General features: G+C 45.4%; 1 protein-coding gene across 1 annotated transcript; it reads right to left on the bottom strand.

The window, feature by feature from the left end:
- Positions 1-3,099: 3,099 nt before the first annotated feature.
- On the bottom strand, positions 3,100-50,401 carry LOC124416246. The gene is made up of 4 exons (XM_046897174.1): positions 49,770-50,401; positions 40,563-40,633; positions 3,554-3,776; positions 3,100-3,271 (listed from the first exon to the last, which is right to left on the bottom strand). The coding sequence occupies exons 1-4, from the start codon at positions 49,775-49,777 to the stop codon at positions 3,100-3,102; spliced, it is 474 nt and encodes a 157-aa protein (XP_046753130.1). The 5' UTR covers positions 49,778-50,401.
- Positions 50,402-50,700: the final 299 nt, after the last annotated feature.

The raw sequence follows: 50,700 nt of genomic DNA, 5'->3' as shown, positions 1-50,700 counted from the left end.
AACGATTGACAAAACGATAACCGCGTTTGGATAAGAACGGAATGGCCGAAATACAAAAACCAAGACTTTTTAGAATCGTCAATACATCCTCTAAGTATCTGTGAGATGGATGTTTGATAAATGCAATTGTCTTAGCTGCTACTTTTTTCATTGATTTCAGGTTTTTTTTTGAAACTTTTGGGAAAGTTTATACTAACCTTTCAAAAATAAAAAGTCGAATTCAAAATCCGTTTAATTAGAGATTAGAGAATAAGTATATTGACGATTCTAGAAGCCCTTGGTTTTTGTATGTCTTATATTTCGTTCTCATTCAAACGTGGTCATCGTTTTACCAATCGTTTTCTGCAGAACTCCACTTCAGACAATTTTGAAGATAATTAAAAAAATTCGTTTTGCTTTGAAAGCGAAAATTTTTAGTTTTCGAACGCATTTCGTTCTATTTTCTTCGATCCATTAGTCTAACAACAACAAAACAAAAAAATGATCATTTTCTACCGCTCCTACCTGGGGAACTTTCTGAAATTATGATTGCAGGAAATAATTAATTGTACCAATTGTTTTTGCAATTTCCACAACATTTCAACCGTTATTATAACGATTATACCCAATCGGGTAGAATTTACCATTAACCATAGGAAATGAAATTTTTCCCCGTGCGAGAGCATCGGTGATTTTATTTCCTCAAGGTGACTCGGAACGCCGTAATGAGATCGAGGCGTCGCATCGCGTCGGTGGCGCTGGTCTTTTACAATTAGATTTCGCCGGGGTACGAAACGGATAAGCAGATCTGCGGATAAGTCTCGTAGTCTCGTCCTCGCCGTGTGGGTCTCCAATCTCGTTTGCTAGGTTCGTTGAGTCCTGTAAGCTTCGCGGCAGCACGTGCTAATTGGGAGATTAACACCGCTTCGCGCATACCAACCTTCTCCGAGTCGCTGGGTTGTCGGGCTTCTGGGTCTACTTATCGGTATATACGCCGATATTCCTTTACGTCTTGGACTATCGGATTCGGCGCAGGAATGTAGAAGAATGCTGGATCGCGGAGGCCGTAATTAAGCGCAATTAATGAATACGGAAAGGGTGAGTGGCGATCGGCGATGAGGCAGATTGAGGATGAAAAATCACGGGAATTAATGGAACTTGATAAAAAATTAGGACTTGATTATTAATTACATTGATATTAATTAATATTGTTAGATTGTTACCAGAAAATATTCTACAGAAGTCCGCATCGCATTTTTTTTACACTGTAGCAACTAACGAACGATATAAAAATTGAAAGCATCCCATTTCGTTTTTCAACTCTATACGGATTTCCTCACGAGGTAATTGAGTTCGTGCAAATCCTTCATATTATACGTTTGTACAGTGCACGATCCGTCTTTGTCGGTTCCAGTAGTTTCTACTCGCGTTCATGTAGTAATTCGCAAATGCAATATCCACTTAGTCGTGAACACGCTTTTGGTGTACACGCTAGCTATACGTATAATACTCGACAAACCGGACGAGGGTCCCGTTGTTTTATCGAATTTAACGCGTATAACACCGCTTACGCAATCCTGTCTAGTAGATTTTCCACTTCACGTTATGATGCACTCTAATATACAACATCGCGCGTTGTGAATCGATATACCGTGTAGGTATATTTGCAAACAGAGCGGAGATTCTCTCGCGTCGCGTCTCCGTTATTTTTTCGCTCTTTTATTCGCTTAGAACGAGTACAAGAGATGAATTTATCGAGAAATAAAAAACGATTTAAAGAAATGAAACAAATTTCGAAAAACAAAAAGTGATTGTAGGCATTCCGGATGTAACCGATGATCTTATATGAAGCGAAGTCGTCGACGTTGATCAGGACCGAGCAGGTGGTTGACTTTGGAGTGTAAGAAACTGAAACAGCGGACTACAAACGACTCTATTAGCCAGATTTTACCGGTGCGAATATAACGTCGCAGTTGTCGGAAATGGTCGAATGCAAAGCGCGGTATTGCGGGAGAGGCTATTAAAAAACGCTTTTTCCGGAGGGAAACTATTCAGTTATTCCGTTAGAGAGGACTGTAACGTAACTTTGAGCGGAGAGTAAAACCGCGTTGTTATACTGAATTTTGTTTAATTCTACGCGCAGGACTGCCGCGTAAAATTCTTCTCACTGCGCCGTGTTCTCCTTGCGTTTCGTCATATCCTTCGATACAAATTACTAGGAGCATTATCCGGCAGGCTGGTAATAATTCCGATAAATAAAATGAAATGTAAATTGTCGACAAAGTTCCCGGCTCTCTCGCTTAGCCAACTTTGCTTATTACGAATATTTGAGAACGTATCTGGGGGACTTAGCCCTTAATTCCGAGAGTTGTATAAGTTTTACCGACCGAGTATTAGTCGGAATTATATAAAGACTCCTGTCTTATTCTCACACCCCGCATTTCGCCCTCGCACCGCGAGGCGAGGTGAGACTGGGTTCAGGCTCCGAAGACTTCTAACTCCTCCGCAGGTATTTTCATCTTATTCCCGGCCTCTTCGCGCCTGGATTATTTCCGAGCTCTTCCCCCGAGAAGTTGGCGTCTCGACGCTCTCTCATTCTCCGAATTCTTGTTAAACCTCGCCGCTCGCGCTGCAGCTAGGCCACCGCAGCTTCTCCTCTCCCGACTTTTGACCGTTTGCAGCTTCCGCAGAGCCGCATCAAGTATTCACACAATAATATACAAACGCTCTACGCACCGTAGGCATTACGCCAACTTCGCCCGGGTCACTTTTAAGACCATTCGAAAAGAGTAGCTTACGGGGGTGTACCTATAACCCACCCTTATACTTACTTTCTCCGGACTTGAACCTGAGGCAAAAATCTGGGATGAAATCTGCCGTTCTTCTCCCGCCTTCTATTCTTATAAGAGATGTACAATTACTGACGGTGAAAATCGAAGAACAAGAGTCTTAGAACCGCGGGGGTGGGTCAGCGTAAAACTCCGATCCATCGCGGCGTGGCGGTCAGAGCGGTCGTATACGCCAGTCATTATATATCAATCAGTAGGTTCGGAGCGTGGATCGTGGGCATTTATTAAAACGTCAGAACGTCAGAACGAATGAATCAGCTACTATACGTGCTCACGTAGTGCAGGGCGCCCTGGCGAAGGGTACGAGGGTCCTCCACAATGGAGACGAGTTCGGTATTGGTAGACTCGACTGGTGCGATCCGTATAGCAGTTCACCCATCCGGACAACAGGGAGAAGGCTCGTGTGTTTGTACGTACCAACCCGCGTTGATATAATATGAAGTCTAAAAATCAAAACACATTAATCTCAGACACGTGCCAAGGATCACACGGTTACGGTTCTGCGTTTTCTATTCCCCTGCGGTGCGTGCAGCCTGTGATATTGCTCCGATTTCTCAGTTGCCAGTTCGGCTCTGAAGCCTTGACGATCTTTTACACCTTCGTTATAACTACACCGACCTCGAACGGATACGTCGGACTTATTCGATGTCGTTTATTCGAATCAGGACACGAACAAGACGCAAAGTCTAATTCTAAGCATAAATATAAGTCACGTGGTTTCTCACTCAAGCTCTGGTGAAATCCGATCGTTAGCTGGGCTGGTATGAAATATTGAGTGGAGATTTGGGATCGATTCGATGCGTACAGCCGGCGATGATTGACTGTAGAAATGAGCGCGTGCACTTCCGGGATCATCAATAACGAGTACAATAAGCGAGTGGCCTCCCAGTTCGCGGGTCGACGGATCGACGGAGGAATCAATGGAGCCTTTTTCATCTCTCCTCGGATCTGGAAAGACAAAGATAGAGGATGACGCTGCATTTGGCAGAGGTGCAGAGAGCGCGAACAACCCAGCGTGGCGCCCTTTTTCCGTATACGTATGTCGATCCATTCAGCTATCTCTGAATTCTATGCCTCGGCGGTATACTTCGTTCCGTAATTCCACACGGCGATCCCCCCCCCCCCCCCCCCCCCAAACTTCGACGTGTCAAAGGGAGGTATTTAGCACCGAGGGTCAATTTACCGGGGTGTGATTCCAGCGTACCGAAACCATGGTTCTCGGTCTAGGATGAGGGTGCTGCCCACTGATCGAGGGGAGCTCATTTCCAATGGCCACCGGTCGACTGCTCGTCATCGAGGAGGCGATTCACGTTTTGTACGGAAGTGAAGATCGCGGTGAGGTGGGCTTAGGGTAAAAACATGATATTCGTAATTTGGTCAATATTTCGATCGATTAATTACTTTGTTTCCTTAAGTGAAAAAATCCATGAACATTTTAATGATGGTAAGCAATATTGAGATCGTAAGTAAAAATGAGCGACAATTACGACGGACACGTTTTGATAGAGATTGGCATTTTTTGGAAGAAAAAAATGTACGTGTCTGAAAAGATTTCTGTGACAAATAAGGACGGTAGATTAGAAGGTGGAATAAATTAAAAAATTTATTATATTAAGGACAAATGCCGGATAGATGAGAAATTGACGTGACCCTTAATAAAGTTGGGGACTTAACACTCGCTTGACTAATTGCCGAGGGAAGTCAGACCGGATAATGAATAAAAGATAAGAGAAAAATATTCATAATTGACCAATTAATAACACACCGAATCGTGTGCATCGACCGCGGACGACGGTTCGGGTCCAGCCGCCGTCCGAGGCGGGTGAGAGTGTCGTAAATCTAGCGACGTCTCTTCTTTCCGAATAATTAACACATTCTCCGCTCTCGCATCGCCTACACGTACCTACCTAAGTCAACACTTATGGAATATGATCGCTGCAGTGTCTGTAAAATGCGTTGAGGTTGAGGAAAATTTTCGTTAAAATCATTGTTAACGATAAGCGACGAGGAAGAGAGACAGGCAAGCATGGAAAATTCAAATCGAGCTTAAAGAATAATTCAATAATTCTAGTTCAATGTTAAGAAAACTAAGCTTCTGGCTAAATAACAAAAAAGACAAAGACTACAAGCGATGTATTAGTTTGGGGTATTTTTTTTATCGTAAACTAGATTTTAGTTTAACCGAATTTCGGGACACCTGGTGAAAACGGCTGCCTCAGGTTATCGGGGATCGTGGACGAATCGTTGGTGCGAAATCTCCGCTGCAGCTGGTGCTTTGACAGAAGCCTAGCCGAGAGAGGAGCCGTAACTAGGTTCAAAACTGAGATAGACGAAGGGTTCGGACGGATCTGGGGTTAGTTTTATGCCACGGGTGTCACGGTTAATCCTTGGCCATTGTGCGTACACCCCTTCGAGCGTGGACTCTTACGATACCCCGCCGTCCGTGCAGCCCGGGGGTTCGTGAAGTTGGCCAGCATGTACGCACACGCGTGTTGAAGTCACGCGGAAAGAGTGCCCCGCACGTCTGATATTGTGAAAAGTAACGGGGTGGAATGGGAGGGGGGTAACGTGACTTTTGAAACGGGAGCGCGGTAACGGCAGGTCCTTATCGGAGGGGATTTCGGTAATTTCTGAAACGATGCCGCCCAGATAACGTCCGGAGATAATTAATAATTAAGATCTTTGGGGCGTGGGTCCCCGGCTGGGGACGCGTAATGGCAATTTACGTCTCCCGGGAGGCGAGATAACTTCATATCTGTTGCTAATAATTTATTTTACCGAATGGGCACGATATCATTATATTCAATTACACAACTTTTGCTTAATGTTGCAGCACGTTACACTTTGGCCAGAACCGGGGCAGAGTCAGACATCAAAACAGAGAACAAGTCAACAAAAAGTATCGACAACTTCGCCTGATTTTCAGTGTCACGTGACCGCGCGGCGCGACTATTACTTACAGTTTACATAACGACACCGCTGTCTACCCTTGACGCGAAAAGGTGAGTCGAAGTACACAGTTTGGGTAAATAGAACGGCTGGAATTTGCCCAGTCTGATCGCGTCGGTCATAGAACGGTGTTGTTCGGACGGGCTAAACGAGGTGAACGAGGGTGCAACGTGGTCTATTCCGTCGTTCTATCGCGTGTGTGTGCGTGTGAGTGTGTGTAAGTGACTAATTCATCATCGGTGCTGGATTCCGCAGTCATCGATTGCTGTCATCAAACCGTCATCTGGAGCAGAAAAATTTTGGATACTTCTACAAGACGTACTAGGCGCATGGTAAGTCTAAATTACCGTCGAAACATTTCTTGTCAACAAATAAATGTCGATAGCATCTAAAACGCTGTTATTTTCATCGTGGAGGGAATTGCAAAGACGACGATCGTCTTCAACTAGTTTAAGATTCTAACACAACGGTTCGTCACCTTATCCGGAAGACTCGCTGCATCCGTTGAATAACGGCGTACAAGGTCCGGTCCGCGTTTCGAACGGTGTAAATTATTCGCACTTTGTAAACGGCCTCGTGCACGATCTTCGTGGGAGCCCGCGGCCCGCGAGGCCTAATCCCGGACCTCATCTTCCGCATCCCCGGCCTCCCCCCCATTCCCCATTCCCCCCTTACGAGTCCCGGATCACGGGCCGTTCCTAATGCTTGAGCAACGAAGTCGAATTCATTTGTATCCTCCAGGACCCGCGGCGCGGTGACGTCTCTATAAATTCCCAGATTACAGCCATTACTCAAATGGCGGACGCGGGCGTATGTATTACACCTGTTCGAGTGTTCCTCCGGGAACATCTATATACCTGCACGCACGTTTTCCTTTTCTCATTCTTATTCCCTTTCTCATTTCACCCGCAATGATACTCGGTGGAAGATTACGCCGCGCTGCAGCGTTCATCTCTCATATATATACCTTCTTTTTCTCGACACTATCTTATTTAGTTTTATCTTCAGTGGTTTTGTCCTTCTTTCTGCTCAAACGTTTCACTCGTCACCGGGCGACTGACGACGCTGGTGTCCAAAAGCTACTTTCAAACGGTACCTACCTACGTAAGTACGCCGTGTACGAACGTATTATTCCAACGTACAGCGGATCTCCCGTGTCACTGTGCGTTGACCCCGGGCTCTCGACTTTGCATATACTTCGATTGTAATTAATCTTGCCCGGAGTTAGTCGGCAGGGAATATCCTGTACGATTTGCATTTTTTTACAAATTGATTATCATTGCCGTAATACTAATCGCCGAAGGTTTTTCGTATTATATACGAATCTCTCAAATTACTCGGCATCGTCTGCGGCGGACGTGTTCGGTATATTTTTTTTCCGGCACTTGTACCCGTCAGGTGCCGTGCAGGTATTTTAAATTGAATCGTGCTAAACGACATTCGCCGTCACTGTATGGGAAAATATTGGAGGCCTATAATAACGACGACATTCCCGAACTATCCGTCCGGTCGTAAAATACCAGTTTACGATCCATCAACTAGCAGCTGATGGGACGTAATCATTTCGAAAATTTTATATCACCGCTGTATCTACCTGAAAACCGGATTCCGCATTTAAGTCGTGGCAATAACTCGCTTAAAAACGCTAAAGAGACGATTTGCTCGTCGATATAATATTTCGCAATTGTATATGTATAATTAAAACGTTAAATATCTAAAGTTAGCTTTTTTTTCTTGCTGTTGTAATTTACGAAAAAATTTCCGAACTTCATCTTGCTTATCAGTAACGCCTAGACACAGAGGCTTCGTTTGATTCCAACACCGCCTGCAGTGCAGTTTGGCTGATCCGCGCGTCAAAGAATCGCCGTTTTAATCTTGTCAGCATCCGTGAAGGGCGGAGCGCTCGCACGTGGGTCTCTGTTTGCTCGAAAAGTATTAAACTTTGGATAAACCGCTCCGCATAAATTTCAATGCCACTCTTACGTTGGTGTTTGTACCATACGCTTCTGCAGGCTATACACACACACACACCTTCACCAACTCCTGCATCCCTTTTTTCTTCTCTTTTTTTCCGTTCCGAAAGAGAGGGAAGTTCATCCCTCCCAAACCTCGTTCACGACGGTATAAAGACCGCTGTACATATACCCACGTTATATATATCTATATATGTGTATATATGTTATATGTAGTTGTCGAAAATACTACAGCACGATTTTACACCTTACAAAACAAGCTTCAACTCCAATATATAACATGCATATTTTGAAAGGGGGAAAAGTTTTTCAGGTTTTTGAGCAACCCTTAATTGTACCACGTTTCATAGACGTCAAAAGAAGTTTGTCAGCAATTGGCAAAATTTTTACTTCCACGAGATTATTTTCCTTATGCATGCGTTTTGCATTGACTATGACGAAAAAAATCCGGATCCTTGATAGCGACGAGCATGATTTTGTAGTATACCGGTCGCAACAGCGCCAGCGTGCGAGGTGAAGTATAACCCGGGGTATATCAGGGCGAGATGCACAATGGGCTTTGGACTCGGACCCCAACCTCGGGTTGTTCTTTTAGCACGCGCGTCCCTTTGTGCTGACATAAATATCGCTTATGCCGGCATTGCGCCGGTGTTTTGCCAACCTCCGTATCGCGCCGAAAGTAGGCACCTACTAGGCTCGTCCTGTGTGCCCGGCAAACACGAGTCACGTGTCCGCCGCCCCCGTAGCCACCCTTCGCGTCGCTTTCAACCCCCGGATCGCTCCCCCTAGGTCGGCTTTTGACTCCCTTGGTACGAGTGCACTGCAGGTCGAGGATAGACTGCGGCCGCATCCCCTAGGCTCCTGCACACCAGTGTGTGCTATCTCGGTGACATCTCGCAGCTCGTCCAGAGACCGGTGTTTGCTGCTGAACTAAGATCGCAAACACACGTGTGTTTCCTATTATTTATTATTTTGCTTATTTGCTTTCGACGCTTTGTCCTGCCTGCGGATACGCTGGAAACGATCGCTTCTCAGTTATCTGCATCGGAGGTATGTTTCTACAACTCTCACCCGAAGTCGTTGTAGCCGGTGAATAAGAAAGCTCGCGACTTCGACGAACCTTTTCATTTACTACGGGATCCTGGCAGAACTCTGCACAATCAGTTTGTCGCCGATTAAGGACGATTCACGAGGTCAGGGATGCCTAATGAACGTTGTATCGTTAACGCATTTTGAAGTTAATCCATCGAGTTATTTTGCGGATTGAGGCAGATTATGACTGGGAAAGCTGGATGGGCTGATGGAAGGAAAAAAGGAAACTTTCTGAAAAATACAAGAATTTTTATGTACTAAAAGTTACGTGCGTTAGTTGACCTACTGTTGCTGATTCTGAACGCTGATTCATTAATTATTAGCATCTCATATCTATGAGGACTGCTGCGATTTGTTAACACGCTTATACATTTAATCGGCAATACTCACTCATCAACTTTGCGAGAAAGTTGGTAAAACTTTGTAGAACAAACTTTGACAGGGTGCATAAAGGGCGGAATCAATTATCAGTGAAAAACTTCCTCCATAGAGCGATAATTTCCGCATAGAGAGTGACAAATGCGGGGGGCCTCCCTCATCCTCTCGGCGAGAAACTGGGTGACAAAATCGTCCGTGACGAAGAGCCGAGGTTCGATCACGCGCCATTACCTCCGATATTTGGCCGGCGAAGCTCTTCAGCTCGTCAAACCGAATCCCAACCCGGCATCGAAGACCGGGTTCCGCTGGGGTTTCGGGCTCCATTCACCCTTCCACGGTCTTCCGAAAATGAAAACTGTATTGTTGGTTGGGCGAGGGGTGGATCGCATTATATTCGCGTTAACGTCATAGGTGCCCACCGCCCCCGCACGCCGCCGCCATGGTCAATGTTCAATGCCTGAACGCCCGAGTGCTCGCGGTCCATCAATAACATCTGACGGCTGAGCCGACGCCGGCGTCGCGGCGTCAGAGACCCGCGTAAACACCCATTGATGAGTCGGCGATTGATGCATCCTTGCACTCCTCCTCGCATAATAACCATCCGCGTAATACTCTAGTCAATTCGCTCAATGCAACAGGCACGATATGGTATTATTAATAATCGACATTCGCACAAGCACTTGCGAATAACTGTCTTGCGGCGAAATTCCAAGGCGCAAAAAGGGCAACGAATGCCGCCGCGAGTTGAGGTGAGATCAATCCATCGCATTTCGGCCCCGTCCGAGGTCAGGGGAGGACGGGACGAGAGCTTGCGAGGAGGTGCCACCCCGCCGACCCATGCGTGATGGATGAAGATTGATGCCCCGAATATGTAGACTGCAACACTCGCTGGGCTTCGAGGCTTCGCATTATCCTCCAACTTCCTCACGGTTCCTTTTCCATAGCCACGAGACTCGGCTCTCTTTTAACATTATCCTTTATCCTTCACCGCGGTTAATATACTCCGACATCCTGCCCCTGCACGGTCAGGGGAACGTCCGTCGTATCGTCCTCTCGAGGTTCGCGAACTCTCGACGCTGCGCAGTGCAGGCAGGCGTCTCTTGCCTTTTTCGAAAACCCTACGTAGCAGTCCGTCGACCGCATATTATATTCACTAGTCTATACTTTTATGGGTGTATTTAACGTGCCCGGAGTTGCCTTCGGAATGACCGTTTCTATAGCCGACGGACGCTGCACCAGGGTGGTGTATACCTATATGATATATACCTATATATATGTATGTGTATACGTGTGATCTATTGAATCGAATGGCATATTGATATATAAAAAGCTATATCTACAACGCGGAGAGAAAAGTGAATAAATTGGCCAACTTCTAGCGGGGGGTGCCGATTCTGGGGGAGATCGCCCGCTATAAAACCATAAAGCGATATATCAGAAAGTTTCACCCGGTCCATGACGTCCAGTTTGAAACCAACCCGGCAAATATTTCCACTGTATATATGATGGGGGGGAGGGGAAGGGGGGTATACATATATTACGATGTATAATTTCCTCGGGTTTTTTTTTCTCCGAAACATTGCTTAGCTGTTCTTTACATGTTTTTTTTTTGTTGTATTGCGACATGTTTATCGGGGTCGTCACTGTTAAACGATATTACCCATAAGTGTTTTATGCTAACTTACGGCAGACACGGTGACGTGTGAAATCGTTGCTTATATAGCCAAATTTTAGAGATTTTCAGTGAAATCAGTACTTAAGCTCCTTACTTTGATGCTCGTATTATTTTTCAATTCATCTAAACTCGACTGTAGGTATACAATAAAATGAGAAAGAATGTTTAGCTTTTTAAGACTAATCATTTCACGTCGTTCTTGCGTAAAGGCTAAATTTGCTAAAATGATTTCCTTCAATTTCTGATTCACGTCTCACGATATAGGTAAAATTCCATTTTGGTGACAGAACGAGTGATTCCATTCGCCTTTGGTTTTTCATATCAATCGATACTTTGTTGACGTAACTACAGATGGCTCGGTAATCTGAAATTTTTAGGACCACAAATCGCGAATTTAATCTACGAAACGGTTTGAACCGGCGTTAGTTTCTCTCGAGCCCACGATGGTACAAAATTGCAATTTAGAAATTTATTTCCTCTCGGTAAACGCACGTCGAGCAATTTCGAAAGGCCAAAAATCGAGATGGATGACGAGACACTTTTTTAAACTGTGACATTCGGTTTGGCTTAGACTTATTTGTCTTACTTATATTGATGCCGTACTGACGTAGAGAAGAACGACGGCTCTTATTTTTTCCGCAAGCGTCGTTATGAGCGAGTCGCGTTGATTAATGCCTTGTAAAGTTGCGACTAACGATAAGGTATATTAATTTTTATTTTTTTTTTCTAACGTGCACGTGGAGAAAATGAACAGAGCATCAGATTCGAATGTCCCAATTTTTCGCGTCTATGCGCATTCTACTATTAACACGGTAAACACTGCAACTATAATTTGACGTATGTAACGTTGCCAGCTGTTTGGTTCGCTTTCACGGTTCACGGTTTAATTATGCATTATGTTTTCCACTACCTCTTGAGGATAATTTCTATGACGAGTTCCTTTTAACATATTCGATTACCTTATCAATGACTTCGTATGTCAAATTTGTGTCTGATTAATCTATCACTCGCTCATTATATTCGTTTCGTACAGTGTCGTTATTAATAGATGTTAAATTATGATAATTTAAGTGGTAAAATATACGGGGGCAAAAAATATCTTTCGCTCTCATCGTTTCGTATTTTTCAACACACATGAGGTGTAGGTACGCGTGTAATAATATCCTCTGAATGTCAAGATAAATAAATTCATTCGCTAGATGAAGAAAATGAGATAACGAAATAAAAAAAAAAAAAAAATCAAATGAAAAGATAAGAAAAAAATTGAAAGAAATCAATTGCGAAGATGAGCATTTAAATATCATTAGAAACTTTAAAAATTCACGAGCAGCGTCTCTGCAGCGGATTAGATCTAATCCTATCTCTTTTCCAATAAGTCAGCCGGACTTTGTACGTTTCTTGCGTAGGTACGTCTTCGTCAACGGATTTGACGAGTCTAAGTAAGTAGAACAAAGATGAAGAGAGAGAGAGAGCGAGAGAGTGAGAAAACAAATAGCAAAGTACAAAAAGAAATTGGAGCAATAATCGCGTTCTTTTCGCGTATAGGTTCTTGCACGTATAACGTTAAAGTAGGCAATCATTAATTTCCTAACAATAAAACACAGGCTGATCCGAGCGGCGTGAGATCGACACGCCCACTCAAAGCACGCAACCAGCGTAAAAGAATAAATGCTTTTTGGTGCAGTGGGACTCGTGTTTGCTTTCGGTGTTCCGAGGGGACTTTCTCCCGCCCCTCGCGAATCGCACCCCCGGATGGCAATTGATGACGTCGGGAGTCACTAGGAACGATTGTGGCTGGCACGTGTCCGGGACGGCGAACGAACGCTGCACGCCCCTTCCTCGCGACTCCCGATACACAAAATTAATTGATATCACGTGAGCCAGCATTGCGCAAGGGTTAAATCAGCCCGGTTCCCTGTTTAAGCGCCGTGGCAATTTCGCTCGTACTTATAGACTCCTGCAGAAGCGTGCGCCGATGCGACCAGCAACGTGCAAAGCGCGAAACGGCTTGCAACTTCAGGGATCTCTTTGCACTCACTATTTCTATGCGTCTTTACGCCCGAGTGGTTTTAATCTGAGACTCGGGCCGATTGGCACGCGGAAGTCGCGTGGATATGACTGGTTTTAATGGTTTTACGTACGTGCGGTCTGTGTGTGTAGACCTATGCGTGCACCTTTCTTCTTCCTCCTTATTTCAGCCTCTTTTTACTTTTCTATTTTTACAACACGTTGTGTTTTATCACGTTTTCAACGTGCATTTTACCTCGTTGCGTTGGCATTGGCTCGAATCTTTCACGGAGATTAATTGACTCGGTCGAGCAGATCCGTTAATCACGGGAGGACGACTGCCTGTCCTCAAAATTGATGGGCTGTTTTTAGTCGGTGTTTTTATTCTTTTTTTTACCCTTTTTTACTCTTCTTTACTTATTATACAGCTCCTTTGAAACACGAGAGGTTTTGTGGTGTGAGCAATGTTTGATTCGCTGTAAACCTCTGCGTGTAGTATTCCTTCGGAAGTACGTGTGACTATGTTTACGGTGGTCAAGCAGGAAACTGCAGCGAATCTAGAGTGCGTGACGCGGGTTATGCGTTAATTAATACACGAATTTATACGTCAATCGATTTTTTTTTAAATGGGCTTTAACGTCTATATACAATGTAAATAATCAAGAATAAAGAAACATAAGATAAAATGTTCCGGGGTAGAGAGGAAAAAAAAGCGAATCCAAGATGGTGGATCGAAGGTAAAAACTAATCACGACGGAACGTTTGCTCGTTACATATTCAGCGGACGAGAGGATTATCATAGCATTCCTTTGATATAAGTCGGTCCATCTTCTCAACTCCGGTTCCCTCTCTTTCTCGAGACGCGGTAAGTTCAAAATATAAAACTTCAGAAATCTTCCCCCTCCCCCCCCCCCCCCCCCCCCCCCGCACCGTTTCTCTGCTTTGTACGAACTCGACCCCGCGGCCTGTTTCTGTTCCCCGTTTGAGTTGATCGCAAGTTGACTCGTCGTGCGATGAATAAAAACGTTTGAAGTATCGCTAGGTGCAAATTAACGCATAATTGTCAAACGTAATGAACTCGACCAAAGGTTCTCGCTAGCAGGGCGAGTGTCGGAAGGGTCCAAGACCCGCTCTATATATACTCGGCTCACTCGTCTTCCATGGCCCACGGCAACTTTGATTATTTTTATAATAACTTCAGACTCCGCTCCCTCCGAGGCACCAGATGCTGGCCATCGTCGTACTTATATATATATACATATATACACTTACTTTGTTAGTTGCTTTAACTTTTCTCCGCATGTAGTTTGCATTCGTTATAAGCTGTGCCATGCTTTCACCGTTCACCGATGCACTCTTATTCTCAATCGACGCTCTGACCGAATTGATTGGACTTGCTACTGAACATCGCAATTTTTAACATCACTGTTACACATTGTCCAATATCATATGGAGGTGTTCGTTTTTTTCATGTTAGTAGAGGTCAACGTTAAAGCGTCGCAATTTATGTTATCTTCCTGATACCTTAGGTATTAGTTCGGAATCTGTGACTTTCATTACTTGTGTAATGGAAAAAGCACATTTCTACTCAAAAACGTGATAAATCATTCGCGAAACATGTAGATACGGCTGTAGAAACCTTTTATATTTTTTCCTTTAAAAGTAATTTCAATTTTTATACAACAAGAACTTCAAGATGATTAAACTGAACCCGCATCGTCAAAATGCAAGCTTGACTAACAACGGCACAAAAGTTCAGACTGTGTTGCAAAATCCTCGTTAGCGTAATAGAATCGGATCTTGAATAACAAAATATACCCAAAGTTTTTATGGTAGACCATTTTCCGCATTGGAGTTACTGATCTACACTGATCGTTGGCAGATCCTTCGAAAGGTCTGCATCGTAGATGGATAGCGCTGCTTCATAATTTTGATCAATCGTTTCGAAAGATTGAATCACTCCTAGCTGCCTTCACGGTTAACGGTAATATCAAGTATTTTAGCTTTCGGACCGAAGATAATTCAGCATCATCGTTTATCACCGATGTAAAAATATTGGAGACCGAATTCGAACCCTCGACGGATCCCTCGTAGATTAGTAGCTTAATTTGTGCAGGCAATTTCACAGGTATGGATGATTACCCAACTGGTGTGTCTGATCTAAATAATTTCTGTTTTCAACGCCGTAGGTTGATTTTCGCGTAGATAGTTTCAAGCTCGTCCGACGGCAAGATTGTAATGTTGAGTATTTTCTCTCGTTTGGTGCTATCAGTCTCGTCCAATTCCTTTACTAAGCGATCTTGAACCTCGGAGAGTTTTAAAAATGCTCGTTGCACATTTTTTAGAGAAGCTTGTCAGTAATCAGGATTGCGATGTTCTTCGTTTTCGATCCATTAATCTAGGGTTCTTGTAATTGTCATAATTGTGCCTTGAATATTACCTCATTTGCGAAGTAGAGTTGTACTATCTCGGCCATATCCATAGATATTGGAAAGGATAATTCAAGGATTGACAGAAAATTGACAGTTCAGTAACTGAACGTTTTGCATTGCGTTATACCCTAATTCGAGAGTGTAACTTAGACATTTACCGTTTCATCATTCCGACGTCTTCCACATTAAGTACTGTAATCGGTAATAAAAGAGGTAACGATTGATTTTATCATAAGTATATAACAGTGGAAAAACTGTTCTGAATATTTTTTAATCTTCATCCCGAAGCTTATGGTTCTTGTTTTTTTTATTTTTTGTCCAATTTAGTAACAAATTCATCCCGAAAACATGATCGACGACACGTTGCTTTTCACGCGATGGTCGACAGAGTTCTCGGTTTCTTTGCGGGTTTCTTCGTGTCCGGCGGTCATCGCGCAACGCGGCTCATCTCGAACGCCTATAAGAAATACAAGCTCAACGATCGCTCGGACCCCTCTTGCGACACCACCAGTGAGTGCTTAAGCGGTTGACAAATCGACGAGGCGACACACAATTTTTCTCACGAATCTTTTCACTTGGAAACAGGAAGAAAAAATTGTCAAGGGGACAGAATAATAATAGTAATAATAAAAAGCAGACGAAGTAAGACTGAGAGACGAAATAAACCCCGTGACTCTAATATTTGGCTGAAGTCTCTTTTCTAACCACGTTTTCCATTATTCGAGCAAGTAGGCGCAGATTATATCGCATTTTATTCCGCATATAATAATATGTGTAACCTGTCTACGTGTAGCTGCGTATCCCTTAACACTTGCTTAAATCGCAGTTATATACTATTTGCTTTTCTTTCCTTTTTTTCTCACTCCTGCTCCGCATTTCCCGAGGGATTTGTGCCTCCGGTGTAGGTATAATACCGTACTATACCTACGAGCAAAGCAGTAAAGACGCATTAATCTGCATATTTAACGAATCTTTAAGCAGAAGAGACGTATCTCACGCGGACCTTAACGCAATGTTGCGCTTCGAGTTAATTGAGTTCCGTTTGTCTCCCGTTTCGTTCGTTTTCTCGTTTTCTCGTTTTTATGCACCCTATCAGCGCTTGGGATTCTTCGACTGATTTAAACATCCTTTAATATCGCTTTTAGAGTTGCCAATACTACGCTTTCCGATTATTGCAACATTAGATCTGTTAGTTTACTTCACTTGTCGATCACACGTGACCTCAAAATCAATTTATTGTTGCACCAGCACCAAACAATCGCTAAAATTTGCAATTTTACAAAAATGTTGTACGCGTAACCATAATCAAAAAAAAGTAGTCACGGATATTAAATATTCTCGCTAGCTTATAGCTACAAAATTCGTTTTCCTGTTGCGACCGGAGTATTTCTCGTTTATGATAAAGAATAAAATGAACCCAAGGACTGCGTGCCACGACCACAACTAAAAATTCTCCTCGGCGTATCAGAAAGAAAGTGCCCGCATACAAGTCACGCAAATTTTCACGCAATATTACCTGATGAATTATAAAAGCTATAAAACCCACCTTTCCGCCATTCAATTTCGCAAGTAGACCATCGACTATACTTATACTTTATATATGTAGAAAAAAAACAATGTAGGTCCAGGCATGGATCCCTCTCGTGCTTCGATATATATACGCACACGTATAGTATACAGCGTTGAAAACGTGACAGATTGGAAACCGCATTTAATCAGATGTCCCCGAAAATCCGGGCGGTTCGGCTCGGCGTGGCTAAGGCAGCTATTAACTAATGTCTCCCCCGTATAAACGACATACGCGTGTTCCACGGGGCTTCCCCTGGCCGAGCTCGAACTAGCCGGGGGGAGATGGCGTACGTACGAACGATATTTAAGCCCTGATATATCGCTCGCCGACACTCCCAACTTCTGTCGGCGTTTTCTATCGCTTTTTTGTTCCCGGCTAGGCTGACCATATGTCCACGCGGGACGATTTTCAACCTTATTCACGTCATGTACCTGCAGCTTACGCCTCGTTCCTGGGCACCAAATGCGGATTGGCGCCGTCCAGGCTTCGGCGCTTCGGTGCTTTCCACCCCCCTCCCCCTAGTTGAAAATCACGAAATTCAGGTGCGATTTTCAAATTTTCAAACATTCAAAGTTTTCCGTTCAGGCAACTCGGAGACGAGAGTTTAATTAATCGATGCTCGTGTCGAAGAGGAGACGCGTCATTTAGCCGCTTCAGCGGGTTCCGATTCTTTCGACCCCAGTTTTCACCTCCCCTTGAGGATACGTCCGACTCTTGAAGAGTCGCCTGCGTTGCATCGGGCGAGGTAACAAATGATGCCACATGTTCCGATCTTGACTTTGGCGCCTCGCACACGGGGTGCAGGGTGCCACCACGCACTCGTCGGATCGCACGCAGTTGGCGCGTGAATGAAACTATCAGAGCTAACTGCCGTCTGGGGACCATTTTCATTTTCAACGGACAGAAGTGGTCTCGCTCATTTAACTTCTAATGCCACCTTATGCCCCGCGCACATCACCCCGCTGCAGTATGCAGTACCTACAAAACAATATGTTTTGACGGGTAAAAAATACAAAGAAATATACCTGCGGTTGTGATATCTCGTCGAGAATCGCGTGGCGGATAATTGATCGACTTGCAATTGCGTTTCTTGGTCGACTGACACGCTGAATATCATTTTCATGTTCGAGAATGTTCGAATTTCAGTTTTGGTGCTTGAATCTCGACGGAGAATTGAGGGAGATTGAAATAAAATTAGACAAATCGGAGTCGCCACAATTTCGAGTGGAAGCATATTGGTGGGGTCGAGACGGCCGTGATGCGGAGCAGTAAGAGATAGAAAGGCGGTGATGATTGAGGCGACGTTAGGCCGGTGAGTCTGTATGGGACGAGAAAGAACAGGTGGTCGGAAAGTGAGTGGGCTCTCTTGTGAGCCTCTTGCCTTGATAAAAAGTAGCAATCAGTTAACCTTTTAAGCACGTCAAGATGGATTACTCCGGTGGCTTTGGCGGTGGCAGTCGACCGCGTGAATGGATTCGAGACCAGGGTGGAGGCGCCATTTGTCGCAATCAGTTCCGGTCTTTTAGCATCGCGTCGCCCGCAGCACCGCAGACGCCAAGCATTGGTCACGTCGGTTTCGTACGATTTACATAAATAACCGTACGAAACACATACCTCGAGGATGAACAAAAGGACACACACCCCATTGACGCCGTTCGGTTTCAATAAGAACGAGAAAAACGAGGCAGGCAGAGGAAAGCAAGCTATGGAATATAAAAATAAAAATTTTATTCAAACACACGATGGTAGGTACTAGAAAAATCTCACTGCGGGTTTTCTACCTCAGTAAAAACAGTTGATATATCTAAACGGGTACAGGTGTAGACGGCTGATATGTACATTCATCACGCTTGTATAATACGGGCTTGTATAAATGGTAGGGATGAATTTTAGGAAGGTTATCTGAGATTACAATCAAAAAGATCGATAGATCGATTTCAATTACTTTTATAACCGTCTCCGTTGTGGAAGAAAATTGTTATTCGTTCTATATAGAAGGAGGGCTTGGTCCCTCTTCCACGAAAATCAATCATTGAACGGATGTTCGCAATTTTTTATGCAATAGATCAGAACCCCGTCGGTGTAATCATTCAATCGACATCTGCATAATATCTTAGACACTCATATACATTTTATACACGTACGTATACATACCGATGCTCGATAAAATTACTCCGCACATTATTTGGGGTAACCGCTGATTGAGTCGAGGTATGTAATCGATTAAATTCCCTACAAGCCACGCCCCGGGACCCTCGTACCCACAAAGGTACTCTTACGGTCTCGACTTTTACACAAAATAATTACACCTCCAGCCCCCTGTAACCTGATCGGGTAAAGCGAGAAGCTAGTAAGTCAGCTCTCGTGTGTAAGATGAGAATAATTGAAGACTTTATTTTTACTTCAAATTATCCGTGTATAAGTGGCCGGCTAGTTTTTGAAAAATGGCGAGACGATTAGGCGGACAATGCATGCTTCAATCGTCTTGAACAGTTACGAGCCAGCGAGTGCGATTAAATTTTCTTGTCATGATTCAGCGCGAGCAGACTGTTCGAAACTGATTGTGAGACAACGCGCTTATTCTTAGATTCATTTTGGGCTACGGACTCCGGGAGATTTTACGGCCAAGCTTGAGGACAGCCTGCGAGATTAAAGAAGAAGCCAGAACATTCGTTGATCTTGGGCGGATGCTTTTAGTTGATGAGCTCCATCCTGTTCTATCGCATCCTATCCTATCCTATCCTATCCTATCCTATCCAATCCAGATCCCATATCGTCTCTGCTCCTACATCCCGACCGAGCTGTCCCGGCGTTCTCATCCATATGTAACAGTCACCCCGGTATTAATGACGGGGTAGGGGATTCCCCGTTCTTTGTCCTTCCGAGGTTCTCGAGTCGCGGTTTGTTACGGGTTATTGCGGTTTTATTGTTGTCTTTTCATTATCTGATAAATATAATGGAATTGTCTATTCGCCATTTGTCCAGTCGTTACACGCCGAGCGCCTCCCTCGGTTCTTTGAAATTTGCGAGCTTGTTTTCCGCCCGTGGTTCAGCCAGCTTAAACGGACTCTCGCAAATTTTTCCGCGTGTATAACCCTGATTCGGAAATACATGAAAATCATGTTATTAGTCGAATGAACACTGACTCTGAGTATTATTTTATTCCCGTACGAGACTTTGATTGCTTTCCAAATCCGCTGTTTGGTAATAGGAAACGGAAACATTATACCGCAACGGTGCCCGTTGTGTAATTTAGAACGATCTCTTGGCTTTCTCGACCACCAGACTGATAACCCTGATCCACTTTGACAGAGGTAAACGAATTTATGGAGGCCACAGCGTGGGTTAGATCTTACGAAGGACTGCGTAGCTGTATAGTGGCTTTGGAAATAGGGATTTCGAGTTGGCCAAAGCTCGCGATGAGATCGTTCAAAGTATCGGTTCACCGTGACGAAGGGTTGAAAAATCGTCGTTCGATTGCAATCGCGGTTTAAGAATAGTTTTAAAAGCTGATTGAGAGCGAAGGTAACTTGTATTCACGTGCATATTCGCCATATAGTCGCCGACAGCAGAACTATACGAGACGGAACAAACGTTGATTGGAACTCGAAGATATACGTCAAACTGTTAGAAAGTTGGTTATATGAGATCACGGCCGTCGTCGTCTACGTCGGGAGAAGACATGGTCAACGCTCGGAAACCGGTTTCAGTTTTTTGCTCAACAGCAACCCCGTGCCATTTATATATATATATGTATGTATGTATGTTTTGTATGTTTTTTTTTTCTTCAATCTTAGATCAGATTTATCGGGTAATATTTATCGATGCTTGCGACGAGCTTGGCTCTTCCAATTATCTTCCACTTGGCGAAATGGTGACCTGCAATTCCGACGGAGAGAGTAGCCACGACTCTGAAAGTCTGTAGGTATAGCAATACACCGTCCGATTGCGAGCCAGCCACTCGGATTCGAAGAGCAATAAATCCGTCGGATCGCGTATACATCAACCGGGGGTTAACCAAACCTGCCTGACCCAGCCTTTTCCGATCTAATAGACGTAATGTTCCGGCCGGCTACTTAACAAATTGCTACAAATTGCGTTGAACATTTAGTGGCTCGTGGGCGGTGGTGAATCTGCGGCTGGTTTTGTGGACCACCCCGTGCCACATGGCGGTCCCATATGTCCAGTCCTCGGCCCTCCCCTAATACTAAGTGTCCACTGAAGTAGACAAATCTTGTAGCCATGGCCACAGTATCGCTCGTCGGCCGAATAGAATGCGGAGATAGTAATGGGGCGCGGAAGTCGGGCAAGAGGAGAACCCGGGCCATCGGGATCGAGGAACGGGCATTTCATTTGGCGCTAACCGAGTCTTCCCCGAAGCGTTTATACACCAGCGAACCCCACGTGGTGATCGTATTAGCCAAGAGAGAACCCTGCAGCCGCCAGCAAGATATAACCAACCCCGCAGCGACGAAGGGGTTGCAGGACGGTATATCCTCCGTGTTTATGCTCGTTGTCGAGGATTCAGGAAAGGGTGTAATGCACTGACGACGGGAAATTCTGTTTCCAATTATATCCAACCTCGGTAGTTCCTTCCTCTTACTGAAATAAGACCTCCCAAGATTGCATGCCTGGACGAGATTCCAATAACGGAGAATTGTCACCTACTTATGTTAGTCAAAAATTTAGCCACAGCCATCGCTGATTTCCTTCATCGCTTGTCTTTGCAATTGAAATGTTTAGAATCAACTGGCACTGCAGTGTCATTGTAATAAATCAATGTTGTTTTTTCTACAGAATAATGCAGGTCGTCTATTACTTCGTGTAAAGAACGATAGACATGTATGTATCTATGTACCAGTATTGTACCTATACAGTTCGTTCATGTATATTCATGGATTCTTTTGCATACAAAACTGAACTATTGAGTGACTTTGAGTAGTCGCTACTACATAACCGGTGAAGTCAATACCTACCTGGTTGCTGGTGGATATCCAGTTCGCGCTTTGGATGTTCTATTCAATTATGCAGATGCTCAAGCTACGTACCGAGACGTTTACAAGGTATAACCCATTGACTTATGTATCAGTAATTTGGCTCCAGGTGATAAATATGCGTGCATGGTTCATCGATGGTTTCCACTGTAGCCGATTATTTCATCCGGTTACCATTATCTGGGAAAAACGAGATTATAGTTACCCTTCTATAGTTTCTCATATCGTCACATATCTTATAAATGGACCGAAAAATTTTTGCTTGCCTGATATTAAAAGTGAGAGAATATTATTTTCGCATAGAGTTCAAGTCCCTATGATTTGACCACTGCGGTGGCTCCTTGTCTCCTAACGAAAACGCAGGCGCGGTGCATCAGTTAGCCTCGGTGAAATTAACGCCGCCGCAAATCAAGACGACAATGTGATTCATCAGTTAAATCCGCGTACGTAATCCTTTACGGCGGGAGATCGACCCCTGACGGTGTAGGCACAGTCGTTATACAGGGTAGAGAATTCTCTTTCCTTCACCTTCTCTCCCTCTCTCTTTCTCTATCTCTCGCTTTTCTGCTATGGGGGTGAGAATTATAATCACAGTTGTGGTTAGCTGGGGTAGGTATTTACCTACCACACACAGGACATGCGGACGCCAACGCGAACCACGCGCTGGATGGGGGAGATGTAAATCTGCGGCATTCAGAGGCACTGGCCAAGAAAATTGGCTGACAACATTTCGCACAATCCGAATTGGAGCCCGCTCTGCCTGGACTTTCAGCCAATAGAACGGAATTCACCCTTCCTCTACCCCAGACCGTTGGACTCTGCTGGTTTACTCCGATTCAGAAACCGTCGGCTAGTATAGGCAGGCACTGGAGCTTCAGAAAACGTTTATTCGAACTCAGTTTCTCACCACTTTTCAGCTCATCTTCCCAATCAAGTCCCAACCAAGTCGAAGTTCGGTTTCTTATGCGTCCCCGAATCTCACGTTTCCCGTTTTAACCCTACACTCACTTTTTATCACGAGGTCTGATACTTTGGTGCAGGGTGTATCGTCGAAGTGCGAAACTTCGGTCAGAAGCTCTTGGGAAGCGGTAATTACTGCAGGGCTCGTGCCTAAGGCAGAATAAATCCGAATTGATTGAATCATTGTCGGCGATGAATTGCGTTAAATACCCGTGAAATGAACCCGGCACGCGATCTCTGATTGCCCTGACAGGGGCACTTCTTTTAAAGTACCATTAGCCCCATGGACGTTCTGCAGCCGCGCGGTGGAACTGGTATTCTGTGGATGATTAATGACGTATTGACAGCGACTCCGTGTCTGTGAGGTTCGGCCAGGTGCACCGGAGCCCTTCATCTATTTGAAACTTCTTTCCCCCGCGAAATGGTTTCACGAATCAAAGATTAGCGGGATAGTTTTTGTAGCGTGGTTGTATAAAAGTATTGAAAAATAAACAAAAGAAATAGATTACGGAATACCAGGCCCTTATTTTTGTCGAATTAAGTACACATTCGAGGAAGACCGGAATTCACTTAAAACTTTCACGTTCAAGAATCGAGCGACCCACGCGTCGATACTGACATCTGGACATGTTGGCAATAATAAATTTAATTAATTTTCTAAACGATTTGGCAAGTTTCCCCGCAATCTATTACGGGGAAGTGATGAATCAGGGGTCCGCCTGCTTAACCGTAAATCCGGAATTAACCATTTCCCTTTCGAACGTTCCGCCGGCTTATTAATTTCGCCAATATGATCGGCCCACTTATAGGGGTGTCTCGGGGGTGGCTGGCTACCGCACAGATGGCTCGCTACGCCCCGAGCTGTTTGCCTCAGACACCGATGCCTACGGTGCGAATTTCATATTTACTTTTCCTATTTGTGGCTTCCGACCGATTGCAGCCTTTGACCGGGACGCAAGTGCCATGGGTGCAGTATTTCGCCCTTGCCTTGGTTCGAGGATAATTCAGTTTCCCTCTCTATCCTCCTGCGGACAAAGAGAGTTCACGGAAGCAGCGGAATATCTGTTTTCAAAACGAGCGCGTGTCATTTCGCGCAATTAGCTTTTCGTTGCGTTTCTTTTTCCGGCAGAACTCTCTTCGACCCACATAAAGAGTTATCGGAGCAACCCGACGCGTTTGAATTGCTCATTTCAGTATCAATACGTAAGAGTGCGTTCCCTGGAATCCCGTACTTTTACTCACGTCTTGCGTATAAAACAGAGGCCGTGGTATAGTGCAGACGCTTTTGCTTTTTCTTTTTCTTTTTCCTTATACCATCGGGTGAGAGGGAGACTGAGTCGCGAGGAGGCGAGGAGAGAAGAGAGATCTGGTGCCGTGGCTGGAGTCGGGACACGATCGGGGACCACGAGCTCGTCGACGAGGCGAGGCGAGCGAGGAGAGCAGAGAAGAGGAGAGAAGAAGAGATGAGAGGAGAGGAAGAGAAGAGAGGACACGACCTCCCTCTCGGCTTGCCGTCGACTCGCCCGCGATATCTCGACCAATCAAATCACGCCTGCGGCTCCGCCTTTTATCATTATTTTACTTGTTTTCCCTCTACTTCATCCCCATTGGATGACATTCTCCGGTTTGATACGGCAAAAAAGGCACTCCGCGAGGACTCCATGCTTCTATGCCTCACCGCGTCCTCGCGATCCTCTTCCGTAGCTCCACCTCGACTCCCAGCAGCCACAGGAGGTCCTGCAAGGCATTTAAGGTACGAGCCACGAGTTCGCCACAAGTACTTTCGTGTCACCCGATGTTGTACTACCAAGAAATACACTAATGCCACCTGCACGAGGCTGCAGGCTTTCGTGCCACACGGTTAACATACAATATATCCTTAATCTCGCACGTGAAATTCCCGCAGCAAGGATCCAGCCCATGCTTTGACACCCGAATCAAATATCAATCGGTGTCTCTTCGCTAACAGAGTCCAAAAAAATGACACAATTAGGTACTCGGGTTTTGATGAAGCATCACAGGACCACCCGGAAGTCACGGCATTCTTCCTGAAAATCAATTTTGGTTGGTTAACCAGTTTCATTGCGATTTGCCACTCGGTGCAGGCGATGAAACGTGCCGTTTTTAGCGTGAGACAATACACCCGCATATATGTATATACATATCCATGTGGAAAAGAGTGAAATAAAAGAGGATATTGGCCCGCGGAGTTCCCGTGTTGACATCGGCGGTGCGATCTCCTGGGGGACCCGGACCTCGCGTGCCTACCTGCAGCCCCGGACCCGTTGACTGCGTTTACATTATCTTATACCTCCGTGGTTCCCGGCGGTGCAGTGTTCCCCCGAGTATACCGTGGTCTCCTGGTACCGATATACATACAATGAAACGCAATGCAAAGCAATGCGCGAGATCTCTAATACATACTCACGCGCGTAGGCGGAAACGTGCAGTCCTCGAACTCCTAGCGAACGGACTATCGGCTTCATGTTTCCACGCTTCTATCGCGTTGTGACCAAAGTATCTTTTCGTTAAAAAATAAGAAAAAACCCAGAAAACCTACAAGACCTTGTTGAAAATACATATATAGTTCTACGCGTCGAAATTCGTCATAAGCGCTTTGTCTGCAGATAATATGAAAAGTGAAGACCGTCATCGAAGTACGTTGAAATTTGTTTTGGTGAATCAGCTTTTTTCACCCAGGTGTGATGGGAATACATTATTAAATTACTTCCAGTCTATCGAAGCATCAGCGAATGAAAGACCGACATCGCAAATGCGATTCACTGACTATGTCTGAAGTAAACGCTATACACATGGATCGACGTTTCTCCAAACGAGAATGCAGTTTAGCACCCGCCGTGGCATAGCTTTGTACTTTCTACATATTCCACCCACTGCAGGTGCCCAATTAGAGAATGTCTAAAGAGAATATCCTGCAAGAGACGCAATAGTGCTCGTCTGGAACATATTCGAGGCTGTAGGCGTGGTGCGAATGTGTGGGAGTATTTGACCCTCGGGAAAGGCCGGTTTGCACACGGTGGACGGTTGCTGGAATCGACATCACTTTTGCCACTGATTTTGGACCGAATTTACATACTATTTATGTAGCATCAGTCATCAGTGCAATAATTCCGGCGCGTAAGAGTCGGCGATGCGTGAAGCGTGGCCTCTGGTGTACGCTGGGGGTGAAGAGGGTGGTGCCGCGATTCTGCTGGATGGATCCAACGAACCACCCTCTATCCCTTCACCGAACGTTGACATCCCAGCCTCGGGGACGGCGAGGTGTGTTTGCTGTGCGGTGGCCAAAATTACCCAGAGAAACGGAAGGACAATTAGATTTCTGATAGGGTTCTGCGTTCATTCTATAGTAACTTAATTGTTAAACGTATTCGAAGATGTGATGGAAGATGGAAGTTTTTTCGACGTTGTTGTATAATGTATGAATCGACGATTCTGAGTGTCAACTGAGCGAGGAAGTTCCGTGCACACAAACGAGTCGAGAGGGTGAAACGTGGGTTTTGGAAGGTGACGTTAAAAGGATCACCTCTGGTGTTAGTATCAGTTCGAAGTCCTTTGATCCGCGCCGTCAGCAAACAAGAACTGGGATGGCGAAGGCAGCCACCGAGCTTTAATGTCTCATGTAAATTTCACGAAAAGGGATCCCCAAGAACTACTATATTGCTTTCGGAACAAATCACTATCCATCGTGGTATCCTATATAGTCCGCGCCTCTTATCTCGGAATTGTTTCCCTGAAGACGATTGAACTTTGCAAACGTTCAACCGTCAAACAGCGAAAAGTGCACTAAGTCGATATTACGATATAACGTCGTCCCGCTTGATCCCAGCTAATTTTCTATAAATCTCACTCGTCATCGCAGCATCAACTTGTATGGAACTGTAGATAGTTTTTTGAGAACAATATTACGTAAAAAAACGTCTTATCAGGTTTGTGCTCACGGTTTTGACTCCGTACCATTTCGCGTTAATCTTTCCTAATACAAGTACTGTTGTGGGTCCAATGTACCCAAGTGATATAATGGTCGTTGCGAATACCTCGAGAACTCCATTATAACGTCTCCGAAAATGGGAGAAGACGCTTCTGCAAAGTGAGGCAAAAAAATGCAAGGATTTGTGGAGTAGATAACTCCGGTGATCTTAGGATGCCGTAAATTGACGTCTTTATAGACTATCGCGTCGAGCATAACTGAACAGTGAAATTTCGTAAGAGCTAGGAGTTCCTCGTCGAGGCGGCGGCGATCCGTGTGTTGCTCCGGAATCACGTTTGCAGGTTTGTCAAGGTGGTGTCGTGTATTCGTGCGGTGGTCCCCGAGGCCTGCCCGGGGACGGGGCCTCACGGTGGGACCCTATTAACCGATGAATGGAGTCGTGGCCTCCGAGTCACTTGTCTATGCAGCGCATGCACCCGCCGGCATACATCACTGCCAACTTTAGTTTTTACGCTCGAAATGGGAAAGAATATGATTACTCGTGTTAACATTCCTGGAATAGCGCTTATCCGTACGTCCATCCACCCGTCCGCCGCCTCGTCGCAGCTCAGTCATCCATCTTTTACCCTGGACGGACGTCGCTCCTAGAACTCTGGGTATTCGCCTCGTATCGGCAGATTGCTAACTCCGCGTAAATAAGCTGCCTTCTTCGAGTACACGCTCGTGTCAAGCCTATGTCTTAGCAAGCATATCCTTAAGAAATCGCGGTGCGATGCCAATCAGTCGGCTGCTGTCTATCATCGAGTACTCGGCCGCGTCTATGACGTCTGCTAATTTGTGCCACATTACGACGATGACGGATCGCAATGAGGTAATCGAGGGAAGTGCCGATGTGTCTAATTGTTTGAAAGAAAAGTACGATTATTCAATTTAATTATTGTTATACCTGCGTCAGTTATAGCTCTCTCGCAATCTGTCGACACTACAATAAATAAATGGGTTAAGAAATTCAAGTGTGTTCAATCAGCATCGTAATAAGGTATTTTCTCAAACCAGGGGCGAAACGGAAGTTTGCACCAATCCGACACTCGTTTATCAAATGGACGAGTAGCTGTCACAAAATTGATGTGAAAATGGCACCGTCAAGTTACATAATATAAACGATGAACAAAGATCTATGCTAATCGCCGTCAAATTGATAAATTGAGATTAATGCTTTGAACGAACAAAGTTGTCACTGTAAAAGTATCACTTTTTCACTAAAAAATTGCGTCACAGGAATAAAAGTTGCAGACAGCCGCTAGGCTGACGGAGCTGAGAGGCTATTGGTATGGATTTTTGAGGGTGTTAGAAAGGAATTCGCCAAATGGTCTGGGTGTGAGGGACCGAATTTCGCTAGTCGGTTGTCGTCCGTCGGCAGACTGCATTTCGCGCGAGGTATCCATACCGCTATTCATACCACACGAGACTCCGGACCACACCGTAGAATGCAGAAGAACAAAAGAAAAAACGAAAAAGGGAGGAGAAAACCAAAAAGGTTACCCTCCCGCTCCTCGCTCGCTTTACAAATTATTCAATTAGTGCGCGAATTAAGGTATACATATTCATCGCCGGGAAGAGTTGCACGCGCTTCCTGCAAATGTGTAGACACACCGCCAAACACATAAACAAGCACCAAAGATATATGTATATATCTGTATGTATATATATTTATATATACCTACTACCTGCGCCACGAGTTAGATGCTTTAATAAACATGCAGTTGCGGATCCACTCGGACCACGGTTTCACGTTACAGAATTCCAGTTATCCGTTTTCTTGAATTTAAACGTAAATTTTTCGCAGCTGTGGCAAAAAACGCACCTATTCCAGTATCTATCAATTTTATTACACGAGAAAGGCTATTGCGAAAACGATTTTTATGTCTCTCTAATTTATTTCTAATTTATAAATTAATATAATTACAGGTATTCCTTGTCGAGGCCTCACGCTTCCGAGAAAAATTGTTGTCCGTTTAACGAGCACGCCGATTGTTGAAAGGTTGAAGAAACTGAAATTTAAAATAAATTACCGTCCTCGGGACGCCGGGTTTGTTCACCGTTATGCTGTCGGGGCGGGTAAAGTTGCAGGGTATAAAGTACATAGGTACTAGAAAAATGCACATTTTTAATTGTATCGTTAATAGGCGGTCGTTTACCAGACCCCGAGAGACTCATGAATAAGGAACACATATATATTTACTCCGGAAGAGTAACTGGGCATAAGAGTTGAAATAATTAAATAACAGGTTAAAGGCTTTACCCGCGTGTATTTGCGAGCAGCTGAATTACATCTGGTGACTCGTTACACTTCGGGACGAAGCGAATCTCAACCACTCAGCGAAATGGCAACTTCTACAGGGTTATATTTTTTTCCCTCCTTGGTGAAGACAAAGGCGATACAATATGTAACAAGTACACAGAGATACTGTCATTATTTGTAACCTCCGAGCGCAGGCGTGCGGTATTATTACCAATTGTAACTGTACAGTCTCGTCGGCGAATATCACTTCGAATAATTCATGTGTCTTTGGGGAGCGCCCTGCACACGCGTATTGTGTGAATCTGATTTCGTCAAGCGAGTCCTCGACGCTGTTAGGCAAATTGAACAAATTGATTTTCAATTTAGCGCTTATAATTATAGGGGTAAAAATATAAACTTTTAACCTAGTTGCACCGAACAGTTCCGGCTCTGATTAATAAAAGGCCTGAGTTTGGAATGATAAAATTCACACTATCAAGTATGATTGCCACTCACATAATTCGATTTAATACAATTTTTTTATTTGTCAGTTTCTAATGTTTTCTCTAAGCACTTTGCGTTCCTCGAGGACAATTATGCAGACTCGAGTCGCATTCGGGCCACCATCCGACGCGGCTATGGCGTATATGTATACCCATCTACCATCCATACTACGACCAAACATTATCATATATGACGTTTAATATAGCGGGTTGATCCAGCCGCCTGCTCCTCTTACCTACCCTCTGCACCTATCCAATTCCAGCTGAGGGTTAAGTCGTAATTCTTATAGTAATGTTTAATATGAGACGGGTGACGTAAGCGCGGCTAATAAAACGGAAAATATCAAGAAGCCTTACGGCCGTATTATGCATCGCTCGGTTTATTATGCGAAATTTTGGAAAAATAAAAGAGAGTGAAGCAAGAAGAGAAGACTAGAGGAAAAAATAGTCCGAACCGGCAGATGTCCGGGATGTCATTCTGTGCCGCAGAACGAATATTATACCTCATATTATACCCACTGCACAAGTATCGCGAAACCGTAATCACAAGAGCTCTACGGTTTTTTTGTGTGTTATTTTCTCTGTTGGTCCATGTAATTCATTCATTTTGAAAGCGGTTTTCAGCAGCTTTATTGATAGGTAAGCGTGATTCGGAAATTGGTGTATTTTCGGAAATTCTAGAAGATCGGAATTTGATCTCGACTGCAATATTTTCCTCTGAATTGTGAGTGTTGACTTCGGACCATGTAGCCAGAGGGTGAGTAAGGACTCTAAAGCGGGACAAGGCGGGTTGAAAAATTGGCAGTTAATTAAGTCCCGGCTGCGTGTGGCTGTGCAGTCTGCCGGTTGCGCAACGTACGCGGTGGTCTCAATTAATGCAATTACATGCTCCCTATCCTAATTACCTATCAAATGGAATTATTATCACACTATGCACGGCCGTGTCTCTAATGAACGTTATTAATTGCTTTATGATTTTCCGATAAAGACGTTCCGTAATCGAGTTATTACCTGCATCACGTCATTGTTGGTTTTTCCTTCCGCCAGACTTTATATATATATATATATTATACAATATATATCTCGATTCATTTTTCTATATATATTATCGTGTAACACGTCGCACCCTGATCGTACAACGTGCGAGAGTCAATAAGATACGTTAACACGCAAACACACGCTGCACGGAAGAGCATCACGCATCGTGTATAGCCTGTGTGATATAATTCGTAGCGGCACTTTACGCGGGAGCGTGAACCATGGAGTAGATCGTGAGCTTCCGCTTGTCGCGCAATAGACTCGGTTTTAAATACCGAAACCGATTTTATCCAAGGGATTGCATGCAGGTATCGTTCCGGACTCTCCTCGATCAACACGAGCTCGCAACGACGCGTATTAAAGCCGTTTCGTTCCCCCAATTTCTTATCTTACCAATTTGAGGACAGACCACCTTTTCGGTAGACTTCTACCCTCTGGGCAACTGCAGCAGATACAAGCGAACAGGTGCGCTTCACCTCGACGCACAGGATGCACGCCTCTAACCTGCCGCACCCGGCACCTGACCCCCGCCCAACGAAATACCCACACGCGTGCTTTATCCTGTCCACATCGTACACGCCTATTCTTTACGCATTCTCCTGAACGGTGATCAGTAAGGCAGATCGCCATCGAGCACGGCAGTTGACGCCGACTGACCAATGGTCCTCCTGGCAATTTTCGTGTCCGACAAACCACGGTGAACATGAAATTTGGACAACGCTTGAGGCATGCGAGGATGCGGAGGATCGGGCACTGTGCGGTGCAGGGAGCGAGAGTATAAACTAAGAGTCCGCTGACGTACGAATCGAGCAGTCTAACCGTCCGACGAGATACTTCAGAGTCATTACGATTCAGGACTCCTCGCCAGGACGATGCATAGTTTCGCGTGTCAGTTTGTTTTTTACGAACCGAGAACCGTGGGCGAGCAGTGCTGGTCACGTCCGTCCGTCCGGTCTGCACGTCGCCGCAGTCCGTGAGCGTCGCGTCCTCCGCGTCCCGCACCTTCCGCGCCACAAGTCACCTCCTCGGGTAAAACCCGGGGCGGTCTTCTTCTCCGTTGAGGAAAAGCTCCGCTGACGGCCGACGGAAGGCGTTTTCAACTGGCATCTGCAGCTGCTGATTCCACACACCGGAGGGTAGCTGCTGCTGCTGCAGCCCCGGAATCGTGACAGATAATCCAAGATGATCGCCTAATAGCGTTACGAAGGCGTCATCTTCGCTGGCTCCTTGGACTTATAACATTAGCATAAGCCGCTCCTCAAGTCTAAACCCCTGGCGAACAAGTAGCGAAACCGGGTGGCCGGCCCGGCGCCACGTGTATGAAGTCGAGGGTGCGCCAGACGAAGACCCGAAAAGTGTGTAAGCGACACGTGGAGATGATGGAGGCTACAATAAGGGTTCCTTTCACCTTCTTCGTATACGTAATGCGATATTGGAACATCTCACTCGAGTCTAGGAAGTGAATTTGTCACTGCAAGGCTCTTGGCTGCGCTTCTTTATACACGCAATATCAACCGGCATAAAGGTTCTCAATGTCTGATTAGAATAGTTATACCTACTTAACATCATCTTGACACATGCTGAATGATTCGATATTGCGTGCTTCATGTCGGCGAACATGCGTCAACCTCTTGATTACGTTGCTGGTACGTGACTTGAAGAGTTGCATGCGTGAATGAATAAATGCACGAATGTAGTATTCGTGCAGCGATGCAATTTCGAATCAAGTCTTTTGGTGACTCGATATTGCAGCTGAGGAGTATTCGGAAAACGTGATTTACAGCTGGTGAATCGTAAATTTTCCGTCTACATAAGTAATTTTTGGCCATGAATTATTTTTGGATTCATATGGCGATCCGATTGGCTCGTCGATAATAATGCGGGACGTCAACCGATGCACCGGTGCTTTGGAACGAGATAATTGTATAGATTTCGTCGCGGACCTCATTCAATTCACGACATGATCCGACGTCGTTTACTACTTGAATTACGACCGTAACGAAGCTCGACGAACGGCTCAACGCTCAAGGCTGTGATCAACCAGTCGCTAACCGTAGTAGTGCAGAAGGTTTTCGAAGAACTCGAGGATCTGCAAAGTCGGCCGGTAGCGTTTGGAAAATTTGTCAATGACACGTTGAAACTCTAAGAAGCGCAAAATTTTTTCCGCACAAATTATGCGTGGGTATAACGACAAAACCTCCAGCGACAGCTAGACGGCAGACGTTCAAGAAACACGTTTTCTCCGGGAGTTAATTTGTGTATATATTTTTTTCCAACGCGCCCATGGGTACCTATTGTGTTCCGAGTCCGCTCCGAATACATTAAACATCGAGTCCGATGACTCGAGGATTTTGTCCCGTGCTTCGAGACCGCATATATAATTATTCTGGCGACAAAAGGTAGTCGTGTTATATAGTTGAAACTATTCCTGCTATCCAAGTCCCAGTGGCATACGGATTCAACTCCACGTCGAGCAGTGTCGGCCTGAATCGTAGTAAGTCATACATCAGTCAACGAAACATTGAAAATTCATCCGCAGAGAACGGAGAAGCCGAGTATCTACGTGAGATCCGTTGATTTTGCGTGCCCCTATGATTCTCGGCACCTGAAATTCTTTCGATATTCTAGTTCTCCAGGAGCTCTGTCACGAATACCGCCTCCTGGTCGATCCGCATAACGGATCACTTTTCGAACAGTAGAAGACACCATCCTCCGCAAACTATGGGCCCAAGTATGCGGTCCGATTTTGGGCGTGATCAGAAACGACTACCTATAAGGTCACGCGTCAATCATTCTCATAGACTCGCGTCATCGTTTCTCACTGACAATGTGACTAGCATGTGTCTATGGACAGTTTCACCAACCATTGCCAATCGACAGATGAGAATTTGGGGTGTTCAAGATAGGGCTGAGAAAACTTCAGAATTCAACACTTATCGGCAACGGTATAATTCGAACATGCCGAATGTTGGTTCCTCGATGAGTCATGTGTCACATGTCACGACGCGTATGCTCCCTGTGGATTATAAACCTGTCACAGTCCAATAGATGATGCCCAGATTTGGAAGCCTATATCAGAATTGACCGAACACACAACAGGTGGCTGACGATGTTACCTGGAATAATTCCGAAACTAACTTTTTTGTGGAATCCTACTAACTTTTGGAAGCAACGTGATTGCCTGAACTGGAAAGCTTGAGAAAGTTTCCTACTTGCTAAGCCGATCGTAAAATATTTACGGTGTCCATGTGTATGCCTTGGTAGCGTTTTCGTCGTAGTGTAGATGAAGAGGAAGAAGAAAAAAAAAACAACAAACTAAAAAAACAAAAAAACAAAAAAAAAACACATTCGAGCCACGGTCAGTCGCTAGTCCACCTACAAAACCGGGAGCATATCACGTAGTCTCGAATCACGTAGAGTCCATCCGCTCGGCGGCGAACCGTTCGACCTTCTTACCGCAGGTTGGACGAAGACGGCTCGGTTGGATTCTCTTCTGTTCACCCAAGGCGAAGCTGGCTAGCCGGCGAGCCAGGCTAGCTGCATCAGCAGAAGCAGCAACAGCAGCAGCTCGACTCTGGTACCTCCAGTACAGAAGACAGAAGTTCCCTGAGACCACGTGGACTCGGTCCTGCGTGGGAACCTCAGCTGTCACACGGACTGAAAACCTTCCTCCGCTTCGTGCCTCTCCCTCGACTCCTTTAACCGACGACTCTTTACTTCTGTCTAGTTGACAAGAGTTGGCTCGACTTGACTCCCCCGTAGCTGGCTCCAAGGGACTCTTGGCTTCGCTAAACTACGCCGAAGAAACCAGTTATCGGTGAACAAAACTCTGCCGCAGTTGCAGAAATTCCACGATCTCCGGTGTCACCCTTGCGCTATTAATTAGCGGATTATATTCCTTATGGGCGTCTGACTTATCTTACTGATTTCTCAAGCGTCATGGGAACCGATGTCGTTTGAGTACATTATACGCACCCTGGGTTACGAAAGTAACCGCTGCTCAAGTCAAGGATCATTTCTTCACCCGTTACGCAGAAATTTCAAATTATTTTCAACCTGCTGGTACGCGACACCCGATCTTGTTCTCTTTCTTTTCTTCTCTCTCGCCATTGAAAAAATTAGAAACAATCGGCCAGGCCCGAAAATTCAGGCGTAAACGGAAGATACGTATACGGTAATTATTCGGCAGTTGTATTCAACTGCAGGGAAACGGTTCAGATGAAACGATTCAGATAACTGGCTGACACGAGAGAACTTCTATATAATCGCGTTAGTTCGAGATGTTATCCCGCTCAGTTCTGTCTCTCTTCCGTCATCGGCTCTCCCCCTCACCTTCTCCCTCTCCCTCTCTCTCCCTCTCTCCCGTTCTCTCTTTATCAACATTGCCTTCTCCTCCTCCCACTGAAGAACGAAGGATGCTCAGAGCTAGCAACGAGCACGGCTCATCAGGGAACGCGCTCTCGGCTCGCTTAAGAATTCCGGTAGATTCTCTTGATCCGTGTCTAGGCACTGCGTCCGATAAGGCTCTCGGCTCCAAATGTAGACCCGGCTGACTGATTTATACTTCCGACCAGGTAACCAGCGGAGTCGAGAGGCGCCCACGACGTAAGCCGGCAGCATGGATTACTTTTCACATAGCTTCGGTCCGCTGACATTATTATGTCTGGATCCACATCGAGTCGCTCTCAAGGCACGAAGCATTATACGACTTAGTCCCAATCGGGGCACGGCGATCTTTTCCTTGTGACGCGATCTCTCATTATACCTGTAATAACGAATCGACGAAGTGGAAGAAGTAAGGTAACACAACGAAAGTTATTATCAAATTATATAACATCGCTTATCTCGATGGAAAGTGATAACTCTATTGCAGGAGACGGATTGGTAATAAAAAAAAGGAAGGTAAAAATCGAAACAAGCTCGTAAAACAAGTATAACGAAAAGCTATTTATTTCTTACATTTATGCACTCTTAAGTGTCGAGTTATTGAATGGACCGATCACCTTTTCAAATGCAAATCTAATTAGCAGCTTGTATATGAGATATTGCTCGTTAATGTCAATAAATAGTAGATAAGTGTCACTATCTAGCTAGATACGTCCTATGCATCATCCGCTCCTATCGACGGTTATGTTATATGTGTGTGGTATGCAAATTACACATCGTCAACGCTGTGTTTGTTTTAACTACCTGCAGTAGGATTGCAAACGTAGAAATATCCGTTGAAACTTCGTTATATGCGAAATAAGTAAGAAAATCGGCGAAATTATAATTGCAACCAATCTCAAAATTTCGGCATCTTAATGAAAATTTTGAAAAATTACTATGACTTATAAATTGCGTGCTTGACTATCATAAAAAAAAAAGAAAAATATCGAACTAATCACTGATACAATCGAAATAATAATCTATAAATACGTATTCTTTACGGAGAGGAACAGACCAGAGCGAAGTTAGGCAGGAGAGAATATTTGATCAATGAAGGTAAAATTTTCCGACTTTTTTTATAGAAGATTTTCCCTGCAGTATGCCCTCACCTTTTCTTAACTGTATTGTCAATGGACTCAATCTTTCGGGAAGACCGAGACCTTCTGATAATTTAAGGGCGATACGCTGACTTACAATTAGTGAAATTGAATTGAACGAGAAAGCAAAATGTTCTCTATCTAGCTTTTCCCTGTTAGATAATTCAGCGTTCAGCTTTCGCAAGCGACTTTCTGCGAGGTTTTCTACAATGAGACGAGCATCGCTGGGTCGAGGTTTTCCTGGGTTTTATAATACAGGCAAGTCAAAGGACGAAATTTTGAGGGAAAGGAATGAAACGTCGTCGGTCCGTCTCACGGAACGGTCTGCGGATATGCGATTCAGATCTCGGTGCATCGTCGTTGAAGACCGCGCGCGTTGAGATTTATTTGTCGGGGTTTCAGTCGGACGGTGGAGAGCTCAGCGGTCTGTCTCCATGCGGCGCAGCCTCCGCCCGCAGCCCGGCAAGATGTCCGCGAAGATAACGTCTCGACGAACAGGAAACGCAACAGACTCGGTGACTCTCAATGAAAACGAGCGAGCCTCGGCGGTTCCTCGTGTCTCCGCAATCTTAATGAAATATGAAAACGTAATAGCTGTGTCGAATCCAACCAAGGGTGCAAAATCGGGGTTTCGAATGAGCTCTTTTGACAATTGTGAATAATTATGGAGGCGACTTGTGGGGATATTTTATTACCTACGTGTTTATTTTATTTTTACGCAGTCTCGCGGAGAGACAGGCTTCGGGTAATTTATAAGTATTTGAGAAATATAAGCGTCTATGATCAATGAATCTTCTGCAGCACGAGTTCATAAGGCGGGACTTTGTGGAGTGATTTTCTCCAGCCTTTTCGCCCCCTTATAATGCAAGTTTATTCATTCTCTCCATTGAGTCGTACGAACCGTGAATTATAACGTGTAATTTCATTGTCGCCAGTTTACACTGTCCCAGGTGAATTATAGCCTCGCACGTTCCTGGTGGTCCATGGCCACATGCGCAGCATACGGGACCGACGTACGATAATGCATTTAAATGATTTCTCGCCTCAAATTGTTCCTCGTACTGTCCTCTTTATACCCGCTGCCTTGATTTCACCGTCGCGACGAACGACCCGACATTAATTTCAGAGGATTAAATGTATTTCCCATTATCAGTACGAGGACCACTGTTTTCCACCATTTTTACCGAACAAGTAAAGACTTGGACACCAAAAATCAGAATCTAAGATAATAATTGTGTCCAACACAACGATTGCAAAGATGTTGAGGTTTTTTGACAACTTCTATACCGCAATTTAGCACATTTGGCATCTTGGGACGAATATTTTGAGTCCGTCGATTTCTGCAAATGCATATAAAACGAGAAATCTCGTCCCAGCACCCTCCCCCCCCCCTACATACGCGGTTATATGCCTGTGGAAACGGGGCAACGTTTGTCTTGGGGGGTAATACATCAGTCTCTTCGGTGACGAAAGGAAGAGTCTCCGGGCGTCCCGAGGATCGGAGAGCCAGGGAAACCATGTCGGAACTTTAAAGAGAGCAATCCGCCTTGACGGCGAGGAGGACACACCCGCTGAATACACAAGCGACGACGCACTTGACATTTTTTGCGGGAGCGCGCGCCTCTTATTTGGGCCATGGGCCCTACGGAACCAGAGGATCGGGGGCCCGGAGGCCAGACGGAATTCGGCTAAATGCATTGATTAAGCCCCTGACATCGGGCCGGCTGCGGCCACCCAACTCCGTCCCACTACAGATTCTCCGGGACCCAACCCGGGTCTTCGCCTCGATTTTTTGCACCGCAATCCGCATCGTGATTCACATTCGATGTTTGCAAAGGACTACCGGCATAGTTAACTTCGGTTTGACAATTGATCATTTGCAAATCACTCCATTAGGTATACGTTGATGCAGTCGGTGAATGTATTTATCTGTACAGGGACGGAAGGTTGTCTGGTTATTACGAGTGCTTGTAGTTTCATGTCATTTATGAACATGCAATATTTTCCTTTCCTTACTGCGAAATAACCAGGCTTGTAAATTCTCCATCTTCGGACGTGTTTTCTGCATTCGAATAGTTTAAAGCTTGAGAGATAAAACCATTTTAGTAAATTTTTGTAAGTAAGCTCGTCGAGTCACTGGGATGTATTAATTATAAGTTACTACAGTGATCAAGGATTACTTAAGACGATCGCTATATGTTTGGGGCAGATGGAGTGAAATTTAGAATTATAAATTTTAAAGTGAAACAAAATTCCCAGCAGCACGTCTTACCAAAAAGAATTGGTTATTATTAATACATCTGCACGGAGTTCAGACAAGTTTTTATACGGTTTCAATTTTTTCGGACTTGTGTTTCGGTCTGTTGTGCTTAGCCAATTGGCGCGTGCATTTTTAATCCACCAAATGGCCGATAAATTATAGTCGTCAGAATACTCGCAACAATCTTCGAGAGCAGACTAATGCTCCATAAATAACGCACTGCGGAGTCTCGCGGTATAAAATTTGACCAACGCGTTCGACGTGGATGTAAAAATATATGCCGTATACTATGCGCTAGTTTTTCTCTCCAATTTTTCGTTTACTTTCTTTTCTCCGCCTCCCTCGCGTCTGCAGGACGAGATGCAGCGTTCTCTTATTATACGACGTTTGTCAAACCGAGTGACTATCGTCTCGTGCTTGTCCAAGCTCTCCAAATTCCCAATACATCCAACAATGGATAAGAACACGAGGATCAGGGAAGGTGCGATAGCCTCGCGAGCTTTGGTCCGCTAAAAATGAAACGAATGAAAATCGACCGCACGCCGGAGAATGAGATCGGAAGCGACGAGATCAGACTCTCGAGATGCTGCTGCTGCTGCAACTCGCTCTTTCGCCTGGCAAAGACCGGAGCAGCAACAAGGAGCGAATAGTTTCGGAGCTGCACCATCTACGGAATTGGCTCGATGATTAATGGCAGTCCACGTTGCCGTCGGCCCGCGCTCGACCGAATTGTTTGGTAGACGTGTAAAAAAGATCCCGATGTTAAACCTGTCCTGACTGTCTGTAGGTACTTCTCCTCCCCCCGTCCAAGCCAACTTCTCTCTTCATTCGTATTTCCCTCCCTCTCCTTCCGTCCCCCTCGCAACTTGACTCCCTCGTTCTCTGTCCGTTCTTTCGCAATTATCAAATTTCGTTCACGTTATACACGGGATCAAGTTGTTCTCAGTCTGGACTGGATTCGCTAATCCTCATCGTGAAGAGTACTTGTAGATCGTTTCGCAGCTTATCAGCTCGAACCCGAAGTGTGGAGTGCGAAGCTGAGGGACATCCGAACAGTTAATCACCGTACTGAGCTCTCGATGATTTTCGACGAAAAGTAAAAGGCGAGATTCCTTTCCGAGATGCCTGCAGTTACGTGGGTAGATACGGTAGTACAGGAATAGGTAAACCGCAGGTCAGATCGGCAGGGAGATCGCGGCGGAGGATCGAGCGCCAGGATCGCATGTCGAGGAGCAGTTAGACGCCCCCGACGTAGCATCTTCTCTGAGAATAGCAGTAATTCGGGTGAAATGTGCAATATCTTCCGTGATTGGAGATTATTACTTTCTGATTACCGGGTTGGATCTAGGCTAGACTGTTACGTATTATGCCAGCGGAGCCAGGTAGTCGGGTGAAACAGAGCTCTATTACAGGGATGGAAGGAGGCAGTACCGAACCGACGCAGACGGACGAACGGACGGACGAACGGAAAAGCCAGGCAGGCTGCTACCGTCGCTATCCGAACCGGCGCGTCGCGTCCCGACGGCCTGAAGCGAGCTGCGGTGCAGAAGAGTAGAGTTAAGTTCGTGCTTCGCGGACGTGAAACGCCGTGGGAATCGAATCCTTGCTTCTTAGGGCGGAACGATATCGCGGTTCGAGAAACTCTCGACCTATTCCGTAACGCGGCTGTTTTCATTTCATAAATAGCTTATGCCAACGAAAGGATCAAACGGTGACCAGACCAACCGCCTTGAGCGATTTCGCTCTTAGCTGCCCGATTTTCCTGTATATTACTCTTACCAGCGAAATGGATGATTCGCGAAAACGCGCGACGGATTTGTTCGTTCCGACGCCTTGATTCATTCACGAGGACCAGGGACCAGGTATTGGGCATAATGGGCTTCGGGTGAATCGAAATACGTCAGGTCGGCGAAACGAAATGAAAGCCCGCATCGCTATGTTGAGCTGTGACAAGCAACACCTGCGAACGACGCGTCATTTGTTGGGAATTCCTTGGGTGTACCGATCACTGTCATTGTTATTCCGAAGTTGCGCTGTACGCCTATACCTAGGCGTGCTTCTGCCACTTCTAGTACCTTGTACCACGGAAAACTTCATACGCCGACATTTTTAATTAATGTATTAAACCACGGCAGGTATGATACTCACAATCATCAGAGCAGACCGCGTCAGTCTTGGTCTTGCATTCCTTCATTTTTCCAAGAATCGTTATCCTCCACCTGTAATTAAACGGACATGAGTTAACGCGTGAAAAAACTACCAAGTGCTTTTCAAGTGTACCCTGAACCAGCAGAACTCTCATTGATCTGTTACTTTCCGACAACGATATTTCTCTACGTTATGCAGTAGGTACCTGTGTAAACGAAAACACAAATTCCATCCGCTTTAACTGACTGTCGCAACAAGCGGACGATATGTAATCCCTTCACACAAGCGTTGCAATCGTATACCTAGATAACAGATCTGAGTATGTATACCTCGAGAAAGAGTGTGTCAATTAAAACGTTCAGGGATTCTTTGCTCCGGCTATACGTCACGGCTTGGTCAGACTAGAGCGAGGCTTGAAAAATGTGAAATAAAACAACTGTACCAGCATACGTCAAATGCTCTGACCATTTACTGCATTCGTCGGTGAAAGCACTTATATGAGAGTGAACTCCCGTGAAAAGATAATACACTGAAATGGGGTGAAATAAAATAAGAAGTACAAGTTTTGGCCTCGTGAGAAAAAAACGTCGTCTCTTGATTTTTATGCCATTTATTAAGAGAGAATTGCCAGCGCTGATGAATGCCTTGCAAACGGAACGAGGCTGCGGTTAACGCGACAGGCACAAGCAGTGCTGGAAGGTTGCTCTATTTGTGAGAGTGTGAAATATCGCGGGTGGATTTTGACGTGCGTTTGTCCCAGAAACCTCCATTCGCTCATTTTACTCTCGCGCACAACAATCTCGAGGCAGGTTATTAAATAAACACCGACGCAACCAAGTACCTGAGATATATTTCCGATTGGAAATAATCCCGTCGGGCAGGCGATATATCGTCCAGTTTGAGATTCAGGCTCTACATGGATTCTACAGGCATATAGACGTCACTGTCCGACCCCCTTGCAGCTCCGGGCGTCGAATTATCTCGTCACGTGTAGTTCCATTCAATCGGGGAAGTCTTGAAATGAAATTGTCCGTCTAATTTTAACTCTACGAGCTTAAAAATGATGGAAGGTCTCTCCGGGATAAGTATAAAGGACCGCTCGCGTATGGTTGAGGTGGGCTTAATAAAGGGCTTCGGAGCCCCCCGCGAGGCTTCGACGTCGTCGCCGCTTCAGTCAGCGCAACCCCCGAACTCCGAACCCTAAAGGCAACCCCATTCGCGCCGAAACGGACCCTCGCCTCCAGCCTTCGAACGATGGTTACTCCGTGGCCTGTGGGGGTTGTCGATTGCAGTTTAAGTACGTCACGGGCAAAGTCAGCCTCCATGCAGAATTACGGATCGAAGCGTTGCATGCGACGCGTGAAGCTTTCTCTGAAAAACTGCCTCAAAGAGTTTTTGCCACTTAGACGTGTTCTAGCAGCTCGCGATCGCAGTGACTCGCACTAATTATAATTATACTATTACGCCTAGTAGATAATCGTCATGTTTTACCGACAGGGGGAAAAGGGAATAATGCAGTCAATAGTCTGCTGTGATCTTAATTAAAAGCAGTTGAAAACACTCGAACTGTTCAAAATAAATATCTGCAGATATTTTTGTAGTCTTAGTATGATAATATTATTGGTACAATATGCGGAGTACTTTTCTGTAACAACCGTTGCGAAGAAACTGCGATCTCACATGATCGAAATTGAAAGTTATATCCTCGTGAAGATCGGATCATGGGTAGAAAAGATTAGTGAGAATTTTCCGTCGCGTTATACGATTTAATTAATTTAAGGAACCAATCCTTCGCGTACCTGATCCCGGAGGATGGGCCAATAAAGTAGCAGTGAGTATTTCAATAAAATAGCCCCATGGGCGCCCGGGGCCCCCATCGCTTCAATGTGATTAAAACTAGTATCCCCCACAGGATCCCCATAGGAACCCCATCAGTTTCTTCGCTCCGGGGGGCTGATTGTCGAGAGGAAGGCGGAGGGGGCAGCCCTTAAGCTAATTTATTGAGATGTCGTCGGACCAAATCTTGACAGCTAATCCAAACGGGCTTTTAATATATCTCGTGTAGATCGCGCTTTCGAATTGCTCGAGACGATCGATTAGCGATTATTCCGTACCTGTAACGTGTCTCGGCGAATAAACCGACGCAGAGCCTCGATTCCTAATATGGAGATGAAAGAGTGAATGGGCAGGAACAGAGCCGAAAATTATCGTAGCGTATCGTAAACTTGAGTACAGCGTGGTTAAAAAATAGAATCATAAAATGGAGCATGCTGCAACAGCTGAAGGTAAAGCGCAGAAGGCGTGTAGACCGATGCATTATTACAGGAAATGTCGGCCCGTGCTGATACGGCAACAAATTAGAATTTTCTTTTCGAGCAAGGAAAGGAAAAAGGCTTTTATCGCGGTTATAATGTAGGTACGTTGCTTAGCGCCCCCCAAGGCACGAGTGCACGTGGCTGTTGTATGCCGGTTCCGTTTTAGTTGAAAACGATATTTCAGATAATTATTCATCCATGGTAATGTTAATTTAATAATAATAGTAGTGACGGCTATAACATATGTACGTAATATGCATAACGGCATAATATAGGTACCTATATATACACCCACGGAGTATGTAACGCGATAAATTTGCACGAAGCGGTCGTTGGTGCATTTTCAGATAGCGCGATTGATCTACATTGGACCTTTTCCTTTTCGTGCAAGCCCGGAATCGCAAAGATTGTGCGAATCAACGTTTGGGGCTGATAATGAGGAAAATTTTAGCCAGAAAGTAATTGTCGGTGAGTGAAAAATAAACGCTTTACTATTTGGTCATTCAGGGGTCTCGATTATTTGCATAAAGGATAGTATAACGCAACCGAGTATATCGTAAACACGTTGCAATTTCTGTACATGCATACGTATCGTGTGGTTGATAAATCAGATATTTTTACGCCGCTGTTTTATCACGGCACGCATACCACGATCCGCGGCACACTACGGTATCACGGAACATTGCCGTATTTTTCGTTCTGACCCATTTAAATTCTATGTGCATATTCGCGTATGCTTGCCTTTTGTTTCCAACCGAATATGCTATAATACTCGCCGTGTGTTTTGAACGAAGGAAAAAATTGTCTGAAAATTGAAATCAGTCGCTTCGAAAAAATATTGTATTTACGAATAATTGTGTCGAGGATTAATGCGGTTTACGATTCACAGTACGATCATTATAATCGATTAATTATTAACGAAAGTTTTGTCAAAACTATGTTGATGCCAGAAGCACATGCATTGTTAAAACGGCTATTAGAACCTGAAGTATCACTTGTATAGTCGGTGATTTTGAAAACTAAGAAAAATTCCGGTATTGTGCAAGATTGGGAAAAATAAGTTCGACAAGAAAATACAATTGATCTTGTCTGAATGACGTCGAATATGGCTTTAGTGTCGATGAAACGATTCTGTGAAAAATTTGGGATTATCCTTGAGGTAAAGATGTAGAAATTCGGTATCGGAATTGGTGCCAAATCATTGGTGTTACAGTGGCGTAACGATTTCGACGGATCGAAATTCTTCCTGAAAATTACCGCCGTGTGTAGCGACACTATAGTCGAGAAGTCGGCCGATTGGCCGGACACCCGGGTGAGAATGAGACGCGGACGGTATTGGCCTAGCAGGAATATTGCGTGCGACAACGAATCAGAGACGAGGAATCTGATCGGGCTGACAAGCGGGTGTTTAATTGGCGTTGAAACCAACGGTGTGACGGGAACAGGACGGCGCGGCGTCGCCAACCTGGAGGCCCGAGTCCACCATTGCTCGACGACGAGTGTGCGTGTCGATACAACCGCATTGCGGCCTCCGTTACACGCGACATAATATGCGGCACCACCGTAACCTGCAGGACAAAAACTCACACCGCACTCTCCTCCGAGTCGAGCCGCACATTCGCAGGCCGTCAAGTCCGGGCCACCGACACACATTCACACAGCACATTATAGCTAGAGCTGTATACAGCCGGGTAATTACCGGCACGCAACCTGCCGGGTCGTGCGTTATGCGGTTACGCCGCGAGGCCATATTTCTTTCATCTCGCTCTCTCGATCAGCTCTGATATTACAGCCCTCTTGGTTCTCTTACTCGGGACAGAGACGTCGAAGGGAACGGTTTGATCCTTCGCTCGGGGGTTTTCGAGCGTCGGCGATCTTATTCTGGATTTTTAGGTTTAATTAAGAAGGGCAAAAGAACCCTCCATGGTTCAGTGGGTTCGGGAACTCGATGGACATCGTTCAAAGTACGTAGTCCATTCTTAAGGATCTTGCGACGTGTTCATGCTTGTCCACGTGCATGGAAGAAAGATGACATTTTGGTGATGGAATTGGGATCGATAGAGAATTGATAGTTTCATGACTGTACTGTAATATACTCGGTGAAATTTTTTATTGGGAAAGTCAATCGGTCAAGTCATGTCGTCGCTAGTTATTTGTGACTTTCGATGACTATTTCGACGCTGGGAGTAAAATTTTAGGTTTTTTTTTCTACGTTTAAGTAAGTCATGCTACCGACTGTGACGTGAAAATGATTAAATTTGAAGCCCCAGTAAAAGGTTTAAGTTGGCGTTATACTCGAGCTTAATTTCTCATCTCTATAACAGTCTGGGAAGTTAGTTGAATTTTGCAATATTCGCGGCGAGGCTATCGAGGGTTATGCGATTAACTTGAGGGAATCTAATCAAAGGAGGAGCCGAGAAGTGGGCAAACGAGCAAAAGTTCATTGTCTAAATCTGAAATCGATGCGCCGTGTGCACACCGAGTCCCAAGACCAGTTTCACCGTATTTACCCAGATCAATGTACAAGACTTTGAATCTAGCCCGAGGCTGATCGATTCAACGATATAATTCTCTGGCGCAAGTAATCCCGAAGATTGTTGAAAAACTAATTAATTCTCATATAAGAGCCGTAATTCACATTGTTGTTCGAGAGTTGAAATTGAAGAGAGGAAACCAATCGCCGTGAACGACCCCATTACCCCTTTATCTCCGGTATTATCTCAGGTAATGCGGGTATTATTAGAATATTACCAAGGTGTAAACACACGCGCGTGTGCCTAATGTATTAATTTTCACTTAACGCAACCCGGGCAAGCCACGGGAAAAACGGTGCTGGTATACACGGGTATAATACAGCTTATAGGTACGTATCATGCATGCTTTATAAACCACCGTAAGTGGCTGGTTTACCTGAAGCATATATATAGGCGCTCGGCTATGGGGCAACGTAATGCGATACGAGTCCACCCGATAAAGCAGTTTTCGTAATAATCGACGACGTGCGAAATGCGGGTGAAATTTAGTGCCCGATGGGAGCAGATCACAAAACGGCTTCGGAACTGCAGGGGAATTTCACCCCCTTAAGAAGGAACGCCGCTTCGGTGAGCGTCGCCCACGCGCTCTTCGGATCTCTTCCATTCATTAGCGTCTTCATCGGAGCAATTCAGGTGGCTGCGGCTCTTTGCACGGCGTGCGCACGCCTTCGGAACGGGGGGACCAGGGGCCGCCTTACCCCCTGCTTGCTTTCGAATTATTTAACGTCCTATTTAGCGTCGGTGCGTGGTATGCGTGCGCGCTTACTTACAACCAGCGCGTACAATGCCGACGAGATTTATTATTTCGCGGGAGGCTTCGGCCATTACTTTATAAACCACACCGCCGGCCGTTCTTCGACTTACTGCAGCCCGTTTTGGACGACTGTGGCGAATTCCTTCGCCCACTACGACCACGCGAACCGAGCAGTCCGCTAAATTAATGTCTTACCCATTCATGGCACTTCCACTGCGGATTTCTACCCGCGCCGCAACATTTCACGAATATTGACGAGAACTTCGTTCGAACCACTTCGATATATCATCAACAAAACCCTCTTCCATATTTATTGATGTCGTATTTTAAACATCAAATTTACTCCAAGTTGTCATACAATTTGATTTTGACTTTTCAGTGTTCCGGTTCAATTCTACAAAATAGACAACCATTGACCAGCGAGTGGTTCTCAATGATGGATCATCAGGATTTGTGCGGGAAAACCAGACGCCCTTTTACGCAGAATTCAAAGTCATAACAACCAAGAAACACAGTACAGGTAAGATTCCAAACTCTTAAATCGATCATCGATCAAGAATATCTCTCATTGAATTATCCAAAAAGATTCACGTATATATACCTATAGCCTGATCACCATTCTTTAGAATTGCCTTTGGCTAGCGTAACTTTTACTCTTTGACTGGTATATACATATATTATACGGGGTGAAAATATCGCGTATGAGGTGGGTGTCGATTTGGCTCCGGGTGATATGGAGGGAAAAATGTGAAATATGAAGTCGAGCGTGGAATAGACGTGTCGACATAGAAGAGTTAGAACGAGTGTTTACTGCGTTATGAAGTAGGCAAGGAACGGGTGACGAAGATTCGCGGCACGGTGCGGCGATGCGTGCACCTACTACCTGCCCAAGACCGACTATTGGGAGACAAGTTTCACGCACGAGGGAGCACCGACGAATATTTATGGGTCGTTATTGTGAGCGGGTGAACGCGCCGATTCCGGGCGAACGCGTTAAGCTCTCTTACTCTCTAAAGCGAGGAATACGTCTTCCTGCAGGACTCTCCGCATAACGAATTGTCGACGAGACTCGCGCGATTTTTCATCCAATTTATTTTCACCGCGCACGCTCCCCGGTTCAGCCCCGTTCTTGAAAACGAGCTCCGAGAGAGGTCCAAGAATCCAGCTCGGCTGTCTCACGGTATGACTAGCCGCGTTGCACCCTTAGCCTTGTCTATGTGCACGTATTTTACCCTCTTCGTAGATTCCCGCAAGCCTATTAATTACCCCCGTTTCATCGGCGATAGCCGAGCAGTGGAGAAGGAGAAGGAGAAGGAGAAGGAGAAGGAGAAGGAGAGGGTGGCAAAGGCACTTAGACCGAAGTGTATAAACCCGGCGCACCCTTGGCTCAGCCGTGGAAACGAGGGGCAGCGTGCACCTCGTACCCGAACAACAGGCTGCCGAGCCTCCGCTCAGGGAGTGGGGAATATTTAAAAAGTAATATCAATTACATTTGCATATCCACCATCCGCCCGTTTTGCCGTCTGCTGTGCAGTTGGTACGAGGGCTGCGGGGGTGCCGGCCTTCGGAAGTACGGGACTGCAACACGTCGATGGATCGTTTTTAGGGTTCCGTATACCTCAAAAGGTAAGAACGGAACCGTTGCAGGATTACTTTGTTATCCGTTTGTCCGTCTGTCGAGACCCTTTTTCTCAGGAAAGGGTAGAGATATCAAGTTGGAATTAATATTGAATACTAAGGTCTGCGGTCCCTTGGAGGTGTAAGGAATTCAAGCTTCTAGTTCAACGCAATAAAAAAATACAGCCATTTACGTCACATACTTATATACTCGCAAACTCACTCAAAAAAACGAAACAATTATGTTTGTACGGAACCCTGGAGACGCAAGTTCGCCTCGTACTTGTTTAATTTTTTTCTCTTTTGGATCCTTCGATTTCTACTTCAAAATTTTCAATTTTCTGTTACTGAAATACATAACCTTTCAAGGAATCTTTCTCCTCGCCTCCGACTTGCTTCCGAGTTTGAAGGAAGACGATGCGTGCTGCACATGCATATACCTGTACAGACACATTTACGGAGGTTTAACGTACACCGCAGAGTCTGGACTCGAAGGCACCGCAATACGCGATAATGCGATAACACCTCCGTGGCTTGCGTCCCGTTCTTCTTCGTAACCCTCAACCCTCTCTGCAGCCCCCGAGACCGGCTCGGATCGTGCCGAGGTGAGCCCGCCATTGTGTACCTTCCAATTGTTACCCCGGAGCTAGGCGTTAACATAACAATACTCTCTGTCCTGTTTCTGCCTTCGATTCGTTCGCCGGCGAAAGGAGCTCGGGGAACTCTGCAGCGGTGACGCCATATCGGCTAACGTCGCCGCTTCTTTATGGGTACACATACACCGTCGGACTCGACTTACATTCTGCGTTCCGGGGGACGTTTTCTTTGTTCCAGTGTTTTTCGGTACCTGCAGAAGTCGCCGAGGAGAACCCATAATAATAACAGCAACAACAACAATAATAATATTAACAATGATAATAACCACTTGCGGATGAAATACGAACAAAGTGAGGAAAAATTGAGCCGTGAGCATTGCCTCGAGCTTATGTTTTATACTCACAACTCCGTCCCTCTTCACCGACGCAGGAGAGGCAGGCAGCGTAGCTAATTGCTGAAATCATTAAGAAAAAAACATGGAATCCAAGCCACGGTTCTCTTACACAGAGTCATGGGAAATGTCAGATAGGAATCACAGGTTCCGTAATGAAAATAATCACGACGAATTTTAATAACTATGTGTACCTACGTTTTAACCATTATAGAGTTATACTATATCTATCTAGGCAATGCTCAGTCGTATTTATCTTATACCGTCGCACAATCTACTTGCGCTCGAGAAATTCTCTTCGTTACGGGGTAATTCTTGTTCAAACTTTGCTCGCAGTTATAACTTGAGGAGCGGTAAGGATCCCACATTTGAACAATAAAAATTATTCTCCTGCCGATAAATGTCAATGGGAAGAATTTTTCTCAACGGGCACAAAAATTACTCGGGTAACGACACCGATACATCCGCTCGGCAAACCAGAATTGAATTAATCGGTCATTACGCCGGCGTGTAAGAGACTCATAGGGACCGCAGCCGGCCCGAATGACGCCTGCAGGTTCAGGTGGCCTTTCTCCGTGCACACGGGGGTGCATACATTATTTCTCTTCCCCCTGCGCCCTTCTTTTTCTCCATAATCTCACCCACACCTCGGACAGGTGCCAGCAAGTTGCAACGTCCGAATTAAACGACCTTTAAATAAACGAGGTAGGCCGTATAAACCGCATTCGAAAACTTTCACCGATCATCGGAAGTCCAGGACATTCTTCTGCAGGAACAACAGACTCGTAACAGCTGTTACGACTAGATTAAAGGAAGAGAGAAAAAAATTTGAAGAGAAATAAATTGCATCAAGCTACGTAAAACGATAATTCTATTGCTCGTCGTTTGTGAAGTAAGGCACCGCGTTTTGCGAAAAGAAGACAAAAAGAATGAAGAGAAAAAAGCACATGAAGAATTCGGAAGCATCGATCAGCAGTTAAGATTAATGTGTGGCATCACCGTGACATCAGATCTTCGTCATCTCCCCGTCGCGCGTCGAGCAGCAGCGTATAGAATGCATGAGTTTAGTGGACCATCGTCTTGTCATCGTCACATCTTCCCGCGTCGGCAGCGCGCTTCGGATCCAAACAGGAGGAAGAATCGGCGCCCCGAGAATAGAAAATCCTTTCGACCGGGTGAATCGCGGGTGTATCACAATGGGACACCGTTGACACGACACAGACACGCACGCACACACACACGCACGCACACACATGTCGCCGAGAAGAGGGGACCTAATATGGCCGCCATCTTCTGTATTCCGGTCATACACAGCTAAGAGCTGGCAGCGGGTGCGGCTTGAGGACAGATTTCAATGCCAGTCATCTCTTGGAATGCGCCTACACCGTAGTCCAGTACTTTGTATTCCTGTGCGCGCTGTCCGAAGGCCTTCACAATCTCTTTGAGGACATGACGGCGTACGCAGCCAGCAAGGCACAGACGTACGCATCGTCGAATCGTCGGTCCCCGAAGGCTCGCATCGCCTCCAAGACCGCTTTCTTCCCATGGAGTTCAACGCAGCCGTGATATCGCGTGACCTCTAGGCGCCACCTGATTCCTTACTTCAGCTTCCCTCCTGCGGGTGAACTTCTTTCTTCTTTTACCCTTTTCCTTTCCGTCGTTCCTCTTCTTCTTCTTCTTTGTCTAGCTCCCTTTAGGGATAGTGCCTTCACTTCGCGTTGGTCTGCTGAGAACCGGATATCATCTTCACGCGTCACTCCTTGCCCTTTGTTGTACCAAACAACGTGACCGTGGTACCTCACGCGTGCTCCGGTACCACAACGCCATCTGTGAACCCAGCTGACCACGTGGCGCGCGCGTGCTTTTCTATCGGGTCCGAGGTGACAACGCGGTATTTATTATCTTTTCGGGAATTGATGGGAGGATTCGA

This window comes from Diprion similis, chromosome 2 (assembly GCF_021155765.1).
Source record: "Diprion similis isolate iyDipSimi1 chromosome 2, iyDipSimi1.1, whole genome shotgun sequence".
Classification (NCBI taxonomy): Eukaryota; Metazoa; Arthropoda; class Insecta; order Hymenoptera; family Diprionidae; genus Diprion; species Diprion similis.
This window is presented reverse-complemented; position numbering and strand designations above follow the sequence as displayed.

Excerpts from the sequence above, each read along its gene's own strand:
- LOC124416246 (XM_046897174.1), bottom strand. Across the intron at positions 3,777-40,562 it reads CGCGGTCTGCTCTGATGATT|ATCCGAGGAGAGATGAAAAA; the intron begins GTGAGTATCATA and ends TTGTCTTTCCAG. Across the intron at positions 3,272-3,553 it reads CGGATTTCACCAGAGCTTGA|ACTTCATATTATATCAACGC; the intron begins GTGAGAAACCAC and ends TTTGATTTTTAG.